Consider the following 72,089-nt stretch of genomic DNA (forward strand, 5'->3'; position numbering starts at 1 on the left):
GTGGGGGTGGTGGGAGACATGAGTGGGGGCCTGGTGGAGGGTGCCCCTGGTGGCTGGGGGGTGGGGGTGGTGGGTGACATGAGTGGGGGCCTGGTGGAGGGTGACCCTGCACTGCTGGGGTGTGGGGGTGGTGGGAGACATGAGTGGGGGCCTGGTGGAGGGTGCCCCTGGTGGCTGGGGGGTGGGGGTGGTGGGTGACATGAGTGGGGGCCTGGTGGAGGGTGACCCTGCACTGCTGGGGTGTGGGGGTGGTGGGAGACATGAGTGGGGGCCTGGTGGAGGGTGCCCCTGGTGGCTGGGGGGTGGGGGTGGTGGGTGACATGAGTGGGGGCCTTGTGGAGGGTGACCCTGCACTGCTGGGGTGTGGGGGTGGTGGGAGACATGAGTGGGGGCCTGGTGGAGGGTGCCCCTGGTGGCTGGGGGGTGGGGGTGGTGGGTGACATGAGTGGGGGCCTGGTGGAGGGTGACCCTGCACTGCTGGGGTGTGGGGGTGGTGGGAGACATGAGTGGGGGCCTGGTGGAGGGTGACCCTGCACTGCTGGGGTGTGGGGGTGGTGGGAGACATGAGTGGGGGCCTGGTGGAGGGTGACCCTGCACTGCTGGGGTGTGGGGGTGGTGGGAGACATGAGTGGGGGCCTGGTGGAGGGTGACCCTGCACTGCTGGGTTGTGGGGGTGGTGGGAGACATGAGTGGGGGCCTGGTGGAGGGTGCCCCTGGTGGCTGGGGGGTGGGGGTGGTGGGTGACATGAGTGGGGGCCTGGTGGAGGGTGACCCTGCACTGCTGGGGTGTGGGGGTGGTGGGAGACATGAGTGGGGGCCTGGTGGAGGGTGCCCCTGGTGGCTGGGGGGTGGGGGTGGTGGGTGACATGAGTGGGGGCCTGGTGGAGGGTGACCCTGCACTGCTGGGGTGTGGGGGTGGTGGGAGACATGAGTGGGGGCCTGGTGGAGGGTGCCCCTGGTGGCTGGGGGGTGGGGGTGGTGGGTGACATGAGTGGGGGCCTGGTGGGGGGTGACCCTGCACTGCTGGGGTGTGGGGGTTGTGGGAGACATGAGTGGGGGCCTGGTGGAGGGTGCCCCTGCACTGCTGGGGTGTGGGGGTGGTGGGTGACATGAGTGGGGGCCTGGTGGTGGGTGACCCTGCACTGCTGGGGTGTGGGGGTGGTGGGAGACATGAGTGGGGGCCTGGTGGAGGGTGACCCTGCACTGCTGGGGTGTGGGGGTGGTGGGAGACATGAGTGGGGGCCTGGTGGAGGGTGACCCTGGTGGCTGGGGGGTGGGGGTGGTGGGAGACATGAGTGGGGGCCTGGTGGAGGGTGCCCCTGGTGGCTGGGGGGTGGGGGTGGTGGGTGACATGAGTGGGGGCCTGGTGGAGGGTGACCCTGCACTGCTGGGGTGTGGGGGTGGTGGGAGACATGAGTGGGGGCCTGGTGGAGGGTGCCCCTGGTGGCTGGGGGGTGGGGGTGGTGGGTGACATGATTGGGGGCCTGGTGGAGGGTGACCCTGCACTGCTGGGGTGTGGGGGTGGTGGGTGACATGAGTGGGGGCCTGGTGGAGGGTGACCCTGCACTGCTGGGGTGTGGGGGTGGTGGGAGACATGAGTGGGGGCCTGGTGGAGGGTGCCCCTGGTGGCTGGGGGGTGGGGGTGGTGGGTGACATGAGTGGGGGCCTGGTGGAGGGTGACCCTGCACTGCTGGGGTGTGGGGGTGGTGGGAGACATGAGTGGGGGCCTGGTGGAGGGTGACCCTGCACTGCTGGGGGGTGGGGGTGGTGGGAGACATGAGTGGGGGCCTGGTGGAGGGTGACCCTGCACTGCTGGGGTGTGGGGGTGATGGGAGACATGAGTGGGGGCCTGGTGGAGGGTGCCCCTGGTGGCTGGGGGGTGGGGGTGGTGGTAGACATGAGTGGGGGCCTGGTGGAGTGTGACCCTGGTGGCTGGGGGGTGGGGGTGGTGGGAGACATGAGTTGGACATGGGTGGGGGCCTGCTGGCAGGTGCCCCACAGTGCTGGGGGGTGGGGGTGGTGGGGGACATGAGTTGGACATGGGTGGGGGCCTGCTGGCAGGTGCCCCACAGTGCTGGGGTGTGGGGGTGCAAGGGGACATGAGTTGGTGTTCATTAGATCAAGGAGACATGTGCCTTTGCTGGGGGGCATGCCCATGGTGGGTGGGCTGCCTGCGGGACATGACCAGGGATGCAGGGTAGTCCCCTGTGGTGTGGGCTGCCTGCAGGGTGTACAGGGTACACCTGGGAGGACCCACACTGTCAAATCACATGTGGAACTTCCCGCGCACCCCTGATATACACGCGCCCAGGCTATTCGCGTGTGGAACTTCCCGCGCACCCCTGAAATACACGCGCCCCCAGGCTATTAGCGTGTGGAACTTCCCGCGCACCCCTGAAATACACGCGCCCAGGCTATTCGCGTGTGGAACTTCCCGCGCACCCCTGAAATACACGCGCCCAGGCTATTCGCGTGTGGAACTTCCCGCGCACCCCTGAAATACACGCGCCCAGGCTATTCGCGTGTGGAACTTCCCGCGCACCCCTGAAATACACGCGCCCAGGCTATTCGCGTGTGGAACTTCCCGCGCACCCCTGAAATACACGCGCCCAGGCTATTCGCGTGTGGAACTTCCCGCGCACACCTGAAATACACGCGCCCAGGCTATTCGCGTGTGGAACTTCCCGCGCACCCCTGGAATACACGCGCCCCCAGGCTATTCGCGTGTGGAACTTCCCGCGCACCCCTGAAATACACGCGCCCAGGCTATTCGCGTGTGGAACTTCCCGCGCACCCCTGAAATACACGCGCCCAGGCTATTCGCATGTGGAACTTCCCGCGCACCCCTGAAATACACGCGCCCAGGCTATTCGCGTGTGGAAATTCCCGCGCACCCCTGAAATACACGTACCCTGCTGTAATTGCGTGTGGGACTTCCTGCGCACCCCTGAAATACACGCGCCCAGGCTATTCGCGTGTGGAAATTCCGGCGCACCCCTGAAATACACGTACCCTGCTGTAATCGCGTGTGGGACTTCCCACGCACCCCTGAAATACACGCGCCCAGGCTATTCGCGTGTGGAACTTCCCGCGCACCCCTGAAATACACGCGCCCAGGCTATTCGCGTGTGGAACTTCCCACGCACCCCTGAAATACACGCGCCCAGGCTATTCGCGTGTGGAAATTCCCGCGCACCCCTGAAATACACGCGCCCAGGCTATTCGCGTGTGGAACTTCACGCGCACCCCTGGAATGCACGCGCCCCCAGGCTATTCGCGTGTGGAACTTCCCGCGCACCCCTGGAATACACGTAGCCCGCTCCCCCAGGCCCGATCGCGTGAGGAACTTCACGCGAACCCCTGTAATACACGTAGCCCGCTACCCCAGGCCCGATCGCGTGAGGAACTTCACGCGAACCCCTGTAATACACGTAGCCCGCTCCCCCAGGCCCGATCGCGTGTGAAACTTCACGCGAACCCCTGATATACACGTAGCACGCTCCACCAGGCCCGATCGCGTGAGGAACTTCACGCGAACCCCTGTAATACACGTAGCCCGCTCCCCCAGACCCGATCGCGTGTGAAACTTCACGCGAACCCCTGAAATACACGTAGCCCGCTCCCCCAGGCCCGATCGCGTGAATAACTTCACGCGAACCCCTGTGATGCACGTACCCTGCTGAAATCGCGTGTTAGACTTCCCGCGCACCCCGGTATACACGCACACGTATTTTTTGTCAGCGGGTGTCCGTGTTTGTGGGTACCCCTTTGCACGTCATTTTTCCTGGAGGGCCACAGTATGGGACATTCATCATGGCAGTATATAGGTGCTATTTGTTGGCGCACCTTTTGGCGCACATTTCTTACAGCCGCAGAGACGCTACCGCCTGCTTTCTTGTGGCGGTCGTGTTTGTGCCTGTGCGCTGGTTTGAGCGTGCGCTTTTTTGCCCTATTCTATTCCATGAATACGTGTTGTAGGCGAGCGTGTGGGCGTTCCGCGCACTTGTGCCCTGTACTTCCCCCGTGAGACCCACGTTTTGGCAAGTTGTTCCCCATTCCGAGTGTTACGCCCGTGTTCCGCCTACTTTTGTTGCGTGCGCCGCGCTATGTGCGAATTTCGCTGTGGCCTGTGCGATTTTCGCTGTGACCTGGTGCACGCTGTTAGATGGCCTGTGCGCCAACGTGCGCCGCGCACTTTTTTATCGCACATCCGCTGGTTTTCTCGCGCACGGCCTTCCATGAATCGACCTGCGCTGCTTTTCGTGCGATTTTCGCAATTGCACTGCGATTTTCGCTATTCCACTGCGATTCGCACGTTTTTGCCCACTTGCGCCGCGCTAATTATTCCATGAATCGGCCTGTCAATCTGTGTACATGCTTGAGCACTTTTACATTTAGTGAGACTGCTAATCTGAGTCTTCTCTCTATGCTGGGTTAAGTGTGCCTTTTTCGTGCGACTAATTATCCGTGCCCTGCATCTGAAATACACCTTTTCCCTTTCTGCTATTGTTAAAATGTTGCTTGAGCCTATGCTTTAACACAAGTACTCTCGTCGTGGACATAACATGTTTCCATTCAAATGGCGCTTGTTTATTATTCTGATTCCAGCAAGTATGCAAATGGGAAGAGGACCAGGAGGGAATGCTCTTGTATATTACCATTGCTGCATGACCAAATATCAAGCTTTGGGTTTGATATCTAATAGGGAGGGAGGGCTGAGGTGCGACAACAGATTCTGAAATCTGTCATTTCTTTGGTTCAGAAGGGTTAGGTGGGCTATGCCCATTGCCACACATTCCTTAAAATGGCCCTGTGCATGGCTGCAACAGAAGTAGAGAAATGCATATGCAATACCAGAGGTAAGAAATATGGACTGAGAAGAGAGAACTTAAAATGCAAGTTCTAGCATAAAACTGCACTCCTTTTCTATAAGTCAGATCTAAACATGAACAAACATTAGTCGCAAATGAATGGCCATAAACGTTCTTAACAAATGCTTACTGAAATATTTTGAAGCTAGGTTTCAGTAAGTATTTAATTTAAACCGAAAACCCTTAGAGTGACACGTTATTGCCAATTAACATAACATACACGAACATTATCTAGGCATGTTTGAAACCTACTGCTGTAGGTACGTGGAGGCTTTGCTATCCCTTCTCTACATAAAAGAAGCTTCTTGTAGCCAAAGCCAGCGGTATCGCAGGGGCTCACAACACTCATGTATGTGTGTCTTAGGGGCACATTCAATCAGGGAGTTCGCCGTAATCAATTTCTTTCCTCCAGTGGGAGCTGTCGACCGTGCCCTCTGGAGATACACATTGTCGAGGGCATGGTTCTTTTGTTACTAAGAATAACCGCCTTGGACAAAAAGACACTGTGAATTGCAGAGGACGCCACCCTCTCATTGTGCTCCTTTCTATCACCGAACGGAGACTGGCCGAGGGGCAGATTGCATACCCCCGGGAGATCGACTCGCTCTCTCTATTATAAAACCTCATTAACTCGCGGAGAGGATGTCATTAGAAGGGGAATAATGTGAGGTAGCGAATCATGGCACTTCCAGAGAGATAAAAATGAGATTCCGTAGTCGTAGCCGATTGCTTAGGAGGATGCAGTCCCAGGCGGTCGCAGCAGCGCGGTGCAGGTCAGCCTTAGGAATGGTCGGGCAGAACCAACGTGCTTGCCCCTGGAGAGTGGGCGGCTGCTGGGACCAAGCTGAAGGAAGATAGAATGACGTATTGCATGCGTTAAGGGATTGTATCCTCTGGCAATATATATTCTCTGACTTTTGAATGAATGCATGCACTGCTGTTGCTCTCTTCATGTAAAAGTGTGGCCACCTCTGAAAGAATGTGTCATGTTTGACTTTGTCTCCTTTTCTGTCCCCTTCAATCACGATAATTAAGTAGCAGCACAGTACTAATTCCATTTCTAATTACTATTGTGCTGTATTTCTATTTCTATTTCCCTATGCTGCACGTGAATATGTCCGCCCTGTTTTTGTTTAATATTGAATATCTAGGAGGTGCACTCTTGCCATGTTTCCCAATCAATGCGAGCTTTTAGAGTAAAACGCGATTTTTTATATCATTAACTGGCAGTCATCTTATCAGCTAGTTGTCGTGGGGCAATAAGAAAGCAGTTTCGAAAGTCAGACAGAACTGTGTCCCTTGCCCAAACAGGAAGCACATGTGACGATGTATAATCACAGCTGGTTAGCTTACTTTTCTATCAGTCTCGGGAGGATAAGCTCAGGGGCAACGTGCTCGCCTTGGAAACAAAACGACACAGAGCACCACAGGTTCGATCCTTGGGTCCTCGTTTAGAAACCTCTAAACTTCTGTGTAATAAGCTGGTTATAAATAACCTATCATATCATACTACAGATCACTTTATTTGAGTCAGGTCGTTTTCATTTGAAAGGGGCCTCGAACATTAGGAGGGGGAGAGGCTCTCAGAAACTACCCTCATGTTGCTAGTCCACAGTCTCATAACATTGATATATATATATATATATATATATATATTTTTTTTTTTATTTTATTTTGTTTATGATCTCTACAGATTTTTTAACAAAACACTGGAGTAGCAGAAACACGTCGACAGTCCGGCGTGCTTGGAAGACGAAAGGTAACGAAGATTAGTTCGAAGATGCAAGTGGAACAATGGTTTGGATCTGCAAAGGGAGGATCACGTTGAAGATTTGTTCCATGATGTTTATTGTGGCTAAATGCCATGTCTGTTTGTTACCACCTAGCAGTTTGTTCCAGCAAGTTTCCTTGTCTTGAAGAGTAAAATTTTAGAAAATGTCTTTCAGGTAAGTAAAGCGAATGTCTTGCGTCGCAGGAAAGTTCAGGAGGAGATGACGAATAGTTTCCCTTACAGTGGGAGATTTACAAATTCGGCAGCAGTTCGATGAAGATAATTGTCTGATAGCTAAAACTTTGTTAGTTTCTAGAAGGTTCAGACGAGTTTTTAAGAAGTAATTCCGCGCCGACCTATATTTTCCTTTCTATATTACTTTACTTCTGGGACTTTAAATGTGTGCTTAGCAGCACACACGTATAAACTGCGTTTGCTGGAGTCTTTTAGGCCGTCACTTGCCTTGGGTCATACAGAGGTGTCATCACATCAGTGCCTTTGAACACAGGTTCCTCCACATCAGCCCCTTGCTGACAAAGAAGGATTTATAGCTTTTCGCTGGGCATGTTAGTGCTTCAGCTCTCTGCTGGCTGGCGGTCTCATGATAATGGGTGGCAATTAATCCCGAGCTGTATTTCTTTGTTTCCATTATACTGTATGCACTCCACTAGTACCTCAAACTGGCTTTCCTCTCTACGCAGGGGGGCACCCAACCATCATGTTGAAAGGATCCCTCACACATCTTCACATGGCCTTGAATTGAGCATATGAAAAGCGCTAAACAAACATGTGAGGCCACATAGTGCATGGTTCTGTTCAATAGGGAATGCCCTGCTTAACTGGATTCAGAGTACACTGTCGTCTGAATAAAGCATACATAAAATACATAATGATATAGCAATTACAATATGATATGAAGACACAGTCCAGATGCACTCCAGTAATGATATCAATAGGCTAAAGGCAGGATGAATGTGTGAAGTTATGGAGTGCAGCCGAAGGGTTGTAGTGTGCTTAGTACATTAAAATGTGTTTGCCAAACTTTTCTGATTTTGTAAAATGCTGTATTTATAGATATTTACAAAAAAGCAAAACTAGTCATCCCAATCACAATAGATTAGTGCCCAAATCAACCCCCCCCTCCCAAAAAAAAGAATATTACAATACACTCAAGAGGAACACACGGACCACGGGTCCAGGCGGACAAATCTATTCCAAATACGTTTATGAAGGTACTTTCAATAGCGCTCTAAGGACTCCGGCTTCGGTGCGCTCAATAAATGTCTAAATAAATAAATAAATAAGGTACAACTTTTTCTGATGAGGGAATAGTACTTTTTCAATCAGAGATAAGTTCTAATGCCCATTAACCCAATCCCTCTTTGAAGGAAGCCTGTCAGATTTCCAACCTCCAAGAATTGACTGCTTTGTTGCCATAGCAGCTCTGAACAACCATGTATTTTCCTGACAGCATATCTCATCTATGAGAGCACCAGCAGTGTTTGCAAAATTGAGGGTTCTTTATTTCTTCGCTTATAACATGACAAGGAAAATATACCCGTTTTAGCAGACGCCGGTCTGTGGTGTTTGTGGTCCAATATAGGTACAGGTTGTAGGGAAACCCTTGCTCTCATGGAGGGTGTGTTATGTTGGGCCGGAACATAGGGGACGCTCTGGTCTGTAGCAGAATAATGGTTGATATGAAGGTCAGAGGGGTGTTTAGAAAAAAGCATAACGGTCTTTCTCCTTTCATCCATACCCGTTCAATGTAGGACTGTACACAAAAAGAATAGTTATGAAGGTTCTCACACAGGCACATATTTAAAGACAACATTGTTAATGGTATGTTCATGTGATTTAAAAAGTGCTTAAACCCAAAGACATGAAAGGGCTAGAAACAAGTGACTTAGGTTGTTATTAAACAGACAGATAACTATTGAAGGTAACACTTTTCAAATGTCTTTTAGAAACACAGAAAGTTGTATTTTGTTTTCAACAGATATAGAAAAAAAATCCAGAAACAGGATCACTTCACATTAAGGCTTTTTCCATCTGCTGATTTCAGCTTAAATCTGGGAGGCACAAGACGATTCCCGGAGTAAGATACACAATGGTCTGTTTATGTGTAATGATTTCTTCTTTTATCCAGATATAAAGTGACCTTATTGTGTAGGCATTCGTGGACTAGATTGGACGTCTTAAATCCCAACCTGGCCTCTGTGGCAGCCAGTGAGGTTGGCAGAGAATGAGAGTGACATTGGCCCTGAAGTGTAGTGTTTGACAATTTTGGAAAACAAATATGTTTTACCAATTTGACGAGCTGTATTTATGTTCTATTATATAAAAAGACATCTGCAAAATCAACCTTTGGCACCATTGATTGCTATAGCAATATTACTCTCATGTTCTTCTCTGAAGAATAATCTGAAGAGTGTAGCATAGCTAGAGGAGATGACTATGATAATGAGGATTAATGGACACATGTTTTATGAAGAATACCTACAATTTCATTCTGAGGAGAATTAAAATTAGGTTGGCATATAGGTTAAATGTATGTTAACCATTCTCTTTTCACAGGTTTTAATCACTATCCATTTTTTGCGTTTTGCTTCCGTTTAGCTTCCCAAAGCTAACTGGCCATATGTGTTTTCAAGGATTGTCTTGTCCTGGTGAAATTCCCTTATAGCTTGAAGTATATTTGTGAATCATCATTTTAACAATGGAAGGCTACTTTTATTAATTGTAACAAATCTGGAGGGGTTCGGTGTCTACCTCTATGTTTACATACCTGCTAAAGAATGCTACATGTGTTGCACCTATTTATCATGTTTTACCATACTGCAGCCATGCACGCTCATTTTCTCTTGCACTAGTATATTTTCCTCAATCTAAATTGTTTGGGAACATCAGAGCTGTGTGTGTATCCCAACATTCTCCCTTTAGGTAATCCTCCATTAACTAACCCAGCTCCTTCCAATGCTCTATAATCATCATCCTTGTGCACCCACACCCTGCACATGTGATGCAAACTCCCCCCATCCTGGGCATACTTCTCTGGGTTGCATGTAAAATAGATGCAGCCCATCACTAGCTAGATCGACCCAGTGTTCTACATAATTTTCTGGATCTGGTGGAGATGAAGTCAACGTCCCAAGGGGATCTACAGGCTGTTCTATTCTCACCATCTGTGGCTTTTTTGGATCATCTGTTTGAGCATGCCCGCCTTTTGTACTAGGAGAGCTATACCTGCCCTACCAAAACCATCATCATGGCACTGTTTGGTAGCATCACAGGAGTATCATCTGCCACATGCAGAACATCACCAGCAGGATTACCACGATAGGGACCCATATCTTGAACACTGCTCAGAGCCATGTTGGTGTCCACAAAACATTGTATCAAACCAATCTTCAGCTTCTATGCCTGCTTCAGTTTCCATGCCTGTCTTTAATTTGTGAATGGCCCATATGATGTTTGCTATCACAGCCGGTCCGATAGCACAACCAGGTAGAGTGTTCACTTTGACATCTGTGCAGAGCCTGCTGATGCAGGTTCGAATCCCGGCAAGGCCAAGCTCAGCCTTTTTTCCTTCCGAGGTTGATAAATGAGCCCCACACACCATGGTTAATAATAAGCAGCGCTCAGACACCTGAGGGTTCGTAGCGCTATATAAATGCTACATTATTATTTGCACCCGTTTTATGCATCATGGGGGAAACGTATGTGCAACATGACATTCTGATCTCCTTGCACACCCCTCCTTCCATGGCCGTCAGCAGATCTAGGACAGACCGGTTTTGGAAGGCCATCAACCGGATCATGCGCATCTCACATTTAATCACACTCAGCCCTTGCTCCATATTGTTCACCAACTGGATCATTTTCCACCACACTCTCTGGATCCAATTAGTGTTGGCTGCAGCCTGGACTCCCAGCAGCAGTAGATAGGTGAAGAACAATTCCCTTTTTATTGTATAGCGATATTTGTCTGGAATGTATTAATTTAGTGATAGCTTCTTTCGTCTCACTCCTGGAGTTTGGGATGGGGGTGGATTAGACAATACTGTGATGGACCTCTGTGCTATATTCAAGTGGGCCTGAGGGACCATGAGGATGGCTGAATGTTAAGTTGTTAGCAAACATATCCCTATCCATGATGATGGGATATGCATGTATGCTTGCTGGCCACACACCCAGATGATGTCCATAAGGGATGCTGTGCCCTTACTGAGATCAGGGATGAATAGTGTCTTGTTACACTTGCTGTTAGTACCCACTTGAACAGGTCCATGTCCTCGAAAACAGAATTACTATATGTCTGCTGCTTGTACCTTCACTGGAACTTCTTTTGCTTCAATCCATGTGGTTTATATAATGAGACATTTCATGTTAATGTTCCATATGAATTCTTGACCAAACCCAGCCAAACCCTTGCTGCATAGTTCACTACAGCCTCCTCCCATCTGTTTTATACAAACAACACACAGTCCATTTTTAGCAGTGAGCGTGGCTTGCATCATGGGTCTTTTTCATCCGTTGCACACTTTTCTTCATCTTTGTCCATCTGCGCACTTCGTACTCCATGCCCCTGAAACATGTTTTGAGCCTGATACAGAGCCAGATGAACCAACCACTGCACCTCTAGAGGTGACATCTCCTGGAGAACTAACATTTTGGGTGCGAGAGCAAACATAGCAGCTCCCATTTGACTTCTGCTTTCCCATTGAGCGAAAATGACTGTACGATAGATTACAGTATTCTGAATGGTGCACATCAGTCATTACGTCAATTATGACCCCTTTATCTTGGTGGTACTCTTTCTCTTCCTCTGCCCGCTTTTTAAGTTGAAGCTTCCATTTAATGATTTATTTTTATTTACTTTTCACATGTAATGCACCTATACATAAGCGTTTTGAGGCACAGCAAGGCAGGAGGGGGCGAACAGGCAGGAGAGAACTAGCGATCCTAATAGGCCTTACAACATTCAGCTCATGCAAGTGCATTAACAAGAATTTGAGGGGGCAGGGAAGGTGGGGAAGTGCACAAACTGGGTGAAAGGGCCCATGAGAGGATCTTGCCAGGAAGGGCAGGGGGAAGCAGAGAGTGAAGGGGGGTCCACAACTAAGTGCAAGTTAATGGACTGTAAGGATCCAAGAAGTGGATGCCAACCATCCGGGTGTAGGCAGGGGGCCCTAGAGGGCAAGTGCAGGATGAGGGTTGGGAGTGGAGGGTCACAGAAGAACAAGTACCGAGGCAGACTGGGCAGCGGGGTGGCACTCTATGTGACTGAAGGATCCAGGCCACCAGTCTCAGGCAGAGGGGACATTAGTAGGGGAGGGAGAGGGAGAAGCAAGAAGAGGAAAGGAATGTCTTGAGGAGCTTCTAGAATTTAAGGAGCTCCGGCTCAAGTCTGAGAGGTGCAGGGAGGCCATTCCAGAGAGAGGCACCTGCAGAGGAGAAATATCTACCCCTCTCTCTCTGCTTGGAAACATGTCAGATTTACAGAGATGTAGTACTAGAGGTGAAACGGGCTCTAGTAGGGAGGTATTTAGGGCGAGACAGATGGATATAACATGGTCCCATGCCCCAGAAAGTCCTGTGAATGATACAGAGAGTTCCTGAATTTGATCCTTGCAGCAACTGGGAGCCAGTGGAGAGATGTAAGGGCTGGGAAGATGCGGTACCTGGGCTTGAGACCAAGGACAGGTCTTGCTGTGCTATCCTGGATTAGGTTAAGGGGGCGAAGGGAGGAGTTAGGCAGATTGTGGAAGAAGCTGTTGCAGTAGTCCAGCCTGAAGAGAACCAGAGGTCTGGAGACAATACGTTTCTGGGGAAGGTGAGGAAGGGGAGAATGCCTCTGAGTAGGTGAAGCTGAAAGTGGGCCTTCTTGGCCAGGTCTGTTATAGGAGGAGATAAGTAGATGGAGGAGTGGAAGATGGCACCAAGGATTTGACTTCACTTGAGGGTGAGGTGAGGGGTCCCAAATGGGCTGCCAAAGTATAGGAGGGATAGAAGGAGCAGGAGTCCCAATGAGAAGGATCTCTGTCTTACTGGCATTAAGGCAAAGATCGTTAGTAGTGCACCATGACTGAAAAGAAGACAGTCAGTCAGAAATGAGAGAGGAAGAAGAGGAGTTGGAAGAGGGTAGCTTGCCATATGACTGTATCAACTACCTACGTCCTTTTTATGTTTGCCAGATTGTTTGGGATAACCATGTTGCAAAAAGTGCTATGGTCCAAAAAGTAATTCTTTATACACCCCCTTATACCACACACATCCTTTATGTACCCCAACCATATAACCTGGCTGAGTAAGTATATACACAATACTGAAACAAACCCAACATAAATGTATATTATTGGCATGATGATACGATGTTTGTGATGAGAGATCTGCAGGGGTTGAGAATAATGTGTAAAAAATACAGTGCACATGGAATATTTATATTATTTAATGTAGCAACGATAACAATATATTTGTGAAGAACTATTGCAATAAAAGGAATATGCCTTCTTTCATACACTGTTATTTGCTCATAAGGTACTGAGGTATCAAAGGTCTGTTGAGGTAGTAAGGTTAATACAAATAACAAGAGACAATTAATTAGTGTAGTGGGAACAAGAATCGGGTGAAGGAGGTATTGTATGGGGAGACTGCTGGACTTCCAAGAGGTGTACTGAACACCACAATTCCTTAACGTTAACTACAAATGGGGTGGCATATTTGACGTGTAGGGGCCATTATAACGCTGCTCACTGAACCTGCAGATAACATTTCTCACAAAAACCGTATCTCCTGGCTGCAGCTGTAGGGGTGGTGAGCTTGCAGGTTCTGGTGCAGCACTGTTTTTATCTTCTGTTCTTCTTGCCTCTATCTGTCGAGGGATAATATTTATCAATTTTGTTAACTGACACAGATATGCTTTAAATTCATCCCCAAAGATTGATACAGCCCTGTGAGCATCAGAGGCACTCCACGTGGGTGAAAGTGACATGTGCATGCAATGTCCCAACACTATTTCCTGATGGGGAAGGTGATGGTCCTTGCAAGGCTATGTCTGCATTCTGAATAAGGCCAAGGGCAAACATTGGACCCAATTCTTTTTTAGGGTAACAAACAACTTGATTCATTTAGCCTTTAGGAGGCCATTGATTCGCACAACAATACAGTTGGCTTGAGGATAATAAATTGAGCACATATTATGTTTGATCCCTAAGAGAGCAGTGTTTCCTTAAATAGCTTATTGAAGAAGTGGGTGCAATTATCAGATGTAATTGCTTTGCACACTCCCGAATGGGGAAACACTTCTCACACTAAAAATCTGGCTGCTAATTTAGCATCTGGATATGCACATGGTTCAGCCTCAACCCAACAGGAGATGAGGCAAACAACAACAAGCAAATACTGATATGTCTTGCACCGTTCCCCCATGTCGGCAAAGTGGATAAGTAATTCTCGAAATGGCTCAATGGGGCTTGGTAATGTGCCTTGCAGCACTGTTTGCCCATTATTGTATGTCTGACAAATGGTAGAGTTAGAGGCAAACCAATTAAACAGTTCCTGCATGTTCGGCATAGACCAATCCTTCTGTATGTCTGCATACAGTGATATGTTGCTTCGATACATACAAGTGGTAGAACAACTGTTCAAACGCTACCATTACCAGTTGTTGGGGCATTACTGCCTTACCTGTGATGAGGACTGTCTCTATAGTCGGTCAGTAGGAGATTGCTTGCATCCCATTTTCTGCAATAGAAAGTTTTCAGCCTGCAGTGCTTGTCCCTGCAATTCAATCATCTGGGTGACCGGCAATGTAGTATATGGAACATCTAATTGTAACTGCATACTAGCTATTTTTGGGTATGCCGTGATATCTGGTACTCAAATATAGGCTGCTATGTTGGCTGTCTGATCTGCTGCCTCAGTACCAAGAGAAATTGTGTGTGTGTGGTGTTAGTTTGTGCAACGTACTTAATGACAGTGACAAGTGTAGGCCACAAGAGAGCATAGATGAGCCTATCCAGCAGTGAAACCTGCTGCACTGGTGACCAATCTGCCCTTTGGAGCCCCCTTCTCTCCAGAATATCAGTCCTGAATGAATGGTGGTGGTAACATAAGCTGAATCAGAGTAAATGATAACCTGACACCCTTTGGATGCCTCTAGCGCTGCAGCCTGGGCAGTGTAATGCATGGATAATTTCTTTTGCACCAACACTTCATACTCTCTATTTACTAACTAGACCACTGCCACTCCTGTGTGCCTTTCACCTGTCTCTTGGTCAATGATCACTGAGCCACCAACAAAAAATACTTCATCATCGAGAGAGTACAGTCTCTTGCTTTTGGTATGTCGTCGGGCCCTCATAGGTGGCACAGTTATGAACATCATCAGTGTCCGTTATTGGTTTAGGTAGAAATGTGGCTGAATTCACTTTCTCACACCAGACAATATGACTGGCCAATATGACCTCGTATGCTGAAGCCTTTTGTGTTGTTAGTGTGAATTTGGATCTTTCTAGTAATGCAAATACTGCATGCACTACATATAATGTTACTATCCCATCGTGATAGTGGCAGACTTCTCAATAGCAAAGACAGCTGCAGGCGAAGCCTGTTCACAAGGGAACTGTCCAGCGTGCCGCTGTAGTGTGCCATGGGTTTGTGTGGCCATGGTGATTTTTTGTGTCAAGACAGCATTCATCATTTGGCCATCTGAGTGTGAGCACAGATAGCACTCTTGTTTGTAGTCAGGTGTCACTACAACTGGCGCAGTAGCAATAATGTCCTTGAGCTCTTGAAAGGTAATAAGCATTTCTTCAGTCCATGTGATCTTTGTCTTTTGGATTTCTTTAAATGCTCGCAAGTAATGGTCAAGTGTATGTCATGTAGTCAAAAATCCATGCCCTGGAGCAATTGCACAATCTGAGAAATGTCTGCATGTCTTCAACCGTCTCCAGCTGGTGTGTGCTGTGCACTGATGCATGCTCAGGAGTTACCTCCATACCATTAGCGTAAATCAACTGGCCGAGATATAATACCTCCTATTAACAATACTGCAGCTTCCCGCTCACTACTTTATATCCTTTGTCAGCAAGTATTGGCACTGCACTCCATACTGAATGATGGCACTTGGCAAATGTATGCCTAAATCTGCATGCAGTACCCTGTTGAAAATACTGTGGGATTCACAGTACCCTTGTTGGAGCCTTGTGTGCTGGAATCATTTCTGCCATACGTGAACTATGGTATTGAGAGTCAGGGTGCATTGGAATGGAGAAGTATATTGCTGTAGTGGGTATGCTGCATAATATTGTTGCACAACTGGAAACTCACCTCGTACTTTAATGTTTAAGGTACCTATATCCTGAATCATCCTCCAACTAGAACTCTTTGATTCTTTTACTGGGTATAGAGCCGTGTTACGGGGAGAATTGGATGGCTCAATAATGCCTTGGTGTAGGAGAGCCATGATGATCATGTCATGTGTTCCCTTTTCAGCTTCTTCAGACAATGGGTGCTGTTTACCTCTGGGCAATACCGCACCTGGATTAAGCGTAACATATACTGGTGTGACTCTTCTTAATAGTTCTACATTGTGGGGGTTACTTGTCCACAAAATGACAGGCACTTGCAGTAGATCAGTTTGGGCAAACAGCGGGACACTTCCTGCTAGTAGCATGGGACACGGGACTTGACCATATTGCTCCAATATGCATGGCACACAAATTGCCAATATTATTTCACCATCATTGTCCCTGTCTTTGAATACATTGCTGCCTGTCATTTATTTGAAGGGGTGGGTTGGGTAAATGCACAGAACCATGCACCACTTCCCTCCCTCTGCATATATCCCTATCAGGAAAATCTTCTCTTTTGACTCCAGCACTCCTTCGATGTCGAGCATACGGATGGTCCCAGCAACATATTTCTTGGCTGTGCTGGTTTAAATAAGAACTAAAATGGCAGTCTCCAAGCGTGGTTGGCCACATTCGGCAGTGCATTGGCTGCTGCTTTATTCCCCAATGTGTGGATGATCAACATTGCCCTTACATAGCATATTCTTGGTGTGGAGCACACCACCCCTCTCACAGTGAATGAGATGGTCATGCTCAATTTACGAAGCATGCCTCTCCCTAACAGGTTGACAGGAGATGATGTTAAAAACAACACTGGAGCATATACCACCCTGTTACCTACCTCAAGTTCATATGTAAATAGAACCAATTTTTGTTGCCCCAGAGAACCCATGCATGTCCATCACATCTCCTGACAAAGGGAAATGAGACTTTCTAATACATGGTTTTCTTGCACCTGTCTCTCCCATGAAAATGAATGGTGTGTTTCCTATCGCTAAATCCGTCCCTTCAATTCAATCCCCACTATTTTATGAAGTGCTTTCTGCACTTCTTTGTGGAGCCCTTTCTTGGGTAATGCCAGCTGTCTGCATTTCAAAAACATAAATCAACTTTCCCACTCCAGCTGTGAGGGAAGGGAGTGCTTTTTACCAAATAATTTTTGTCCATGTGTGACCATGGTACATACTGTGCCCTTCCTGGTACTTAGTGCAACAGTGGAAACAGTACCCCCACCGTCTTACTCACTTTCTTTTAAACCACCTGCTTTCCCTACTGCAATGCGTTCATGGTGGTTTCTTAACCTAGTCCCCCACAAACTCTCCACTCATGGCGATATCACAGAAGGGCCTCTTCATTTGCCCAACTCATCTTCTGTCTTCCCTAGCTCCTGCTCCCATATCGTTGTCGGACTGCACTGACCCGTAACTCGAACTGCCTGCCCACTGTCTTCCACGTCACCTATTTTCCTTCTCAATATGCACATCTCTGATCGCTGTACTATCAATTCTGAACAGAATGTCTCCTGCTCCCCACCCGTCTGTCGCGATAGCTGCTTGCTGCCCATCCCTTCTATCCAACTTCAATCTTGTCAATCCTCTGTCCTCCTTAACTCTTCTTCCAACTCTTTCTGTGGCTTTTGCTCTACTTCCCTTCTGGTACTGGGTCTGTGACAAAGGAGGAGGAGGAGCAGTGGCATCATGGGCAAGGGGATATTGGTTGGGTTTGTATACTGTGATACTAAACGTGTGGCGTAGCACTCTACTAGGGGAGGCTGTGTTCCTTGTTCTGGCTGTGATGCTTGTGTTGTGACTGATGGGTTGGGGGTTCCTGAACCGCAAGGGCGTTTGGCATGGTTGGGGCCAGGACATATGTTGAGGGTGGCCTGCTGGCTGCCTTCGAAGGATCAATGGGCACATCGTCTTAATCCTCCACCATCTTCCATACCTCCAACACTTCCTTTCTATTCTTCAACTTTTCCCCCTATATTGTGCTGCTATGAACGTGTATATGACTTAAAACATCTTTATTGTTAGTTACCTGTTCTGGCTATGGGTTGTACATGCCCCCTCTAGTCACGGCCAGCCAATCTCTAAGATATGTCATGATCTACTCCCTATACAACAGGAGTGCTATGCACTTATATTCCAGTGGGGTCGCCGCCTCAATTTTAACCGCCCTCTACTCAGAGGTTATATAACAACCCACTTACTTGAGCTATGATCCCGTGGAGCACTGCTGTCCCACTACCCCACCCCTTTCCCTGTTCTACATACTCCAAACTCCTCACCCTTATTTCCATGCCACACACCCACACTCAAACCCACACAGAGCTCTCTTTTTACCACACACCACTAAAACTCCACACACCCTCACACCACCCGCTCACATAAATATTTTCAATGAAAAAACTTTGTTAAAGAGATGTTATGATTAGGTTTCACTAATAAAAACCTATGAAATTCAATGAAAAAACTTTGTTGAAGGGACATTATGGTTACAAATAAAATCAGAAAACCTCAAAAAGTCACCAGTTATGATGAGCTAAGCAACCATAACCCGTGCAACCACTGTGAACTGTTAAGACTGACACCCAGGACATCAAATATGACATCACAGGACTGTACCTGAACATCCGGACTATTCGCAGACTTTGTGGATGAAAAATTTTAACCCCATCGGTCATCCTTCAGGGACACGGCCAGTAGCCAGATTGTCTGGGTCAAACGTTATGCCATGACCCAGACAAACCCGCCACTGCCCATGGCCACAGGCTATACCTCAGTCACCAAAGGTATATCACTGTCTTTTGTACCAACAATGTGACACTTGTTAAAAAAACACCGGCACATTTGCAAAACCATGCTTTAAGGTCCTTGCCAATTCTCCTTACACGAGTTTGATGGAAATCCGCCCATGTTTTATTTTTTCAAAAGTGTCAAAATGAATGTACATACACTAGTCATCTAACGTAGCCCCCAAATTGAAAAAATAAATTCAGACTTTGTGCAAACATTCAGGGTTGGGTGTATAATCTTTCTGAAGCCTTTTGTCCACATTCGTCAAATGGCACCAAAGTTATAAGCCATCTAAAAATGTTGAGACCCCTCTCTAATTTAGCACCCCATTGACAGCATCCCACCAAACTTTGCAAAACATTTATATCTAAATTTAAAATCGTTTTGCAAACGTTTGTGCACATTCATCAAATTGCATCACATTTATAAGCATTTACAACATTTTGGGACCCCCCCCCTCTAATTTTGTTCCCGCTTTAGAAAACAGCAGCACACTTTCAAAAATGATTCGGAATCAGGTCTAGAATACAATTCCCAAATTTTATGCAGTTTCATTGATTGGCGCTAAAGTTATAAGCCATCCAAAAACTGCTTTTCACCATCCCTGTAATGCAAAAATAGGCATAGATGTTCCCGAACATCTGAAGTGTTTGAAAACATCTCAGGACTGCACCCGATCAATCTTGACTGTTTGCGGACTTCGGGGATGAAAAACACCTGTTTTTTGGCTTCTTACGGCCATATCCCACCCCAATCACGCCTCACCTCCCCAGAGATTGTTTGATATGTTTGAAAAGTGCAATGTTGTGTTTTTGAATATGTTTTTACTGCGATGTTCACGGTCACCGGCGGATGTCCACAAATCCAATATTGATGGGTGTTTCCAAAAAGCAGCCATTCACGTTTTTCACCATCCACTCAGTGGGTGCATCTGATGTCTGCGGACATCACGTCACCCTCTAGTCCAATCAGACGCCCGTCCGCGGACCGCACAGCGAAGTGAGTCCGCGGACCGAACCCAGTTTGGTTTGCAATGTTTGGTGAGGTTTGGTCCAGGGGGGGCAAAGTTATAGGGGGGGTCCCAAAATTTATTTTTTTTCCCATAGAGTGAATGGGGAAAAAACTTTGCGCACGCCTACAGCCCAAACCGCTGGACAGATTTTCACCAGATCTGCGGCAGGAGCAGCGGCTTGATCCTGAAAGCGTGCTTTTGTAAATTTGGTGAAAATCCGTCCAGTATTGTTTTTTTAAAACAATCAAAAAGTAGGTCTAAAATAATTAGTGATATCTATGTCCGCTCCACGGACACACTTCCCTGTTCACTCCGCGGGCAGTACACCGATTGGCTAATCGGCTCGCGTCATGTCTGCGGACACACAATGTGTCCGCCGATTGGCTGGAGTGAGGCGTGATGTGCGTCAGATTGTTCCGATGCAGCCGCCATCTTGGATCCGGCGACAGCACGGCGGTGAACAGAGGCAAAATGCAGTTGTGGGGATGTTTTGGTGTGCAAGAGTGCTTCGGGAGGTTTGGGGAGTAAGAGATGGGTCAAATACTGTATTTGTTTAGGTGGCAGGTGCTACTGATATATTCACCATGCCCGCACTGTCCGGGATGTTCGTAATTAGTGAAAATGAGGGGTGTCCTAAGGATAGTATTCCCATCTGTGCTGTCCTCAGCCAAGTTGAAACTGTTCTAAGGACACGAGCGGTGTCAGCTGACATAAAAATTGACCATATGCTGCAGTTAAAATGTTTGATTCTATGGGTGTGATATGCTGCGGTGGTTGCGGCCAGGGCCTAGAGTCTGTGTGTATGGCCGAATGCCATGCACCCAAGACCGAAGTTATAAGCATCAAGGTTCTAAGTCACCATGGGTGTGGTATGCTGTGGTGGTTGTGGGCAGGGCCTAGAGTCCTGGGTGCATGGCCAAATGCCATGCACCCAAGACCGAAGTTATAAGTACTGAAGTTATAAGCCACCATTGTTGTGATATGCTGCAGTGGTTGTGGCCAATACCTAGAGTCTTGGGAGCATGACCGAATGACATGCACCCAAGACTGAAGTTACATGGGTGGCTTATAACTTCGCTCGCCCTGGATGAATTCTCACAAAACTTTGCAGAAAGTGTGATATGGGTGGGCCCATATAGAAAGTTAAAATGTTTGATTCTATGGGTGTGATATGCTGCGGTGGTCGGCCATGCACCCAAGGCCGAAGTTAATAAGCACCGAAGTTATAAGCCACCATGGGTGTGATATGCTGCAGTGGTTGTGGCCAATACCTAGAATCTTGGGTGCATGGCCGAATGCCATGCACCCAAGACTGAAGTTATATGCACTGAAGTTATAAGCCAAAATGGGTGGCTTATAATTTTGCTTGCCCTGGATGAATTCTCACAAAACTTTGCAGCAGAAAGTGTGATATGGGTGGGCCCATACAGACAGTTAAAATGTTTGATTCTATGGGTGTGATATGCTGCGGTGGTCGGCCATGCACCCAAGACCGAAGTTGTAAGCACCAAAGTTATAAGTCACCATGGGTGTGATATGCTGCGGTGGTTGTAGGCTGGGCCTAGAGTCTTGGGTGCAAGGCTGAAGGTCATGCACCTAAATCCAGAGTTTTAATCACTGACGTTATAAGCCACCCCGGGTGTGATATGGTGCAGTGGTTGTGGGTGTGATATGCTGCAGTGGTGGTGGCCAGGGCCTAGAGTCTTGGGTGCATGGCCGATGCCCATGCACCCAAGGCTGAAGTTATATGCACTGAAGTTATAAGCCAACATGGGTGGCTTATAACTTCACTCTCCCTGGATGAATTCTCACGAGACTTTGCAGAAAGTATGATATGGGTGGGCCCATATAGACAGTTAAAATGTTTGATTCTATGGGTGTGATCTATGGGTGTCATATGCTGTGGTGGTTGTGGCTAGGGCCTAAAATCGTAGGCCATACACCCAAGACTCTAGGCCCTGGCCACTACCATTAAGTCATCAAGATTGTAGAGTTTGGTAACAAGCACTTTAGTATAACATATCAATGGAAGTGAAAATGTTGTATTGTGGTCTAATGTTGGATGTTTGCCTCAATGGTTCTGTTATGCAGCAGTATTTATGTGTTCTATTAGAATATACTTAATGTTTGATTTTTTGAGATTGGATATATTTTTTTCATGAGCTGGGTAACTGGAGCACATATTCTTTTTCAATCTATGTGATAAAAGAAAAGAGCATGTTAGTGTATGTATTTTATAAAGATGTATTACATTGCATAATAGACATTTCAGGTTGTTTTTTTGACCCTCACATTTAGTAGTTTACAAAACAGTGTACTGTGAAATTTGCTCAGTTTCTGTGTTTGTTTTTCAAATCTTTTTTTGAAAAAAAATCCATGACGGATTAAAGAAAAACTTTTTTTTATGCTACAGTCTGTTTGTTTGTGTTCAGTGTTCACTTGTTGTTTCTGGCTAATGTTCTATCTGTTGGCTTGTTGCAGATTTTTGGAGCAGTTAGATACCTGTTGGCTTATTCTAACTGTCTATTTTTTGTTATAATTTAGTGGTATTGATTTATCAGTTTGGTTGTTGCAAAATCTTGGGGCAGTTAGATACCTGTTGGCGTATTCTAACTATCTATTTCTTGTTATAATTTAGTGGTATTGATTTATCTGTTTGGTTGTTATAGAATCTTGGGGCAGTTGGATACCTGTTGGCGTATTCTAACAGGTTATAGTTTTTTAATTGAAGTTCTGTTAATGTTTAAGTACAGATTAGTTATCACATTTTGGTTTTTAGAAGATTAAATAAGTGTTTGTAAGATTTGCTTGTAATCTCTGATTTAGAGTAATGGTCAATTCAAACCATCCACATTTCTTTTTTATATATGCAGTGTAGTGACCTGCATTGTTTGTGGCTCCTGCGTAGTAGATTATACCTATTGTTGTGAAGGTTTTCTTACCAAGTGATACTTGACTATGTGTGAATCCAGTCAACTTGCAGCTGTTTTTGGTACCATCTGCATTGTAACGTAGAAGTATTAGTGTTAAGTATTTACTATGTGTTTGTATTAGTAAGGTGGAACGATTATCTGAATTGCAGGTAGTACATAATCTACCATTGTTTGCATGTTGTACAAGTTGCTGAAATGGAACAGATTCACAATTAGGTATGCATACATACATGAAGTGCTCACTAGGGATTTGATCCTGTGTCACATTGTTGCAGAGAGTGCATGTATGTTTACCCATGTATGAAATCTGAAAGATTTCATGTATAGGTATGTTTTTGTTTTCCAGTACTTGCAGTAAGTACATTATACATTCTTGTGGGTCTTCTTGTGAGTTTATAGTGAATGTCACCATTCCAGCACAGTAGTCCAATTCTTGTCTTATTTCATGAACACTCTCTGTGTTTTCAGGATTGTTTGTTGCGTTTCTATAAAGTACTAACATTTGCAAACACAATTGGTCTGTACTGTGTAAGTAAATATTGTCAACAATTGGTGGCAATTGAAATATAATATTCATTGCTACATTTGCGTAGCAACTTACACCAGTTATATTTGAAAATTTGAATGGACCAGATAGTTCTGTGTCCAAGTCATTTTTTCGGAGTGTGTGTTGCTTCTTTGAAGAAGTACCTGAGTTACTTTGAGTAATGGGTTCTTCTTTGGTTGTGGTAATTGATGAAGTATTAGCTTATTTTACTCTCTTTGGAGGATTTGCAGTCAGATCCTGTTGCATTTCTGTTTGAATTAGTTTTCTTTTACAACGTTTTTCTTTTTTTGGAACAGGATATGTTTTTAGATGGGGGTATTTAGTGAACATAATCTATTGTATTCTAAAATGCAAGGAATATCAGTGTTTACTTTACTTGCATCAAAGTTGATTAGAAATAGACTGTCAAGTGTACGTGAGTGTGATAGTGCTGCGTAGATCATGCCTTCTTTAAAGACTGTGTTACCAATATCTATCAATGCTTTATCTAGGGTAAGGCCTTGTGATTTATGAATAGTGACTGCATATGCTAGAGTTAGAGAAAATTGTTCTTTTGTTGTTTGTTGAAGAGAAGGAATCGAGCTGTTGAGCGCCCTATCCTTTTTACTTCTGAAAGTTTATCAAAGAGAATATTGACAAACTGAATGTTGTTGTCACGTGTGTAAGTTTGAAAGCCAACAACTGTACCCAGTTCTCCATTAACTAGTCCTTGGTCCACGTCAAGGTTACGTTAGCATTACTCTACAGTTTAAGGATAATTTTAATATTTTCTCCAAATAAGCTGTGTTGGAGATAGAATTTTCTAAGGTGTTTAGTCTTGTTGTGGCTTGTTGACACATAGTTAGTGTCATACCATGTACATCCAGTTTGTCTGTGGAGCAAATTTCAATTATAGGTTGCATTTCTTTTTTCAACATTTTTTCATTGAATTTGGAACAGCTTGCAAGCGTTGGCATTAAGGATATACAATTGACATTTTTGTGCGCTAATTGTTGCATAACATCAGTAGCACAAGAGTTATGGCCATAAAGTGCATGGATGTGCTGGGTTTTTAATATTGATTGTGCTTCTTGAGATAGTACACCAACTCTAATACTTTTTAAAATGTTGGCGTAGGAGAGGTCTGCAGATTGGCACGTGTTTTCTGTTAATTCTCTGTATTGGAAATGTTGCCAAAAGTTGACATTTCCTATGCTGCCAACAGTTTTATGGCAAAGTTTGTGTCCTAAGATTTTAAAAATAGGTTCACCTTTCACTGGTGTCAATTGAAGAAGATCTCCGAAAACAATAATGTGTTTTCCTCCAAAGAGCTCTTCGTAGTTTGTTTTAAGTACTTCTTGCAATCTGAGGTGAATCAAAGCCAACATTATGTTGGAGCCCATGCTCACTTCATCTATTAGTAGCATTTTCATTGGTTTTAACACTCTGCGTATTTCCATTGCAGCTTCAGTAGAAAGTTTGCAATATTCGAATGTGTTTTGGTGTTCTACTGGAAGGAGTAGTAATCGGTGTAAAGTGACACTGCCTATGTTGTAGGCAGCTTAACCTGTGGGGGTAGTTACAACAGCTGACAGTTTGTTGTTTGTCAATTGTGAAGGAACTTGCTGATGATTTTGATTAAGAATGCTTTGCCTGAACCAGCTTCACCACTGACATATAGTAGTGTAGGTTTGTAATTTTGGTAGGTACATTCTTTATTTTCATGTTGTACACCATGTACAATTTCTTTTGTTACTTCTTGAAAAATGGTGTGCTGCTCTTTGTTAAGTTTTGATTGTAGTACAGTTAAGTCTTCTGTATCTTCTTCATAGTGACACATGGTGTTCTCTACTTCTGTCATAGCTTATTCTGCCTCATTTGCTATTAGTGGCTGTCCCAGTGGTACTTGACTTCCTGTTACAGAAGGTTGACTGCTGTCGGGAGTGTGCTTATCTAGTTTGGCCTGGAGTTCTTCTTCGTGTTGCTGTTCATTGTGCAAACATTGTTTTGTACTGCGTAAAGTTTATATCGGTGATAGTGCTTTCATTTGCTTTGAAAGCGTCTTCATAGGAGTCATAGTTTTCTAGTATCTCTTCTTCTTTTTTCCATGGTTTAAAAGGTTGTAGCAGAGACATGTAATATAGTTCTTTCTGTTGAGGAGTTTTTAATGACAATTTGATATGATTAATTAAGCTTTATTTGGTAAGTTTCAGTAAGCTGCCTTCACAATCTGTCACTCTATATGTACCTTTATTTTCATCGGGTTTTATATTATTTTTGTATGTGAAGTTTTGGGCTATTTGGTATAGACACATGGTTTCCAAAGTGGTACTCCTGTTCGGGTAGTATGTGTCCAGTAAATTGTTTTTCTAAATGTCTAGGCTGTTGGGATCATTTTTGGCTATTGTTTCTATGTCCTCATATGATTTGAGAAATATTTTTCTAGATTTAGGAGGACCAAGACTTAGCCATACTATATTTTCAGATTTTCTATACAAAGCAGTACTGGTTAAATGATCTGCAGCTTCATAGGAACCACATTCTCTATGAGAGCACATTTTTATGCCTAAACTGTACAATTTCTGAGATATTGTTTTGGCTGATGATTGGTCATTCCAGAGGTCTTGAAGGTCTGTTTTTTCTGCTTTTGTTAAGTAGGCTGTAACATATTGTACAACTGCAGTGGAATTGTCTGAAATGTACTGCAAACCTATGTTTGCATTCCATAAGAGGGCAATGATTGCATTGTAATCATTGATATATTTGGATTCTTCTGTTCTTTTTATGTAATACATGTTAACACTATGTTTAACTGAAGACATGGAGTTGTTTACTTCACCTGTTTCTGTAACTGGTCTAGGGAAACCAAAGCAGCATTTGGTGTAGTATTTCCCTTTGTTTTTGTATTTGCAACGATAATTTTTGCCACATTTGTGTCTTTGAAATTGTACAATTTGTGCATGAAGATCACTATATGTTGCTTTCTGGTGCCCAAGCCATTAATGGCATTCAGGCTCATGACAGACCATAAAAAAATGGAATCACTGTTTGTTGTCTCAAGGAATCAAAATTGAATTCCACCAGCACAATATTCCTCTGATACAGGAGAAAGACTTCAAGGGATTCTTCGATCTTCAAAATGCCTATTTCCATGTTGCAATTTGGAAGACGCATAAAAGCTTCCTGAGTTTCACGGTGGGGAAAGATCATTACCTTTCACAGCCCTCCCGTTACGACTCAAATCAGCATTTAGGCTATTTATCAAAGTCATGGGCCTGGTAATTGCCTACATCCATCACAAGGGATTTGAGGTATCCCCATACCTACCAGGATGATTGTCTCATAAAGGCGCCATCCGAGGATCTCCTCGCCCATCATGAACAACCTGCAGAGTGTTGGGGGAACTGGAGTTCCTTATCAACAACGATAGGTTTCAGCTTCAACCATCACAGGAACTGCAATTTACAAGGACATGGTTTTTGACTGCAGAGAATAAGGCTATGTACCCACTTGACAGAGCACTCAGGCTAAAGGAAAATCTAAAACGCTGCTTTCTCCCCAGCATGGCTCAGTACTGAAGTGTCTTCAATGCCAGGGGAACATGGCTTCTTGTGTTTATATGGTTCTCTGGGCTTGCTTCCACGTAAGACCACACTGGTGTGTCTACATACTTTCCAGGCAGAGGAAACACAGGACTTCAACACCATAGAACTGGAAGCATCATCTTTGGTTCATGATCTTCAGTGATGGTTACACTTGCCCAACCTTCTGAGGGGGATTCCTGAGACTCAATCATAGACAACTATTGATACCACTGATGCAATCAGTCTGGCCTGGTGGGCAGTGGTACTACATCAGTCTCATCCGAAATTGTAGAGAAGGCAAGAAGCAGTCTGTCCAATCAATTGGAGATTATTAGCAGAAGCTTACAGAGCATTGAAGAGCTTCTCTGCATTGCTAAAGGGAAAGTCAGTTCTCCTATGGATGGACAACTCTAACACTGTTTTGTATATCAACACGTGGGGTGTACATTCACAATCCCTGGGGGCTCTAGCAAAGGAACTATGGAACTGGGCAGAATTGACCCTCCTGTCATTGTTAGCTGTAATCGTCAGAGGCATACAAAGGCAGAAAGACTGAGCCTAGTCTTTCCCTCTACAAGATGGGAATTTTGGGAGGAAGTATTTGACAGTATTTGCTGGGAGTTGGGGTACCTGTACATAGATCTGTTTGCATTGTCTTCGAACATGAATCTCCCTATTTCCGCTCCAGTTTTCTGACCTCAGGGACCTGGAAGAAGGATGTAATGTTGATTGTTTTGCCTCAGGGCATGCTTTACACATTACATCCCCTGCACTCATTAATGGAATTCATCATGGTGACTCCTTGCTGGCTATGCAGAAGCTGGTTCCCTCTCCTCAAAGAGCTAGTTGTAGCGCCAATGATTCCCTATCACAGGAATCCTTTAACCTTATGCCCAATTCAGGGGATGGGTAGCCCAAAGGGGTTGTTCTGGCGGGCCTGGAGTTTGAAAGGTAAAGCCTGCATGTTAGAGAGCTGTTCTCAGAAATAGCCTTTTCCATTAAAAATATCAAAAGGCCCACAAATCTGAAGCATATGGATATGCAAGACAATCAGGAATTCGGAGATATGGTGTAGGGAAAGAAGTGTCTTCCCATCCTCCGGACTATGGTCATATATTCTACAATTCCTCCAGGAAGGGTTTTGATAAGGGAGTCCCTGGTTTAGTCATAATTCAATATAAGCCCCAGGGAGATGAACATTGTGCAAACTGCAAAGGTTTATTCACAGCTGGCTGGGATTGGTTACACAAGTCAACGTTGGTCGGTTAGCCAGGCAAGAACTCAAAGCATGCCCATTATAAACACAGGTTTATATAAAATACAGAATTGCACAATATTTTGTATGCTAATATGTACCTTACATGTTAACACATTCTAATTGATCCCTTTACTGAAGGTCAAAACACCACTCATTTCCCGTTGGTTATAAACACTTCCTGAATTCCTATGAAAATTAGGAAGACTAGTTAGTTTCCCAAATTTCAATGACCATGCAATATATGTTGCAACCTAAACCAGAAAAAGCAGCTTTGAGGGTTTTAGGACATTCTGTCCAATGCCATCTTGCTCTGCTTATCTGCTTCAACCTACTGTCCAACGTTATTTATATAGAACATTTTGACACCACCATTAGAAACTGTATATTCCTAACATTTTAACTGCATAATCACCTGATATTGGCTTCTGTCCAAATGCACCCCATTTCTGCACAGAACACTTCAATTCTGTTTTCTCAGCACTTTTTACACACTTATAAGATTCAAAGACCTACAGCCATGTGTAATACACTGGGTTTGGCTAAATTATATTTTACATCAGAAATCTACAATGTGTGATTGCTATTTGTAGGCAATGTAAACATATATGTTATGTCCTATGCTACTCTAAATAAGTGTGTCCAGTGTCACCTATTTCCACTGTACATTTCCTTGAATAAGGGCAGCTTAACTACCTAAATAGACAATTCTCCTGATGTTTACAATGTTGGACAAAAGAGATGGATATTGACCCTAACATATTTACCTGTCTGCCACAGGGGGAGGGGGCTGGCACCTCTTCTACAGTTTAATTTAGGATTGGCAGTTTCTACCTTAAGAGGTGACTGGATGTCATTCAAACATCCATAAATATGAGTGCGCAGGACACAGATCTCTTGGCCCATATTTGTTTTAGGCTTGCTCAATGGGATCCTCGAATACTTAAAAACGTTCTACAGAGAAACCCTTTGAACTTTAGCATAGAGGTTTTCCTGAAGTTCTTAACACTCACATCTGTCGTTGGGTGGCCATTACCTGATCAAGGTAGCTGGGGAGAGATGTGCTCTGTCTTGTGTTAATCCAGATGCCATTTTTCCAAATTGTCATTCCACTTTCTTGCCCAAAGTGATTTAAAAATTTCACAGAATGCAGAACATTGTCCTCCCTTCCCATTTCCTAATCCCTCCTCCCCAGAAGAAAGTCAATGGTGTAAATTGGTTGTCTGGAGGGAAATAGTAATCTATCTTCAGAAGGGTTGTGTCTTCCAATCCCTTGATAGCTTGTTGTCACCTCTGCTGAAGAGTACGCAGGTACAAAGGCGATGGCCCCTACTATCAGCTAGTGGTTGCATGTACTGAAGGTCAAATCCCCCTTCTGAAGTTCAGGGATTGTAAACAAGGGCAATAGCTGCACCACGGTAGAGCGGCTACACAATCGGATCCTAACACCTTCATTAGGCACTTCACAATCATTCTACACTGCCAAGAGGAGGGTGGCCTCAGTACTGGGGTGTTCAGTGCTGTACTACCATGTACCTGACTTGAAGACTGGGGCTTGGTGTTGGTATACAATGGTGATGAATGATGAACAGACCATCTGGCATCCTGGTGATTTTGGTCCTACTCCCATTCACTATTGAAATTGGTACACTTCACATGTAAGAGGATTCAATTCAACACTACAGCTAAGTCAATGCCTAGTCTGGGATACTGAATGGAAACCCTTATTGATATATATTTATGTCCAGTTCATGAGTTCTGGGTGACTACCCCTTTATAACATCCCTCTCTTAGAATCCCCCTAACCCCACTGAGCCAAGAAGTAGTTCTGTTTTGAAAGTTTAAAAGGTTTATTTCAGAAATAAAAGAAAATATATATACCACGCTTTTATAATAATTAATAATCGATATCGCCCTTATAAATATAATGTTAATGAACAATGGGTAATCTGACACTAGCACACTTCTTTATAATCAATGAGGAGTAGGTGTACGATGGATAATGCAGCGAAAATACTTTTATGATTTCAAGGGAAAAGCAATAAGGAATAAAATGCAGTACAGAAATACTTGATATGATTTTAGCAAAAGATAAGATAATCACTTTTTCTCTGGCAATTAACCCTCCTCCCCTATGCAATGTAAGAAATGGAAGGAGATGGAAAGAGGAGCACACAGTTCTCAGGAATGCAATCAAATACAATACGAAATGCAATTCCCACCCCAGCAAGCTTAGAGAAAACAGGTATGAGTTTTAAAACACAGGCCCGAGTGCTTTGAATGTGGTGGCAATGAAGTGAGAAATATGCTGAAGATGCTTTTAATTCCCTTTAGGAGGTTCAGGGTGAGTGAGAGATACTTGGGATGAGCTCAGGCTCACTTTAGCAATGATTCAGGGATGGTTATTAAGAGGCAAACAAATTTTTAGCAAAGGAAAACAAAAAGCTGCTATCTTTTTACAAGTAAAGAAATCAGGCCAAATCGCAAATCGCGGCAAAATTTGCGAGTGCGTGAATCGCGATTACGGCAAAAGTATAAGGAGTAGCTAGCCCAAACGGTTCCAGAGATACAGACGATTAAATAAAGGTAGTTTTTCAGATTTAAAGTAAACTCAAAATGACAGGTGACAGCTTGCAGCTGCAGAATTGACAGGTGACAGTTGTGTAGCTTTAAAAATGACAGATGACACGATTTCTAGGCGGCAGCTCTACTTAGGTTAAAATAGTTTGGATTAGATTATTTTACCTAAGAGATTGGTTCTGAACAGTTCTGCTAGGTACTCACAATATATTTTGTGTAGGAATGGGCCTCGCCACGGATCTGGTCAAGTTTGGACTGGACTCCGGTTCTGGTCTCGGCACTTCACAGTGATCTGGGTCAGCTCTCTGGTTCTGCTCACAGTGGTCCGGGTCACTCTGGATCTCTGGTCTGGTCTCTGGCAATTGTTCTTGGCAAAATAATTCAAACAGCTCGCCCGGCTGTGGAATAGTTTGCAAATGATTTTAATGTTGCTGAGGCCTGCTGAGAAGAGTTCTCAGTTTGTGGGTTTAGGCCTTTGCTTTAAGTTCTGAAGTAAAGTTCTGGTCTTTGGAGATTGATGGATTTGAAGTCTGGATCTCTGGATGTGAAGTCGTCGGTCAGCATGCTCCGCAGCAAATGGAATGGAATGTCTCTACCTGTCCCAGCAGTCTCTTTTTATGTGTTTTGAAAATGGGTGTGTGTGCATCATCACTAAGCCAGCCCCTCTCTCAATTTATCATTGGTCAATCTTTCCTCTCTTCCTTGATTGGGGGAAGGATATGTGAGTCATAGTGAGGCTGTTTTACAGCCTGCAGAAAGGACACTCCCCTGTCAAATTACACACAAATCTATTTTTGACCCAAATACATATTGCAAAGATACACAGTTGTTTAAAATTACATGCACCAATCACATATCACATGAGGTATATTCCGTTCAAACCCTGATGTTCCTAAGAGCTTGCATCCAGAAATGGCAACATTTTGCGCTTTTTAGTAGCTTTCCCCATATCGGATTTTTCTCCAAATTTATACAATTGTGTGCAAGGCATGTTGGCATTTAGATAAGGAAGTGTCAGATTTTTAACATGCATACATTCAGAGTAACAACCTCTTTTCCGCTCGTAACCCCCCAGATCATACCACCGGGTCCTAAAACCTCTTAAAATGTGGGCAGAAAAATCACAAGAATTATGGTATCATTTAGATAATTATGACAAGTCCACAACATGAGTTATACATCTTTTTTTTAAATCATATTCTTGCCAACAGGGGTGTGTCTTCCCAGGTCACATGGTAGAGAAACCAGTTTGCCTACTTTCTTTAAGCTCAGCCTGTCCTCAGAGGCCCTGCCCCTCCCAGTTTCTGCCAAGAGGAAGCCACTTTACGACCCCCCCAATAAACCATCTGCCTGGGTCCAGGACTGAGCTTTGTTCAAGAGGAAGCCATTTACAACCCCCACAATAAACCATCTGCCTGGGCCCTTTGTTTAGTTTCCTGCAGTCCCCAGGTAATTCAATCAGAGAGTGTGTGACCTCCTTTTGGCAGGGGCAACAGGATGCAGCCAGGCCTGGGAACCTGCTGATCAAGTTTCAACTCCTGTGGGGTAGATGTCAGGCAGAATTGGAATCTCTTTAAGCCAGTTTTTAGCTACATGTCACTTGTTACCCAGTTTAAATCAAACTTACAATTTTTACACATGCAGCTAGAATGCTGATTCTAAGTTCAAAACTATGAAATTTCAACAGTTACAAACTATGTGACACTCAAAAGTAGTCACTCATTTAATTTAAACATTTCGATTTTAGTGGCTTTAAGTCCAATTTCACTCCAGCTGTTGACATCCACAGTTCAGCCAGTCTTGTTATAAACATTGTTTTGGGCTCTTCATCTTCCCAGATTTTGTATGCACATCAGACTTCATTCTGCCAACTGTCTGCTGGTGTTCAGTAAGATTTTTGGATATGTGGCAATGTTTGAAATAGGCATTTTGAGCTTGCAATCAGAGAAACAAAAGGGTGATTTTAAAGTGATTTTGAGCTGACAGGCACTACTGTTTTTCCTTTGGCACCCATTCCACTCATGACACCCCTCGCCCATCATGCTCGCACTGGTGGGTGGCAAGTTAGGCAACCATTTTGGTGTGCGCACAAACTGCACAGTTCTCCTAGATTCTGGCGTGAAGGTGGGCGGCGACAGCTCAACCCCACATCCAGCCTGTCTATTGATTTAGCATGGGTCAAAACCCTTAACACACAACTAAGTACGGCAACAACCAAGAGGAACGGGGAGATAATGCTTGATTACTTAGCAACCTAGTCCACGTTACAGTACTTTCTCTCTGACTGTTGGATTGAAAGGGCGCCATACGGACAGTGTCACATAAGCGTTGTCATGCGATTGTCGGGCCTGATATGTCCCTAACAGGGGAGGTGGGACCAGAAATAGCAAAAGGGTTCCTCTGATAACAGATAATACTGTGAAGATGAATATAGGGGTAGGAGTAATGAAGATAACTGGTAAGCAATCGCAGCAATAACCCCAGTGCACTTGTTTATTTTTAATTTCCTTGATTGTGTTTGGCCTTTGCTTGTAGCAAACTATCTACTGTGTCTCATCAGAGTATTCCTGAAGCAAGAACACAAACCACACCCCACATGAACTGAAGGGTTATATTAAATATGTTTGTCGTATCTAAATGCCTAATACTATGGCAAGGTGGTGTGTAACCCATGCAAGTGTCCCCCTTCTATAGTAATTACAATCATTTTTGGAAAGAATGATGCTTGTGTTTATCCTTTTCTCTCTATAGCAGTCAGTGGGCCTCATTACACGGATGGCGATAAGGGTTTACCGGTACCGGTAAGGGTACCAGTAGCGGTAAACCCTTACCGCCTTACTACGAGGTCCCTTTGTGGGTCCCTACCTTAATGGCTGGTATCACCAGCCGTTAAGGAGGGGACCCGCAAAGGGACCTTGGAGGTAATTATGGTACCACAACTTGCGGTACCATAATTACCACCTTACCCATTCCCATTGAGCCCTATGGGGCAAAAATGGGAATGGGGAAGTGACATGGTGAATGGGGAATTACCGCCCCCACACGCCTTGGAATAGGGCGGTAATTCCGCCATTCACCATGGCGGACTCAGTAAAATACCGGCGGCAACCATGGTGCTAATAGCACCATGGTTACCGCCTTCCGTGTAATGAGGACCAGTATGGTTGATTTCCTAATATGCTTCAGCAGTAAAATCCTCAGCCTCTTTTGCAGAGAATAACCCTGAAGGGGGAGCCATCCAATCAGTTGGCTAGGAACGTGGACTTGAATTTGCAATGAAAGCCTGCGTTCCATGTCACCTGACAGCGGGCTCCCCCACCACCATCTTCCCCCCACCCTCCGTACCTTATTTTCGCAGCAGCACTTGCCGCTCCAGTCATTCCTTTGCCTTTGCTCCCGCAGGCTGCCATGGAAAGGGAGGATGGGCTCTGAACGGAGTCCCACTTCTCTTTCCCTGGTGGCCATCTTAAGAACGTGTTTACAGTCATTGAACAGGATATGGAAGACGTCCCGTTCAATGTCTGAACATACTTTTTTGTTAGCACCTTGGGATACCGCTTCGGACGCACAGGGTGCTAATGGCCTTAAGCCCATGTTCCAAGAGCTGGAATGGGGGTAACAGCCCGAAGCCCTCGTTAGAGTCCCTCGCTTCACTCGGGCCATTATCTTGGTCTGCCGGGCAGTTACTCCCCGTTCCAGCCCTTGGAACAGAGGCTTGATGTCACATTCCCCAATGCCAACATACCTCTGTCCTCCAGTGAGTGATTTTAAGTATGCAAGGTGAAATATTGTCCAGGCTGCCGAGTGCCAGACAAAACACAGAGACTGGTCTGACAGGGCAAACAATCAGCAGAAGGAGCCTGAGAGCAAGGTAAGACAGGTCTCGTTGATTGTCAGCAATTGCCAGCAATGAGCCTCATTGTGCAGCAGACTTAATATGTACAACAGACTTACTTTGGGACAAAGCAACCCATGGAACAGGTTCACCCAATCAACCAATTCACCCATATATGCTACCTATCTAGAAGATTGTCACTAAGAGAACTCACCAAAAAGTAGATATGTCTATGCAGTTGACTCATCCTTGTAGTTAGTTGTTTCCCATGGGCAGTATTCATTTATGCAGAAACCTAATACATGAAGCAGACCCATACATGCAGATTTTCCAGTGAAGCAGACTAATCTGTGTCACACTTGCAGCTCGTCCATCAGCAGCTTTGACTAAACAGTAGCTGATTGAACTACCCAATAAGGCATCACTAATATTACCACCAGGATGGTGTCCCCAATTAGGCTGTCTGCCAATCAGAGAGCTCAGAATGTGAGCCTTATCTCATGGTATTTACCTGATTTCCATAAATGCTGAGCGATGGGAAGATCCCATCTTGTCTGCAAAATTCCATCACCAGTCACCAGTGGCCCCTAGAAGCACTGCAATTCCCTTCATAGCCTCCCTGCTTCCCATTGAAACCCCTATACACTTAACTCCTTCACCTCTCATGGCTCTACTCTTTAGTTGCCCTATTGCCTACCTCTCTCCTCCACCTGCAATGGCAGCAATGGAAAGAGAGAACAGACTAGGAATAGTTCCCAACCCTATTTACAATCATGACCATTTTTTTTTAAATAACTTGTCTTTGTTTTATCCAGTGATATGACTGCTGGACTGTTTCAGAATGTAAAATGAATTCCTTTGACACCACAGACAGCATACCCCGCTTTGAAAATCTATAACACCTTGTTGATGGCATAACCGCTTTGTAATGGCTTGTATGCTCTATAACCTGAGACCCACCTCAGGGTTTAAGTAGAACACCCACAGTGAGCAAAAAGCAGATGGCTGTGAACTATCAAAGTAGTTAATAACCACTGAACAGGTTATCATGATGTTTACTTTCGAGAAAGGGGCCCCTGCTACCATTTTTGTAGTTTTGGAAGGATCTTGGGGTTGGTCACCCTAAGTTACCTGGGGGCAACCAGATGTGGACTCCCTGCTCACTGCGCTCCGAGAGGCACAGCTCCACCTCACTGATGAAGCCCAACATCAGTGAGGTGAGGTGCTCAACACTTCATTTTGAGCTTAACTTGTCCAGAATGTTATCAGGTGTTGTGTAGTATATTAAGAGTGTGTTTTTTCTGCTGCCTTACTTAGTGAATTGTTTTACAACTGATGTGTAAATAAATGTATATTCTTTTATTCAGAAAGCTTGAGTCATTGTTTGTTTGAACCATAGTAATTGCTGTCCAATGTGTAACTGTTGATATTGCTCACTTTACTCTTGAGATAAGTCTGGCTGCTCAGCCATCGCTACCACTTTACTGTGTAGTACAGGCTTGTACCAAAGGTGAATTTGTAATTGCAATTGTAGTCTTGCGTGTGGTGTTCCCAAAGGGTACTGCATACAATTCTGCCTAACACACTTTATGTCCAAATATTGGCAGAATTACTTCAGCATAATTACTGCTCCCAATTATTCTGCTGAAATCCCCATGGAGTCCTATGAACTCCAAAAATGGGAATTACCACTGCCCTTACACCACTTGTAATCCCATAGTAAAGCCATGGGACTAAATGGCAGTATTGGTAGTAGAAGTTTACAGTTATTCGGTAGGTTTCCCACAAAATTACTATCAAACTCGTAATGAGTCTTGTTGTAAATTGTCCTCAAGGGCTTCACAAAAAAGCATTGGCCTCTTAATCAAATTTAAATGGTGTGCATCAGCAGGCCATTCCTTACTGTGAAGGTGTCTATGACCTGCCACCTTGCATTCAAAGGTCATGGCAGTGGCTTGTTCGCATCAAAAGCTAAATCAGGCATGAATTCCACATGCTTCTTTACTGTCTGCAGAATCGGCATAGGGAAGTGTGCCCTCTTCAACTGCTTTGATCACTGATTTTAGAATGCTAATCAGAGTTTTCACCATATAGGAGTAGTTGGTTGCTGCACTAAGGAACAAGGGTGCTCCCACATGGGCTTTCTTTAGTACTGTGTCCATTTATTTTGTTTGTATTTAGGGTCTTTCTAGGCATCCTCTGTGGCCATGGATGATCGCTCCACAAGGCTAGGGAGTATTGTGCCCACTTGGACTTTGGGGCATAGATATTATCCACTTGTAATTGATATAAGTTTGCCAAAAATCTTCGGACCAAGGATTTATCCGAATTATTCAATTTTTTGAGCATTTCTACCTTGATGCCCGAAAGCAGAGGGAGACCATGTAAGTGATTTAAATCCGACACACACCCAAGTCAACGCCATCGTTTAATGCACAACTGAAATCCTTATTTCTTTTTGTCTAAAAGTTCTTTATTCTGAACGATGTACCACTCATATCACGCCCCTCTCCTGGACCCCCCCACCCCAGTCACACTGAACTAGGAATCAGGCTGGTTTGCAAAGTTAAAATATTTATTTATGTATTTACAATTTAATCACACTATGTTTTAATGGGTGCACAATAATCACCAATGGGGTGATGTAACAGTGAATAATCTCTTTAATACACGAGGAGTAATAGTGAGTAAAACAATTCAGCAAAGAAATAATACTTTTGTGTGTGTGTGCAGATCAAATAGCACTATGGTTAAAGGTTCCCCCTGCACACCCCTCAACCCCCCAATAGGCAATGTAAAGAGATAGGAGAAGAGAACCGATTTTCAGGAATGGCAGAATTCAAACAGAATATCAATCCCACTTTCCCCCAGCAAACACAAGAGAAAAACGGAATTGACTGGCAAGCTGTCAGAATGGCTTTTAAAGTTATCTTAGAATGGACTGGCAGAAACACTTAATATAGGCTACATTTCTGAAATTGTTATACTTCTTATGGGAGCCACTTTGGATAGTTGCACACAAACACTAGCAATGATTTAATACCAAGAAGCGATTTGAAATCTGAAAATTGAAATTGGAAGCACTCAAAAACTGTTTTACACATGTCAGAATTTCCCTAAACGAAAATTTGCGGCAAACTTTTCACTGCATGGTAATCATGATAACGGGAGAACCGTATGGATTTGGGATGTGGTTTTAGATGCAATTTAAATCTGTGGATGTTAGCTACAAGCAGAAGTTGACATTTTGTTTCTAGCTTCTAGGAAGTTATGGACGTTTTAGTGGAGGTCGTTTTTTTCGAGATAGGCGCAAGAATGGAAAACAAGAATGCACTTTTAAAATGACAAATGGGATTTCTTACACTAGAGGATGACTATGAATAAACAAACACCACACAGGAACACAGCCACTTGATCTGGGTGACTGCCTTCAGAGGAGTTCGCCTTCTTCAGATGGAAAATTATCAGCACCAAGATAGTTTTAACAATACTAGTACAGAGAAAGATAGGATGGTTTGGATGCAGAGTTCAGATAAATTCAAAAATACTCCTAACAACACAGATTCGGAATACAAGATAGGATGGGTGTAAGATAGGGATTGACTATGGACAGTACATATGCTAGTGACACAGTTCTTTCTATAGATACTCACTAGATATGTTTTTAAACAGAACCGTCAGGATTCTGGTCCCTCAACTGGATCTGGTTTTAGGACAGACTGCTGGGCACATCGGATTGGGTGGCGTCAAGGCGCTCTGGTCACCGCACGGCACCGGACTGGATTGGATCTGCAAAGCACTCTGGTCACAGCATGGCACAGGATTGGATTGGATCTGCCCTTCTTGGTTATGATGGAAATTATTTTCAGCAGGCAAGCAGTACAGCGCAGCCCGGCTGTCTTTTGGTTCCCCTTAGAATTGTGGGATTCTGGTTCTGGAATTTGAGGCTTCACTGAAAATTGTTCAGCTGTGCAATGGGTCTTTCTGTTTTGCCACGTTTCTGGTGTCTGGAGCAAGGAAGATGGGAAGTTCAACAGCAGGGTGCTCCGCCAGCATCGGGATAGTGAGTGAATTTGTCTGTCCTTATCTGCCCTCTGCTGTCTCTATTCATGCTATGATAAATGGGGTGTGTGTGCTGGCTTAGCCTAAGCTTGCCCCTTTCATAGGCGATTGGCCAGAGTCTCCTCTCTGCCTTGATAGGAGGAGATAAACAGTGTGTCACCTTTATGATGTGGGTTTATGAGGCTTAGAGTCCACCCCTAGCCTCTTGAACACAAAATCTTTTTTTGACACAAGACATATCTAAACGTGAGTAACCTCTATAACAATCACACATACAGATTACATATTTTGTGTAGCAGCTACTCCTCAAAACCTCATCGCTGTGGGATCTTGTGTCTGCTTTTCACCGAATTTTGTCCTTTTCATCAGGAACACAATGTCCAATTTATCAGAAAATGTCTACAAGTGTGCGTGTATAACATGGGCATAAGTGTATAAAGTTTCATACTTCTAGCAGAAATACATTTGGTGTAAAATCACATTTTCTGCCATTTCTTTCCAGAACATGTCACACGATCTTGCCACCTCTTGAAATGTGCAACCAAAATTTAGATTTACAATTCTGTTACTTTTGTATTTTTGACAATTTTAAGTGGCAAGTTATACATCTTTAAATAAAATGTTCTTTGTGAAGGTTCAGCCACAGATGGTTGTTTGTCTCTGCCTCCTTCTGTCTCCATGCAGTTCAGAAGCAGTCTCCTCCCTGTTTGCTCTTGGCAGAGGCCATTTTATGACTGTCCTGAAACCTAGCATTTCCTGCTTTGCAGTTTGCCATTGTTTCCTTCCCCACTGCAGACCAGGTTCTTCACAAACCCTATAATTACCGCTTTGGTGTGATTTTCTGGTGGAAGAAGAGGCCTTGCCTCTGTGAGGAAAGCTGTTATTCCAGTGTGGTGGCTTTAGCCAGCTTACTTTAATTGTTACTTCTGTTGAATTTTCTCTTAGCATAAAACAAACTTGTGGGATCAAATCACAGCTAAATACTTATTCAAGATTTTCAACCATGGAATCAAAACAATTACAAGATTGGTTACTCTCAGCAACAGGTCTCTTAGATTGCAAACATTTTATTTCAGTTTATACAAATTTAAAGTTTAATCAGGCAGGCTATTTACAGCTGTCATTCAGGCGACCCAGGGTACTGCACCCAGATTTTGACAGATTCACAGACAGGCCACTTTTGCTGTGGAAATCCCTTGATGCTTTCATCTTTTCGGGACATTGTAAGTTCACAATGATTTCTTACACTAAGTTAACTGTAGCACCCAGTAAGAATTTTAGATGTTTGAGGGTGTTTTGTACCGGCATTCTGCAGTTTCAGCAACACAGAAACAGTGATTTAAAGCAGGATTTTGGGGTATCCTTTAGCAAAGCACTGCTTTTTCCTTCTGTACTCCATTTTCACATGTTGCGGAGCCCAGTGACATGTTTGTGGAGTGCGATCTCTGTTCCGCCACTGACAACATGCATGACAGATTGGGCAGCCATCTTTTTGTGCTTTGCAAAGCGCAATTTTCAAAGGTTTTGGCGCGCACAAGGGTTTTGCAGCCATTTTACTATTTTTGGCACCATCAGAACACAGTGATGCCGCATGGCAGAGAAAAAGTGGGTCAAAACATTCCAAAACCAACCCTTAAGGAGTGCTCAAACCGTGGGGTGGCACTCTCCAAGTCCTATATGTAGCCTGGGGAGTTCAATAGGAAACTTCATGTAGTGGTTTATCTGACCGAAAATGAAGCTACTGCCTCCTTGCCCAAGTATTTGCCTATCTGATCTTCCCCTAATGATGAAAAAGAGTTATCAGAGGAATTATATACTGTGGAGGAGGAAGGGGAGGACAAGGCGGGTGATACATTCCTTTCTTTTATACCTACTACTGATGAATTCTTCAACGATTATTTTTTTGGAAAGCTCTACCGCCCTTTCTGCAATTTTGTCATGTCCCTTCTTCTTCCAAGTCCTCTCAACCGATCAGGTGGAAAAGAATTGCACCAGCGCTAGGTAGAGCATTTTTTCAGTGTGGTTGCACTTCTCACAACTCTATATCAGGAAACAGCATGGAGGAACAATCTCAAACCTTTCCTCTGTCTACCCTAAATAAATACAGTAAGTGAGAGGACCTGAAACTCCATGTATGAGATTTGTTAGCAAGCTACTATATGGCACGCACACCCCCCCCCCCCACATCCTTACCTTCAACAGGGCATATCAGCCTGTGTTGGGCTGCAGAATACCACCCTACAGCCTTGTGTGCAACGTAAGGTGCACCAGCTGCTTAGCAGCAGTGCATGTGAAAATCTATACAACCAGCAACACTCGCTCAGAGCGGATGCCAGGCGTCGAGCTGGCGTCCATCTCAGATGAACAGAAGGATAGGAATTTGCCAGATCTGAACGCTAGATCCTAGCCCTGTTACTGGAACGTTGTCACTCTGCTCCCCACCAGGAAAGGATTAATGCGGTATCTTCCCTCCAGTTTCCTGCCAATGGTAGGACATGTGTTTATTGATGTCAAAAGATTGTAGGGGCATGATAGGCCCCTAAGGGAGGAAGCAGGAATAGGCTTGAAATAATGGAATTAGAGAAAGGGTTCTAATGGAGAGCTAAGGTTAACTCACAAATAGGTAGTACTGGTAACAGGAAGAAGGGCATGCAGATAATATAGTGATTTGGCACCATTGACGACTGAGCACCAGTATTGTACAGTGAGAAAAAAATTATAATTTTCTGACCTTTTGCTTGTACACTGATACATGGCGTTTGCAGCCAGTTAGATTAATACTGCAATGTTCCACATAACGTGTACTGTCTGAACACTAGCTAGCATGAAGCAAAGTATTGAACTATGTGATGCATCTGCAAAGTTGATGCCAAGTCAGTGGTTGAATTATCAGTGGAAAACCGGGCGGCATGCCTGCAGGATCATTCAGACATGGGGTTATCTGGCTGCAGAGGAAACAATGTTTCAGTCACTGATGTTGATAAATGACTTTGCTTAAGGTAATATATATATATATATATATATATATATATATATATATATATATATATATATATATATATATATATATATATATATATATATATAACATTTACATTTTAAACAGATTGTAATATCTTATTTCCCCACCACTCACTAAGCTTGTCTAGTCCTGCCTGACTACCCATCATATTGCAGTTACTGCTCCATGGTACATTCCTGCTTGCACAGCCAAAACCAAAACAAATGCACACTCATAAAAAGAGAGAGAGCTCAAATAAGTGAATGCATTGCTTCCAATGTGCACTACTCTTGTGACAACACGTTCCTCTGATATGTGTGCTTAGGAAATAAGGCTAACATAAAGTCATATTGTTTTCCGTGCTATATCTGTGTAAGTTCAAGCACTGGGGATATTCCATTGATAACTGCAGAAACATTTTAGTTTGTTGCATATGATCTAGCAAAAACAAACTGTAACATGACGTGAACGCGAAGGGACAGCTCGACCTTTGAAATCTTGACTCTTAGCCGTGGCTGATTAGATGAGCCAAAATTGGCTGAAACGTAATAGAGATAATACAAAAGTCCTGGTGTTGGGCCCACTATATTCCTCATCTCTTTGGACTACTGACTTTTGACCACCAACCTAAGATTCTTTACCAACCCCAGTTTCTAAAAGGAAAGAATCATTGAAATGTCAGCCTCCTTGTCTATGGAGGCTAAGGTCAGCTCTACTGGTAGGGCTGGCTTCTTCGAATTTAAACTGCTGAAGAAAATAATGCCATACATTCCAAATAGTTTTCATGCTCTTGTCACAGCTGCTTCTATTAATGGCAGCCTTGACTATTATAATGCAGTGCTGATAGCGCAAACCCTTAACCTACTCAATCACCTACAGGTGCTACAAAACACTGCTGTTTGCTTGGCCCGGGATATCCCATATGGCCAGTTGGCCACAGCAGCTTGACAATACCTCCAATGGCTTACCATCATAACTCACATCCTGTTCAAATCTTTGTCTATTATGCATCATGCCTACCATCGGAGACTGCCTACCTTTACAGAAGAAAATCCAGTCTTTTTTCCTAGGTGATTGTTACATTCCACATCATCATTTCCTCTTTCTGTTCTGTTGTAGTATTGGAAATGCTGTGGAGGTTGTATCTTCTTGGTGTCCGGCCTGAAACTCTGGAATTTGATTCTCGTGGTTCTTCGAAGTATCTCTGACTTTGACTAGTATTTTTAAATGTGCCATGTTGCCTCATGTGAAAGTTTGCACTATACAAATACGAGGTAGATAGATGGATGGATGGATAGGTAGGTATATAAATAGATAGTGCCATGGCAAACTGATTAGAAGGTGCTATTTAGTTTTTCAGGAGCAACAGTCATGTTGTTCTAGTTGAGGTGCAGCGTCAACATGGGTTTGAACAGGGACTTGCTGCCTTACAAACATGATGTTTGAGTAGCGAGCATCGGAAGGGCCCCCATGGTTGGTTTAAAGTTGGTTCGACTGTGAAGACGCTGGCGACTGGATAGGCAGTTGAGTTTGAGCTTTTCGATTAAGTGCTCAATGATCAGGGCTCGGTGGACCACCATGGTCGGTACAATTTGAGACAGCAATTGACAGCAAAGATGTTGGTGCTTCGAGTGGTGGTTTGAAGGCAGCAGATGCAATGATGAGCATGTAATTCAAGCTGAGGCAATGACATGCTCAGCTGTATGGTGTGGCAGCGACAGGTTGATAACATGGGACGGCAGTTCAAGGGTAGACCGCCAACAGCAGCAGCAGATGTTCCTGTGAGATTTAAGGCATCAAATGGGATTGAATCATGGCTTAAATTGGTTCACTGATATGAAGGGAGGTTTCCTGGCTGTATTGGATGAATTTTGATCCTTGTTCTCATTCTCCCCATGGCTACAGCTCATTTGTTCCTAATGCATAAACTGTACTGTAATGACCAACTGTACCAACCAAAATGTCAGCTCTATGCTTTGACGAATGCATAATGTACCACTGAATGACTCTATGCCTGTAACTAATCTCTTGCAAGTAACAGCGCCTCAATGCCCATGGGTTACTTGCGCGCTATATAAATTTAAATAAATAAATAAATAAATACAGAGGCTGGTCCGCAACTGCAGAAGTCCTACAATGCTGTGAGTTATTGAGTACTTTTGTGGCTGGCAGATGGGTAGGTCTTGTCCGAGCAGCAGGTCATCCCCAATGGTCCCTGGGGATGGCTGAGGGACAGAACAGACATCTGCCTTGGACACTCAGTCTGCACCTCACTGACAGAGATGAACTCTCTCAACAGATGCAAATGAAAATTCTTGAAAGGTTGAAAGAAGTGGTGGGCGACTCCTGTTTTTTAAAGGTAAACGTCCACAGGTGATTGGACTAAAGCAAGCCTGCTTTAGGGGTCCAATCCTTGCTTTTAAAACAAGTAGACTTTGCCCTTCTGATATCACACCCAAAGTGCTTTGTGCTAAAGGAAGTTGAGGGGACAGGAAGGAGAGAGTGAGAGATAGGGAGAAACATGAGGGTCTAATATTCCTTCATTTCTACAGAGCTTACTTTGTCTACCATAACTCCACCCTTCTCCCTTCTCAATAGGTTCAAAAGCCCTTTGAAATACAGCAAACTGGTATGAGACCGATCGTTTTGTGAATGAGTGTGCCCTTTAGTTCTTGTTGGAAGGCTAGCTTCATGTGGAATCACTGTCTTCTGAGAATGGTTTTACCAACCCTTACAACGGAACAGAGAGAGGTAATCTCCCAAGACTACAGTCCTGTCAAGAGTGGAAAGTGCCAGCCTGTCTGCGGAGAATACACATAGGGCCTCATTCCGAATTGGGTGGTTTTCCGGTGGAAAATCTGCTGGATTACCACCCAACGGAATTACTGTTACTACCACAGTGTGGTGGCAGTGTTAGTCCCCATTAATTTTGGGATTTCGGTAGAATTACCACTTCAGTAATTCCACCGATTTTGATGATTTTTCAAAAGAAAGTTTGTCCCCTACTCCAGGGACAAATTTGTAGCACGGCAGAGCTGGAAAAGGGGCATTCATTCTGTAACCACCACTTTTTTCCCACACCGCCATATTCGTAATGAGACTCTATATATAGTCCTTCCAGAGCTGAGCCATGGGCTCACAGGCCTGATACATGTATGATATCAAATTGTGGTGGCTGTAATTATTATGAGAATACCATATCATAACTCGGGAACGGATTATATTCAAAGATTACTCTGCCACCAGGAGGAAGACCCATAATTATAGGATTTTGGAACAGAAGTTCATATCTTAAATGCAGGCACTGTGCTGTAACGACGTGGTTGTTGCTGCAGCTGTCAAATGGCTCCCTGTCACCTTGGAACCCACTGTGTGCCACTGGTAAAGCAGGTGCTGAATATCAGGCTGCTGATGCGACAGGGCACAAGTACACATTATGCTTTTTGCATGGATCTTATGAAAGGGGAATCTGATCAGCAGATTACCCTTCCAGAGATGGAATTACCTAAATAATTTTATTAAAGTAATATACATTCAAAAAAAGCCAGGGTTCCTACACCCTTGCCAAGTGGCAATCCATTAAGGTCATGTATGGAGGGGGCGTTCATACGTCGGTATGCTCAGTTGTGCCATTTTAAGTTTTTAGACATGCCCCGCAGGTTTAAAAGTTCACCAGCCACCACTGACAGCGATGCTGGCATGGTTGCTTGCAGCAAGGGATAAATAAGCACATTTCATTCAGGGAGATGGCGCTGGTTTATTACTGAGTGAAATTAACATGTTATTAGAACACAGCCTGCAACGCCTCTCCTGATATCCTTGATGCATTGTTCAATCTGCCGGGAGAGATAGAGAGCCGTTTACAGGCCTCAAGAGTCCTGATGTCTGTTGTAAATAATGTTGATTGTGCTATTCATCAAAAAACCTGATTTTATGACCTCTCAGAAATGTTGCTGCTTGCTTTGAAAGTAAGAAGAAAGGTTCTAAATCACAGACTATGGCAGACACTATAAAACACAGTTTCCAGCCATTGGAACTTATCACTTCAAATTCCTTTAATTTTTGGAAGCTCTTTTCTTTTGGCATATTATAGTTTCAGTACTTTTTTTTCTAGAAACCGGTAGATTCTTGCGTGAAGGAGGCAAGAGAGTCCTTTTGGCATTTTCCCATTAGTTTAATTTAATTATCTCCGTATAGGAAAGGCCATACAGAAACCAATGTTATAGTGTGCGGTGTGGTGGCGGTGGAATGTGCGAGTTAAATAGTATTTAATGCCAGAGTTTACAGTGCATGTACAATGTCATACTAAACACTGAATTCTGGCAATAGAGGTTATTTCATATCTGACAGTGCAAAGTCTAACAGGAGTATCGGCTACCCACCTGATAGAGTGATTCCTGTGGATACTTTGTGTGTGACGTGCAGTAGTTTAATTCTAAAGTTTTAAGAAACCTCTCAGTGAATAGACTATGGTATGTGTACAGGTGCAAGCGTGGTTGCTTCTGCTGGGAGATCTCAAGGCGTATTGACCTTGTCATTTATAATTCTGTGACCTCTTAGCACTGATCTTACTTACACCAAGTTGAAATCTTGCTTGTTGCCATCCTGACAAGAAGAGTACAGACACAAGTGTGTTTGCGCATCTCCCTGCCCTAAGAACATTGACCTATAAACCGAAAACATTGTCTATAATAACAAAGCAATAGTTGTATGTCCAGGCCCCCTTTCCCTTGCCTGCTACGTTCCCCATTAACCGACGCTCTGTGGTTCTTCCCTATTACTCGCTTGCGCACTGGGGTGGCGTGCATGGGGACATGACTTTATGCTGAGAAAAGGATCAGAACGCTGGCTGCTGCAATGTGTGTGTGATCTGCAGGTTGCAGGTTCGACTCCCGGCAAAGTCAACTCGGCCTTTGATCCTGCCGAGGTTGATAAATGAGTACCAACACAGGTTGGGTGATATTGTAGGAATATTTGTTCTATATGAAGCGCTTAAGCGTAAGTGCTATATAATAACACATCATATTGTTTGACCTTGGACGTCTGCTTGCATTCACAGTAATTTGGTAATATGGGCCTACAAGCACTACTATTAACGATACATATAGCGATCCATTCTTGTGTGAAATTTATATAATTAACAGTGATATTGTAATCACATTTTTCAAAGAGTACTTGGAGACAATGCCATGTGGTGCCGCTTCCTGTTTTGTTAAGGGGTGAAAGTTTGTGTTCCATTGATACCCATGATGTTACTTTGGGGTGTGGTCAAATTACATCACTTGTTGTGATTTCATAAGAGGTCAAGGGCCGTGTGATGTCACTTCGGCTACCACTGGCATTTTGGTGAAATGACGTCCTTGTTGGAGCACACAAGTGTTTATTTTGGAGAAGGATGCAACACTGGCGAAAAGGTTGGGATCAATAATTATTTGTGCTCTGCTGCCCTCTCGACCAAAAGGACACACCTGACACGTCAGTTGAAACCATTTCAACTACTAAACTTTATGCTCGAAACGTTTTCACTAACCTAATAGACCATGCTGGGTATGACAGCTCAGCTACCCTTCCTGCAGCTTCCAAGGAAACCACCTACAACGTGCCAACAGCGGGAAAAGATGTTCAAAATGCACATCCATACCATGTAGAGTTTGGAATATTCAGCGGCCCATAAAACAAGCATTGGCATAGCCAATCGTTTTGGCGGGTACTGCTGTCCTTTGTATGTTGCATGTGTAGACACCAGTGTGCAATGAAGCGAGTGCAAAGTTTCAAGAACGGATGCAAGAAGGGACGCAGGTCTGCAAGAGACTGAGAAGTGGAATAAAGTGAGGAAGCCATTGAGAGAGTGTCATCGATTATGAGCAAGAGTAAATATTAGCAAGAAAGGGTGGGTAATCAAAATAGCAAGGATGTGAAGGGAAAGATGGAAAAAAGCAAGGCCTCCAAGAAAAGGTGAGAGTGGAAGATGATGGAAGACTTGTGCAAGAGGGAATATCTTCAAGGGTGTGAGGAGGAAGGATGAGTGATGATGCACAAATAGAGTGACAGTGCATAAACAGAGAGTGAGAGAGACAGCACATACACAGAAAGAGAGAGATAGAGACAGACCTTAAACAGAGAGAGAGAGAGAGAGAGAGAGAGTGGTGCTCTAGCCCCTTGAAGCGGCTTCTACGTGCTAGATGTAATTACCAATAATTATCTCAGACCAAATAACCAAACAGACCAAAGGAAGATGGAAAAATATTGCTTTAATCTCAGTGAAAGAAAGCAGGGTGATATGACAGCTGTCAACGTAGATGCTCAATGTTCACACCTTATTTTGCTTGCACAGAGTTGATATACTTTCACAAAAGTCAGTTATGACATCATCCTATGCAGAATTTCATAAACCCTATCTCTGGGAGGGATTGGATTAGGGGAACATATCTACTTACAGAATTGTATAATGGTTAATATCTAATTGGCTGCCACTTGTCTTTAGGACAGACCCGGAGTTACTTCTATGCATCCCACATGCTAATTATAGCAGAGAATATGGCAGCGGACTAATAACTGCAACATTTTGTATGAAAGTGAATGGCAGGCCTTTTGATTGGTTGGCAACCCTATCCAACCTTTGACTTTTGGCTCTTTAGCAGCACATGAACAGCACGAAACCTAGGTGTTCGAGCTGTGTCAACTTTGTCCTCTTGTTTTCCCAATTAGACCATCACATTTCATCAACCGGATCCTTAACCAAGGTCTATCATTTGTAGTTGACCTCAAAGTCTTCTGACTGTTTTGGGACATTTGAGGGAGTGTGAGCAGACCACTATCTTAACTTAAGCTCTAATGAATAGTCTTTGTTTTTACATATTCATTACGTGTTAGGAGAGGAAATTTTGTCCATTTCAGCCTTTCCATTACTGCTATTTGATTGAATAAAAAATGGTATCATTACCCCTTCTGGCCTTGCTCACTCAACCTCAATAGGCTTTTGCATTTGCAGTTGTCCAACACTTGGAATCTGAACATTTCCTTGTCTCCTAATCTATGCAGACATATGTATCACACACATGGTCTGGTCATTTGGCTCCCTTTGTGCCTTGCACCCATCTCTTAAAATAAAAATAGCATTCTTCACTTCAGGCCAATATACTTCCTTATTCTACACACGAAAACAGCTTCTTCATCAATTCTTCAATGTGCAACCCTAGGCTCGTATTTTGAGGTAGCTGGGTTTATTCTTTAACACAGACCATTATCCATTTACTTCCAATGGCTGTCCTAAACGCTGTGCATATGCCTCTTTTTAGCAAGCTTCTATGTGCTTTTTCTACCTTGCATTACAGTGTATTTACAGTTGTTGGTCTCGGAGTTCCTTCATCTTGTTATTTTCCCAGTTACTTCATTTTTAGGTACATGTTTCTCTTTGTGCTTCAGTTACATTGTCAGTCTTAATTATTTTCATATTGTTTCAACATAGGCTTATATATTTACTTCATGACATCATACGGTTGTCGTCCGACTTTTACTTAGTATTCATCCATGATTCCCATAGCTGCATTTTGGCCCTTTGGCAGTGAGCATCATTCTTGATGACTTATATGGGCGTGGATCTTTAGCTCCGTCCCTTTACCCAAATTAGGCTCACCTCTAGAATTAGTAAATGCACCCTTTGTCCATAAAACAGGTTTATTGCACAGACAGCCGGGAGCGTGCTTAGAGGACAGCTAATAGTCACACTAACTTTGGTCTCCCTGAACCACACAAGGAACACACATTATATACAGTTTGCAACAGTTAATACACTCCCGCAGATACCGTTACGAAGGCATCCCCCCAAACATGATTGGCTGACCTGTACAGAGAAATCTAAAACTCACACAGTTCATTGGACACAGACATTATAACATAATCCCCTTCCCAAAAATCTCTCCATATTTGGTGGCAGTCTTGCCTCTTAGTTACACAACAAAATAATTCCTATTAATGACACACACGGACCTGCCCCAAAAATACCTAAGCATGTGAAGATGAGAGAAAGACACGTAGATTCCTTTTTGACCTATTTGTGTTTGCTAACCTCATTCCCCCAATCTGTCTGGTGTCCGATTTGTGTGACTTCTGTGTGACTGACCTTTCCTATTCACATGAGTTATGCCCACTCTCTGACAACACAATTGCTCTCCTGAAATGTATTACTGATCTCTGTAAGTGCCCTTGGAGAGGCCACCTGTGGCAAACAACCCAGCAAGTTCACAAATACCTATCCCTTACAACTATGAGCTCTCCTGTTCACCAGAGATCATATTTTCCCTTCACGCTGCAGCACTTGAGCCCTCTGCAAACTGACCGCAGACACTCATTGACCAACTTACAAAACCTGTTCCCTGACTGCTGACTGGGCCTTTGAAAGCCTTTGCCACCATTGCAAAAACACCCTTCTAATATTCCACAAGACGAAGACCCATGATACATAGAGCAACCCCACCTCATACTTTCCATATATTTTACAAAATTTGAAAAATACTTCCCATACATGTATACCATTCATTTTGTGTGCATTGTATACCTATTATGATCCCCTCTCATGACTGCCATTCATGCAGCTAAACTCCACATGCACATATTGCTTGATTGCTTCACCTGAGTGGGGGAGGGCCTTCCTGTGACAATGTTTCATTGTTATGGTTCTGTGTGCATGCAAATCTACAAATGTATTGCCGCTACACAAAGTAACCTAAATGTAACACTTATCCCATTTACGATAAATATTGTAACATTTGTAACAATTTGCGAAAGTGACAGAAATTAAGACAATTTCATGTCCACCCCCGGGTCAGTGGTATGGTGTGTGAAGTTCGAACAACTTCCCAACACCTACTTCCACTGTCTCAACATGAGGGTATCTTCTAAATGGCTGTCTAAATGGTTGTCACTGTGCACCTGGCCACCCTTTCTTCTTCGGGTCCAGGTACCTGTACACCCTACCTCTTTCCTGCACTAGCCCACGGGCCACCCCTTCCACTGGGGTCTGTATCTATACCCATACAGTCCCCCACCCACTTTTCTTCTTCTGCACTTATCAGATCCACCCTATCTGACTAATCTAGCACTTTTCCCCTTAGTGGCTGTACTACCACTGCTTATTGCCATTATTTATTTATTTATTTTTACTTATTACTATTTATTCCCTCCTCTGCTCTGCACTTTTCCACTTTTCTCCCCTTCCATGCACTTTCCCCCTTTTCCCTTTCCCATGCACTTGCACACTCTTAATGTCACTGGGCCTAGTAAGATCGTTGTTTTTGTTCTCTCCCCTGTTCCCCTCCCTTCACCCGGTCGCGCTCTGTAACACTTGTGTATGAGCGCGATATAAATAAAATATCATTTCATATCATCTTTCATACAATCAACGCGGTATGAACATGTTGCATAAACTTGTGCATGGGTTCCCAACTGTAGCTTTTCATCTGCTACTCCAATAATATGGTGGTGAGGGGGGTCACTACAGAAGAGGCATCCACCTGACCCTCTGGTCTAATATTTGACCATACCCTTCGTTTCCTCTTCTTCTGCAATTCCTGCTTCATCTTCTTCAATCATCTCATTTTATTTATTTATTTATTTAAATTTATATAGCGCGCAAGTAACCCATGGGCATTGAGGCGCTGTTACTTGCAAGAGCTTAGCTACAGGCAAAGAGGCATTCATCAGTACATTATGTATTCAACAGGCATAGAGCTGCTGTTTTGGTTGGTACAGTTGGTTATTAAAAACAGTTTATGCACTGGAACATAGGAGATGTATTCAACTGGTGCGAGGAATCTTATGTGAATAAGATGGTTTTTATGGATTTGCGGAAGGTGCAAAGGGAAGCCTCACCTCGGATTATAGGAGGTAGGGCGTTCCAGTAAGTGGGTGCGAGATATGGGAAGCTGGAACCGCCAGCTCTGGCTTTTTTTACTAATGGCACAGAAAGCATGTTAGTATATGGTGATCTGGTTGGCCTCGTAGAAGAGACGGGGTGGATCCTTTGGGAGAGGTAGTCGGGGGCAGTAAGGTGAAAGCACTTGTGAGTCAGTGTCAGCGTTTTGAAGATGATCCTTTCTTTTATTGGGAGCCAGTGTGCTCGTTTTCTGGCTTCAGAGATGTGTTCTCTTTTGGCAATGCCTTGGGCTGCCCTGAGAGCGCTATTCTGCACGATTTGTAACCTCTCTAGGTTTTTGTTGGATGTACCTAGGAAGAGTACATTACAATAGTCAAGCCTAGATCCAGTGATGACTCTGGCTATGTTAGTGCAGTTCTCTTTGGAGAGAAAGGGCCTGACTGAGTTGATTAGTTTGGCATGATATGCAGCTGCAGAGGCTATGGCGTTGACTTGTTTATCCATGGATAGGTTGGAATCGAAGTAGACGCCAAGTGTTTTGACTGATTCTGAGACAGGTATTTTGATGGAGTCTATGGTGAAATGACTGAACTGGGAGTCTAGATTTTTCAGCGTGTCGGGTAAGCATACCAGGAGGAGTTCAGTCTTGTCTGAGTTGAGGCATAGTCCATTGTCTGCCATCCAGGCTTGGATGGTGTTGTAGAGGTTGTTGAGGGTCATGGAGTCAGTGTCGTAGTTGCCAGTGAGGGTGAGGAGGATCTGTGTGTCATCAGCGTAGTTGGTGTATGAAATGCCCATGGCGTCAAGGATGAGAAAAAGGGGTCTTGTGAAGATGTTGTAGAGGGTGGGTGAGAGGCAGGAGCCTTGGGGCACACCACAGGGTATGATAGTAGGTGAGGCGGATGCTAGGTCCGAGAATACTTGCATGGTTCTGTCTTGTAAGAAGGAAGTGATCCATGCTGTGGCTTCAGGGGAACATTTGGCCGTAGAGGAGAGGTGGTGGCATAGGACGTCATGATCCATGAGGTCGAAAGCCGCGGATAGGTCAAGAAGTAGGAGAAGTGCTGGTTTGCCCATGTCTCTGGCATCGTCCATTTGGTTTTTCATGTCAAGTAGGGCGGTTTCGGTCCCGTGTCTGGGGCGGAAGCCTGATTGTCGGAGTCCTAGGAGTTTGTTCTCTTCAATGAAATGTTGAACCTGCAGGTATGCTGCTTTGTCCAGTATTTTGAGGAGGAAGGGGACAGTGGTGATGGGTCTATAGTTGTTGGGGGAGGTGGGGTCGAGGGTAGGTTTTATTAGGAGAGGGCGGACCCAGGCTTCCTTGAGGGAGGCAGGGACTTTCCCTGTAGCAAAGGAGGCGTTTACAAAGGCTGTAAGGAAGGGAGCTAGTGTTTCGGCGCAGTCTTTGATAATGGTGGCTGGGCATACATCACCTTTGCAATTGGAGGGTTTGATGTTCCTCATTATGTTGGTGATGTCTTTTTCTAGAATGGGTTTGAATGAAAAGGGTTGGGGGGGGTCCGGGGCTGGTGGTGGGACAGGGGTGTGTGTGTTGGGTAGGGCTTGCTTGGTGGCTAGTATTTTGTTTTGGAGCAGACTCAGTTTATTTTTCATGGCTGCTTGTATATCATCACACCAGGCCTTGTCTTTGGTGAAGTTCTGGGGGGCAGGCGCGGGTGTCTCTAGCTCCCTGAAAATGGCAAAGATTTCTTTAGTGCTAGATTGGGCTTCAGAGATTATGGATTCAAAGGATTTGGCCTTAGCTAGGGTGATTGCTTTTTTATATCTAGTGGAGCATGATTTAAAAGTCATCTTGTCTTTGTCAGAATGAGATATTTGCCACTGAGTGAGGGCATCCTTTTTTTCAGTGCGGAGTGAGAGGAGGTCTGGGGTGAACCAGGAGTTGGAATGGGTGGTGGGTTTGGCTTTACGGGGTTTAAGGGGGGCAATGGAGTTAATGGCTGCTTTGATGGCAGCTTCGTAGGCTGTTGCGAGTGTTTCTGGGTCTGTGGAGAAAGGGGGTCTGAAGGCTGGGCCTTGGAGGAAAGGCAGTAGCCTTTCCTTAGTGAGTTGGCGGGAGCTTTTGGCGAGGCAGGGTGGCAGTGGTTGGGGTGGGGGGGTGGTGGAGCAGGTGGTGAGGATGCTGAAAGTGATGATGTGGTGGTCTGACCATGGGGTGGGAAGGTTTCCAGTGATGATGAGTGGGCAGTTATGTTGCGCAATCCAGTCAAGGGTTCTGCCCTGGGCGTGGGTTGGGCTAAAGATGGTGTTGTTGTAGCCCAGAGCCTTGAGGGCTGCGTCAAGAGATTTGGCTGCTGGGTCCTTCCTGTCCAGGAGACCTAGGTTAACATCCCCCAGGAGAATGGCTTGAGATTGTTTCTTGAGGTTGTCAGAGAGGAGGTGGATGAGAGAGGCTTGGAAGTCACCTGTTGGGCCTGGGGGGCGGTAGACAATGTGGACAGCAATGGTACATTGGGGAGATAGGTTAATTTTGACTTGGAGGTAGTCACTGTTGTGCAGGGATTTCTCTACCTTCCTGATAGAAAAGTAATCTTTGGCAATAATTGCTACACCTCCCCCTTTGGATAGCTGATCTTGTCTGGTGATGGAATATCCAGGCGGTAGTGCGAGGGTGAGTGCCGGGCCAGATGCATCGTGTAGCCATGTTCCAGAAATCATGAGTAGATCGAGGACATGGGTGGTTAGGAGGTCGTGGATGTCTAAAGCGTGGGCATTGATGGATCTAGCGTTAATCATGGCGCATTTAAGATGGGGTTCGGTAGTGGCTGGGGAGTGGGTGGACATAGGTGGTAAAACATTTGGCACAGTAGCATTCAAAATGGTGGTAGAAGAATTGCAAACCACAGATTTTACACTGGGGGGCCTAGTTTCAGTAGTGGTGGACACAGGTTGTAAAACATTTGGCACAGTAGCATTCAAAATGGTGGTAGAAGAATTGCAAACCACAGATTTTACACTGGGGGGCCTAGTTTCAGAAGTGGTGGACACAGGTTGTAAAACATTTGGCACAGTAGCATTCAAAATGGTGGTAGAAGAATTGCAAACCACACATTTTACACTGGGGGGCCTAGTTTCAGAAGTGGTGGACACAGGTTGTAAAACATTTGGCACAGTAGCATTCAAAATGGTGGTAGAAGAATTGCAAACCACAGATTTTACACTGGGGGGCCTAGTTTCAGAAGTGGTGGACACAGGTTGTAAAACATTTGGCACAGTAGCATTCAAAATGGTGGTAGAAGAATTGCAAACCACAGATTTTACACTGGGGGGCCTAGTTTCAGAAGTGGTGGACACAGGTTGTAAAACATTTGGCACAGTAGCATTCAAAATGGTGGTAGAAGAATTGCTAACCACAGATTTTACACTGGGGGGCTCACTTTCAGTAGAAGTGGGCAGAAGTGGTGACAAGTTTTGTACGGTTGTGGCACACCTGTGGATGTGGTACAGTACTTTATTATCTGCTTTATTGTCTGTATTCATCGACGCTGTAGGCTTTGGGTGGATGAGTCTTGCAGTGATCAAATATGGCGAGGGCGGTGAGGTGCGCGAGCTTAGCCGGGCATTGCGGGTGTTCGTGGGTAGGGGATGGGAGTAGAGAGTGGCCTGCAGCGTGCGGGTGCGTAATCTGATGAATCTACTATGCAGGCATGGGTATGAGCGAGGTGAATGGTGGTTCTGGCTCTTACCTCCGGAGTGCGGCATAGATTTCTTGCAGACGGCAGACGAGCAGCAAAGAGCTGATAAGAGCATGGGAGGCCTTTCCTCACGGCCTTCCCTGCTCGGCTTCGCCTCTCGGCCCTCTCCCCCTCCGTTTAAAGCAGGAGGGGAGGGGCAGGCAGAGAGAGGCAGCAAATGGGCGCTCGGGCCCGCGGCGGTGATGTCGGCTGGCTTCTTTGTTGGGATGGCGTCCATGGCAACCATGGACGCCATTTCGAGTGATTCCGGAGCCTTGAGACACGCGGCGAATGGCGCTGTGTGTTTGGAACACATGGTTGTTCCGACTTCGATTCGTTCGGCTCCCAGCTGATGCGATCGCGTTGGTCCTCGCAGCAGAGCTGATAAGAGCATGGGAGGCCTTTCCTCACGGCATCATATTTTCTTTTCTTTAGGACCCATATCTTCATCACCCCCCTCAGGTCACCAGCATTCTTTATGTGTTCATCCACAACCCAGGTCATATACTGACAATCACCTGCTGGTGAACAGAATATCCATTGTCCCACATATCTCTTTTGTTCTTGGGGATATTAAAACCTCATTCCTAGGGTACAAGAGAACTCTTATTGATGTTTTCCTGAGTACTTTCTTCAGTCTGCATTTTCTCTCCACTGCCACTGTTAATTGCAAACATTATCTTCAGTACAACAGCTTTTTTGGCCGTCTTCTGGCATTGTCCCAAGATGATCCTAGCAACAATAACACTAGTATTGCTCCAAGCAATTTAAAAGCATTTGCCAACCAAGATGGAATCTATGAAAACAGGGATGAGAACCAATCATCTCCTGCCATCCCATTACCTTTGTCTTCCATTTTTGCATGCAGTGTTGTTAACATCGTTATTGCTTCTGTCAGGGTTCCATTTTTTCCATAAAGAGATGCTATAAAATGTACAGCAAGATGGCCTGACCTTGGCACAGATGACTCCTTCCATTGCTGTTATCAAATCCAGAACAGAAATGTTCTGGAGGATCAACATGCCTGATGGCTCTCAATTCTTCATTAATTGCATTGCATGATTTTATCATTCCATTGTTCATCTGCAGCGGTTCCCACCTACTGATCTGTAACCACTTGGCATTTACTGCAGCTTGAAGTCCTGCGTTAAATAAAGATGTCATTATCATGGCAGTCTTAGTCAATAGTTTGTGTTCATCAGGAATGTCTTCATTAATCTTTATTGATTTTGATGAGAAAGAATTCTCTCTTTTTTTAGTCGAATAAGATGAAATGATCTTTTCCTTCTGTTGTATTCATTCATTTTTGGGAACTCCTCAATATGGGGGTAACTTTGGGGAATCCCCAATGCTGGGATGTGTACATATACAATGGGGCACACTCCTCCCCAATCTTTAGGCACTGCATGCAAGCTCTGGATTCGCAAGCCCTATATCGATCATTTAGAACAACAGTTCTTCCATTCATTCCTGCACTTCAATTATTTCTTCACAACCTTTGTGCTTTCCAACATAGACCTTGCCAACATTCTTGAAGCAAGTTGTTGCGTTCTTCAATTGTAATATATGCACTGGTGCTGCTTCGTTATTGTGATGTTGGAAATGCAGGGCCTCCATGTCCTTGTCCTGTACTCCCTTATCTTGTGTGTTCTGTGTTGTTCTCTGCACAGGAGTCCAGTTGGGACTCCTGGCAGTGCAGCTCTTCCTCTTTTTGGTTGTGGTGAACAGAGACCTATGGGATCCCCTTATGGCACCCATGAGTGGGGGTACAACCCTGTACCCCTAGTGTATGTTTGTGGGCACCTTGTGTGGCCCACAGATCAGATTATGGGCTGGTGGCAGTTCCATTCTGAATTTGACAGGTGTTCTGAGTATCCTCCATTTTGGGATACCCAAGCCCTGCCATTGGAATCTGGGGCCTCTTGCTTTCTGTTGCCTGTTACCTTTTTCCCAAGTCCTGGGAAGCCCTGACTCTGTCCCTTCTCCTAACTGGCTGTTGGTTGGAAGAACCATATATAGTATTGTGGCAAAGTCCAGGCCCGCCTGGCTGGAGCCTTCCCAGTGACTGTATGTTGGGGGTACACCATTGGGGTGGGACCTGCGTGAATAGAGTGTGTGCCCAATATGCATTATATGTTATGGGTGTCTGGTCTCTGTGTGAGTGACACAAAGAATGGGACAACACAAAGAATGGGACAGCCCTGCCTGAAACTGACATGAATGCTGTTGGCTGTGCTGAATGATCGGGTGCTTGCCCAAATCCACATTCCTTGCTATGGGTGTCTGGGTAGACGTTCATGGCCTGAATGCCTGTGAGCCTGATTGGCTGACTGAGCAGAGTGAATGAGGGACAATGTGTATATCTCGGGACCTCTCACTTTCCAATTTGTTCCAAAGCTAAAGTTGAAACTGGGTTAATCAGCCAGTAGTAGAAAGTTTCCCCTTGCCATTTGGACTTCCTCCTCTGGAGCAAAGGCTAAGGAGACAAGCTGGACCCCTGAAGGTTTACCCTTGCATCTGGGATCTCCTTTCACATGGTCAGTCGAGCCACAAACAAAGCATTTACCGAATGCTTTCTGGAATGGTGGCTTGTTCTGGCCTCCCTCCGGTTTGGCACCAGAAGGTACACTATTCTGCTGCGGTTTTCCTTGTGGCTTACCCTTATGGTTTTGTTTGGGGCCCTCTTTGGAATTTGAGTTATTAGAATTCTCTTTTGAGTCTTTTTTAGGCTGTTTTCCCTCATCCTTTTTCTGAGTTGCCCCAGAATCCGTATGAGTAGCCCTGTTGGCAACCCACAAGTCAGCAGACTTAGCTAGCTTCCTGGAATCCAATTCCTTCGAATCAGCCAAGTGCTGTCTGAGCTCAGGAGAACAGGCATCATAAATAGACTCCAACATGAAAAGATTCTTCATACCCTCATACGTGTTCACCTTGTAACCCTTAATCCATCCCTCTAAGTTTTTCAACCCTTCACTCACCCTGGTAGCCCAAGGGGTACCATCATGCTTTTTGAGGGTTCTAAACCTCTTAAGATACTGGGAAGTGGTCTTCCCGAACCTAGCTATCAAAGCTAGTTTCACACTTTCGTACTCTTTCCTATCCTCCTCCCCCAACTCCATTACCACATCAGTTGCAACAGGGGGGAGCCTAGAGAACAACCAGGTAGGTAGCTCATTACCTGTGATGTTCTGGAGCCCATGATTGTACTCAAACAAACTCAGCCATTCCAACACATCCAACTTTGGTTCATACATACCAATTAATTCCTTAGGCATCCGGGGTCTTTTGGGATTGGGACTTCTAGAGGAGCCAGAGACAGAAGCAGTTTTGACAGACAACTTTTTCATTTCTAACTCATGCTTGAGCTCCATTTCTCTGAGCCTAAGAATTTGTTGCATTTCTTGGTGTTTCTGTTCAGTTTGAGCAGTAATCCTTCTGAATTACAAGTCTATTTTCATTTTTTCTAGTTCAAGGACTTGAGGACTTAGTGTGGGACCTGTTATAGGCCCAGTAGGTACAGCTGGTAAGGCAGACAGGAGAGCAGGGGAGACAGTTCCGTTAGCCTCTCCTTCCTCTTCACCCTCTTCATCACTATCATCAGAACTTTGATTTAGATCAACACCATTACTATTATCTACATCTGCTGGAGAAGTCGGTTCCTCTGAACCTGTACCCAGACTTTGGTTTTCCAGCAATCTCGCTATCAGTTCTAGTTTCTTGCCTCTTACAGAAAGATTCTCTTGTCTACAGAGAGCTCTCAAACTCTCAGTATTTTCACCTGACAAGGACTCTTGACTGTAAACTTCCATAGTAGACATGTTTTTGAAAGTTGCTTTTTAGTGCTAAGCTTTGTGGTTAGTTATCCTAAAATGTTGAAAAGCACTCTAAACTGTATACTCGATACAAATCCCACCGCCTTACACCAGTGTTAAGCAGAAACCTGTGCAGCTCCTTCTGGGACCACTGCAAAAGATTTAGGCCTACAGGTGTTTGGCAGTAAACCCACTTGGTAGCAGTCTGTACCACACAGGTTCACCTGGTAGCTGTGGCTGAGCAGTCAGACTTCCCTCAAGAAGAGTAAGGCAGTATGTGGAGTATACAAGATAGGGCAATTTACACAGTAGAACAAGCAGACACGGAACAGAGTACAATAAAGATGTATATTATTTATTTTAAGGACACATCTATGAAAACACTCTGGCACTAATACGGCAAACAACTTCAATTACAATTACTATATAAGTAAATCAATCCTCTAACAATATTTCGACAAGTCTATGTTCAACGGCACCACTTATTTGCAGACAGAGGTGAATGCTTTAACCTAGATGGCACTCAAATATTCGTTAGGACGGGAGAGAAAAGGCAGAGTATGAAACCAACTCGGTACCAACACTTTTACGGAGCAAATGCAAGGCAAGTCAGGCAGGGTCTACTGTAGATCACAAAGTTCAGAGGCCAGGCCCACTCGTAGAGAGGCAAGGCGATATGTCCCAAAAAGTATCACAGTGGAAATGCACTTCGAGTCTTTGTAGCAAATTGTCACAGAAAGGTTGGACCAGTTTAGAACAAAAAGTTAAGAAGGTCTGGAGGCGACCCAAGGGAAAGGTAGGGATTTAAGACACCCCACGCTAACCGTCACAAGAGAAGCCAGGCGGACACAGTACCTTGTAAGTGAAGAGCCAGCTCCGGCGGGGGCAGTTGTTCCTGGTGGTGGATGCAAGTCGGGGCTTTGCCAAGAGATGAGATGATCTCGTCGTCGAAGGAAAGTTGAAGATCGTTGCACCACCATGGAAGAGACCAGCCGCGGAGTGCTCCGTCACAAGGCACCACCTTTTGGTTGCGGTATGGGCTAGTGGCTATCCGGTTGCCGGGGTGCTCAGCACGGGCAATTCGATCACTACGCCCTGGAAGCGAAGAAAAAGCAAAGGGACTGGTTGTTCCCACCAGTCAGGGGGAGAAGACGCTCCAGCGGCGAGATCCCTCTGTCGTCGGGAAGTGGTGAGTCGGTTCAGCAGGGCTCCACCGGAGGTGTCGTCGTTGCAGGTCGGCTCAGCTTTAACCTCGTCGGATTCTTGGATGCTGTGGCGACTTCTGAAGATCCAGCCCCTAAAGCCCTGCTTTTATGCAGCAAACCCCCATTCATTCAGCCTAGCTGTCAATCAAAACACGCTAAGTGGTGAGCGGGGTGGCTCACCACTTGGGCCAATCACACCAAAGTGCGACTTGAGTTGGCAAGGCAACTCAGTCCAGGCTGCCTAAATCCCCTCCCACGCCCCCTGTGGTACCCAGATAGAATGGCACCACTCTGGAGGGCTTCTGTGTAGAAGCCCGCCAAAAGTGGAACAAAGGGCTCAACCTTTGGTTCGGAGTTACAGAGGTGAACACAGACGCCATTTTAAAAACCGAGTTCTGGCAGAAAATACTGACCGGTAGATTTATTTAAGACAAATAAACCGGCGGTATGTTAGAGACTAACGGAAAAAGTATTAGCCTCCAACAATGGGAAGAATCCCATAGAATTATATTCGGGGTCGAATAGAACAAGTGGTTTCCACTGCCACCAGCCAAAACTCGACGAAGGGGGACGGGACAGTGCCCCCTCGAATAACAGACCCAGGGGTAATCGAATTACCCCTTCTAGTACGTCCACAATAGGATGGTTTGTACTAGTTCTGTTAGTAAATTTAGGTCTAGTAAAGCCAATGGTGACTTTACATGCCCTGGGCGACAGTAGTCAGCCCTAGGGTATGGAGTCTATGGTGGGGATCCTCTAGGACGCCCCAGTGTTACAGCACGGAGGGTGCAGTGTAACACACATAGTAAAACACATGAGACCCTATGGAATATAAGACCCCATAGCCCATAGAACACATTGACATTCACAGGAATTAACCACATTCATGTCCAAGAGTGGGAGAAAAGAGTCTCACTCTTGGCAGGATGGAAAAAAACAAACTCCAGAAATCCAGCAAAGCTGCTGGGGGACTCACTAGGTTAGGAAATTCAGCCTAAACAGAGAATTCACCCTAACACTCACCCACAAGCTCTGACTCCCTAGCACTTGCCCCTCTCCCCTCTTCATTTCTGCACTAGCATGTTCTGAATACTCATAGAGCATAATAGGTTTGTCCATCTCCCTCCTCCCCCTCTGCTCTTAATATTCTTTTGTAATTTATTTCCCACCCTACCTCTCTGCCTGCCCTGTGGGCACTTTGAAACAGTATATTCTTATTGTGTAAGTGCCTAACAAGCAAACAATACATAAATACATAAATAAAATGTTCACCTATAGAAATTGGTAATTTGTCTGAAAATTTAACTAAATTCCAGGGGCACAGGAGGGGTTATTCGATCTCCCTGTTCTGATGGGTGCAGTGGAGGATGGTATTGCAATCTGTTGGTACAAGTGTTGGGCGCCCCCTCTTTGAGGGCCATTAACTGGGGGTCAGCAGGAATACCAATGGGCCGTGGGGGTATGTGACTGGTGCCCTCTGTGAGGCAGTGGGATTTAGGACCAGGTAGTTCATAATTAATGGAGTCAGGCTGTGGTGGCCTCTGACATGGGGGAGGTGAATGCTTGGCGCGGACCCAGCGAGATTGGGAGGGGAGGCGAGGCTGTGCTGTTCGAACACCAGCTATCCCTGGCGAGCCTGGGCGGGAGGAGGGGGAGATGACCTTGCAGCTCTGGGCCTGCCTCCATGCAAAGAGCAGCGCATCGTACCTTTGGCAAAGGGCGGGCAACAACACTTAGGACTCCTGGGATTATGCACATATATTTACATTAATGAGGATATAAGTTGGGGGACTTTATCCTTTAGCACAATATTTCATAAGAGCAGGTGACAAACGAACATGAGGTAGCATTAGATTGGTTTGTGTGCAAAGAGGGCAATACATATTATACCACAATACAATCTGGCTCCAGTGCCTTGGTGGGTACAGGAGCTGTCAGAAGCTGTCATATATTGTATTACCACTCTTCTTTGTAATAGCAGCAAAACGTTTAGTCAACGTGACATATATCACAAAATGATTATCATACAATGCAAGGTGCCTCGGGGTGGGCGGGGGTGAGGGGCGCCACACAGTCCGGCTTTGGGGCTTGGTACATGGTCAGGGTATGCAGGGTTGGGCTGGTTTAAGTTACTTCCGAATTAGCTTGGTCACGGATGTGGCAATGATGTACTGCAGAAGGTTAAACGATACAATGTTTATTTTGTTGTTTGTTCGTATCTGGTTGCTCGTGAGAACAAGCTCTCAGCGGATCTACCATGAGGTGGAGGCCGGGCGGGAGGTACAGGCCTCTGCGAGCGCGGTCAAGCAGGGGTCAGGCTGCAGCTTTCTGTGTATGTGAGTTGTTCTGCATGTGTTAGGGTTTTGGCGTCTTTAACAAAATGGAGTTGTCTACTATAAAATGGTGTCTATGCTATGCCATATATGTGGTTGTGCAGCATCATGTGTCGATCCGCAGCCACCCCGCCTCCTGGACCCTGGGGTGTGGAGGCTGCCGACGAGTCATGAGTCTTCACATAGGTAGGAGATGTAGGTGAGGTGGGTCCTACCGACCTGCCCTCCCCTACACCACTTACGTGGCTCTCGAATCCATGTGCCATTGTGATACAACTGCCGGTAGCATTGGAATATATTCTACTTGTTGCGTCAGTGCCTGTTGCGTCTGCATAGGTATTTGCTGTTGTTGCCCTTGTGGCAACTGAAGCTGCATTGGGGCATGTTGTATTTGCTGTGCTTGCAGCGCATATGTCTGAGTTTGCAGGTGATCTTGGGCATAATATCCTTGTGAATCTGTATTATACTTTGGAGCATATCCCATCCTCCCTCTTTGAGATTGCCAATTCTGTTGATGCAGGCCTTCCCTGTGTCTGCATACTCTAGCTAAATGTCTTAATTTACTGCAACTCCAACATTGCAGTGACTGTCCACCATTAAATCCTCCCCTTCCTTGAGGGTTTTGAAATCCATCCTCATCCTCCTCTTCGAGGCCCATTCCCTCTGCCTCTTTGCATAAAATTATACCCCTTCTGATCCATAGCATATGCAGCATTATTTTGCTGCGGTAACTGCACTGTTTGTGCCGTTGCTCCCTCATTGTTTGTCAGTATCACTCTTTCTATGGCACATTTTGAGTATTTTTTCTGTGCCAACATGACTTCTTCCTGTTTTCTACCCCAACTTTCTTTTTGTCTACAATAATACATAATTGCCATTGAATCTCTGGCCATTGCTTTGATTCCATTCCTACTTGTTTCTTTAACTGACGTTGCACCGGCTCTGGCAGCCCTTAACATAAAATATGGTAAAATAATACTACTGTCTTGTCCCTTGATTCATGTGTTTCCAAATTCCATCTGTCCTGATTCTCCTGAATAAAGGCAATGGGGTCTTCAGTTGCTCCCAGTTTCCTAGTCATTATTGCCCCAATATCCGATGTATCAGGATATTGTACTGTAAGTGATCGCCATACATCTGCTCTATAATTATTAAATGGTGATCCACTCTGCACCGGGTTTTGAGGAGTGACTTTAAGGTATCCTGCTCTTTTCCAAACATCGTCAGTTTTCTCCCTTAGGATGGCTGATAATAGGCATTTAATGTTGCCCATAGCTAATGTTTCTCCTGACATTCTTTTCTCTAGTTCAGAAATCCATTTTCATGCACCCAAAGTTAAACATGGTTGTGATCACTTTAAATGTTCCCTATCGATTTGGGGCCACGGTATACATTGTGGTCGACCACCCCCCCCCTTTTCTCTAATAGGCGGAATTGTGACATTCCTGATTATAATCCTACCCGCCCACGATCCTTGTTTTCCAAGCATTGTGTACTCACCCATTTGTTTTCGTCCTGATAATGCCCTTATTCTGCTTATATAAGGTGGGGATGTATCCCCTGTACTGCGCAATCGTGCTTGTGATCATTCAATATATGGTGTTGGTTCTGGTGTTTTTTCTATCGGTCTTCTAAATCTGATCATTTTACCCCTTTATCTTTGCTCAAATCCCTTGAAAATCTGCATGTGCCCTCTCTCTGTGCCCTCTTATTCTCCACTCTTTCTTCATCTGAAATCATTATGCTCCATCTCATGTGCCTGTTATCTTCTTCTACACCGTCAAGATCTACCCTGGTTAATAACATTGTTCTATAATCGTCTGCTATGACATCCCTTGATGTACCTTCAGTTCCTTTTGATCGGGAACTTTCAATATTCTTTTCAGTCTCATATCTTTCTATGTTCCTCATTTGCATATATAATTTCCCAAACATCTGCTCAATGTCTTTTGTATCCTACCTTCCAACCCATGCTGATTGCAGCATTCCTTGCAGCTGCCTTTAGGGCTGTTGTGACACTCTTTCTTCTTCCAATTGTTGCTGTGCTTCTATAGGCACTATGCTCCTGTGGTATAAATATTCTATTTTTATGATCTTTTAATTCCCTACTTCTGTTCATTTCTTCCTTTCTTCTATCTAATTCCCTTAATTTCCCTTCCTTTCACCTTCGTTGCAGCCTATCACCAGCATATGACCTCCCCAAAAAAAGTTTTAGGTCATAGAACGTTCGGGAGCTTACCACATGTCCCAGCAGCAGAAGACAATCACAACCTAGATGCTTCTACTGAAGCCACAAGAATGGAACATATTGGGAGCTATCAAGAATGTTGTGATGCATATACTCAAATTCTATAAAAAGAACACAACACATTTTGGAAACAATTGATTGCATGATTAGCCTAATAAAAGCACCATCACCGTGCGAGTTTGACTGACACCATGATACTTGACATGCTTGCGGTTGAATACAGTCACCTCAAGATGCAAGAGAAACTGATAGTCAAAAAACCTACATTGTAAGAAGCACTCAACATTGCACGCATGGCCAAAGAAGCATCTGCATGCAACAATGTGAGTCAAAATAAATCGAACGCGATGGAGATGGGCAGAGCGGTAAAATTCAGTGGTAATGCTATTATCGCTGCATCTACCGCTTCGCCCAATCTCGAGATGGGCAGAAAGTGGGAGTTTTACCTCAAGGTTTTTCGTGGAGGTAAAAATGTCCCCTTTCTGCCCATTGTTGACTATTAGCGCAGAGCTAATTTCTTATCAATAATAGTGCCAATAAACCCCATTTTGGTTCAATGAACCCAATGGGAATGGGTATTTACCTCCCCAACGCAACTCAGGATCTGGCGCAAATTGTGCCAGACCGAATTGCGGTACTGCTAATAGCATTGGCGGGATCCCGGTGCAAGTAGCACAGGGATCCAGCCCAACCCATGATGAGGCCCATAGACACAAAGAATCAACAAAGCAATGGCCATGATAACAGTAGATGATGTTAAGATAGGGAACCACATAGAGTCATCAGCAGATATTCCAAGTGTCCTTTATGCCGAGAAAGTGACCAAAAAGGGAGTGGCAAAAATTCTGTAGACCACACTTCCTCAGCCAGCAAAAAAGTAGGGCAACATCCTCCCAATTGAAGTACTGAACATTCCCAAAAATACAAATCGTTACAGCCCGACCTGCGATTGTATGAAGTTTGTGGGGGTGCAAGGCTAACCTTACTAGGGTGGGAGCAATAACCTGGGTAATTGTAGCCCCAAAACACAAAGAGGAAAGTGTACACCATGAGTGTCTGTATCCCTGTCCTTGAATGGCATGAACAAACTCAGAAAAGGGAAATTCCAGACAATATGAGTGAAGTAGAATACCTAAGATAGACACTCTCTAGAGAAGACGCCAGTCCCAATCGGTGTATCGTAGATGGGGTACTGAAGCCCCCAACCCATGAGATGGAGGCCATCTCTGTTTGTTCCTCGGACTAATTGAATAATATTCATACATTTTCATACAGGAGAACTTGAGAACTTAAATCATGAGATGGGAGTGTAAGAAAGGAAAAGAGTTCAGTCGGACCACTGAGGCAAAATAGAGTTTAAAGGCATCAATTGAACCTTGTCCATCAGACTGTTTCATCCAGTTCTTCCCAGCACCATAATCACAGATGCAATGCAAAATGGCTAGATGCAATGATGACACAAGGCGGAGAACATTCAGAAAGAGTTGTGGCATAGGCCTCAAGGAACTCACAGGTTTGGAAAAAAATATCTCTACCATTGGCAAAATAAATGGCGGCATACATGTACACAGCCAGACATTTCCCCCTATGCTCAGTAGTGGCTGGTGACATTGAAAGCTGGTGGGGCGTACATTTCTTGTTTTTAATTTTTGTGCGAGTGACCCAGCGAAGCAAGTGAGTCCAACTCACCCCAAATGTCCCCCCACAAGACTTTTTTTTTTTAAAATGGCTTGCATAATGTGCAATTTACTGTCCAAATCTACAAAAATATGACTTAAAAAGCCTAAGGTTTTACATACTAAGATTGGTACATTATTAGTGTGCAAGTGTGATGGTGTATTTTACTGCAGCTTGTATTTGAGAATAGCTGGTACTATGTTGCATGATACAATGTTGTATGATACAACATAGTACCAGCTTTTCTCAAATACAAGCTTGTATGCATTAAAAATTCATGATATAGATATTCAGTAATGATGGAAAAATATCATTTTGTCATGCTGACCCTTTTAAAAACATTTTCCAAATAGACAATAAGTTTGCTTCTGTTTGACCCATATGCAGTTTTTTTCGAATGATATGTCTTATGACTTTCCATTTTCACATGCCACTTTCTCAGCTAGCCATACATACCATTCTTTAGTCTGTACTGTTCCTCTGATATTCCCCACCACTTTGGTCCCCAAAAACATAGCGCTCTTTTCTAATTTTTCTTTAAAGCTGGGCACCCAACCCTACAAAAGACTCATGCTAGCTAACCTTGCTTGTCGTTCTGAAGAATGGTCACTTCAATTAACTATCCGGAAGGTACACTATTGAGGTTGAAGTCCAATGTGTTTAGTTTCACAATTCACCTGGACTGGTTGCATTTATTCATGCAGGGTGTTTTCAATGGTCTACAAAGAGAAATCGAGAGACTGATCTGAGAAAGGGCAACATAGCCTCAGAGCAATATAAAAATGGTTTCAGATGTAAAGGAGAGAGTTAACTGCTTGGAACATTGAAGCTGCACCAACGCAGTCTCATTACAATGAAGTTAGATGCCCCCCACAGAAGTGTTTGTGCTTCCCCAACGACTCTGAGTTTACCTCCTCTAACTACATTTGAAGTGTTGTTGTCTTATAACTTAAATGTTATCCTAAACACCCCCTTGTGCACTTTACAGCTTTTGCTGTAATATTTTTGTATGCACTAACTACCATTGAATATTGAATTATGAGTTCACACTTTGCCTTCATGCAGTGACCCCCAACGAGCAGGAAAGTGACTGCAAGCCCTAACCCGCAGAGGTTCTCTTAACAGAACTGTGGCTTTGTTTTTAGTATAATTGATGGGTCCGCTGACTAAAATACTAATGTGCACAAGTTGAAAATATTGTAGTACCACCAGTATTTATACAGCTAGGCACAAATGACATATGAGGAGGGACAGACAGCTTGTAGATGTTGCTTGGTTATTTACCTACCCATTGAGTGGCCAAGCTAATCAATCTCTATGGCCATTCCCACTTACGTCATGCCCTTCCCCGTGTAACACACATTCTCCTGGGATCTCTGATATGGGTGCCCATATAATGAGCGTGGCGCTGATGAATGAAGGCACCCCACTCCTATTAAGATATATCTACTGTTCTAGTTTATCGTATGTTATAAAGTGCGCTTCCTAAAGCCCCGTCTTCTCTTTTCATTCGGGTACACCACATTAGCAGCACCTGACAAAGCAGCAGGAAAATCTAACTTTTCTTAATTTGACTGTAGCTCTTAATCTGTATTGTGGAGAACATTTTCACATCTACTGGCAGCTTTTATATTACAGTTTGTTAATCCAATGGAAATCAGTATTCATTTATTTTCTTAGGGCAGGAAGAGCTCAGTTTATGGTTGTTAAAGCAAACGTTGCTTTTTTGAAGATGATGTAACTTCTTTCTTTGCATGATGCCTCCCAAATTCCCCATCAAGGTTATGTAGCAACCACATGCAGTATGTGGGTTTATCACAGAGATCTTGGGGTAAACTGGCATTTAAATATGAGTTTTCTTATGCAAAGCTCTCCACCCTCATGCATTCAGGGTGGGACCTGCTGCTACTTGTATCTGGAACTAAAATGGGAAATGCACGATGGAGCAGTTAATTTAGTATTGAATGATCTGTTTTTCTGCAGATTATAAGAAATGTACACAGTGGAAGCTAATTGAATTAAGTCAGCAGGGCCCAGAAACGTCATTTAGGAGTCGCCTGGGGTCGCACTTGCGACTCCTGAGGTCTCCATTGCTACCCCAGTGGTCTCCCTTGCTACCAGTAAAAAATATAAAAATAAAAGAAAATGTATTTCTTTTTTGTTTTTTTTACAATCGAAGCTCCTGGGCTGTGATCAATGCCTTGTGGCTATTTGAGCTATTCGTCTTTCTGGAATGTTTATTTCAGGAACACTTCAGGAGGTGAGTCACTGTTTTAGTCTGTTCTTAAACACCTCAAATTCCCAATTCAGATAAAAGCCTCCAAAAATAATGTAGAATAGCATAAGCATCCATTATGGACTATGTATTTTGCTTTTCGCAAGTTGCAGCTAAAGCATGTTTTTTTTCTGCTGATACATATGGTGATCCATTCTTGGATGAAATGTATATCACGTTACAGTAATAGTGTAACCATATTTTTCATAGTGTATTTAGAAACAATCCTATGTGATGCCATTTCCTGTTTTGTGAAGGGGTAAACGGTCGTGTTCCATCGCTTCCCCTGATGTCATTCGGGGTGGAGTCAAATGACATCACTTCCTGAGATGTGATCAGAGGTCAAGGGTAATGTGATGTCACTTCCGCTCCCCCTGGCATTTTGGTGAAATGACGTCCCTGGCAGGGCCACCTGTTTTAGACGAGCATTCGTCAGTGAGGCATTAGTCACTGCTGAATTATAAAACTACCTGCAGACAAGACCGACAAAGGGAAGGTGGATGCAATGTGACTGCCAGACAATTCATCTGGTGTGCATGCTGCAGCATACCTTCATTTAAGGAACAGGGAAGATGTATTGCCTTTCCAATATTAATCCACGCACGGTCAGAGTTATGGTTTATAACAGCAACCAGAATGACTGGTTCCTGTTATAAACCATAACTTTGACTCTTTGGAAAGGCAAGAATGCATTTGTGGCATAAATATCCAGGCCTGGCTCTGCTCGACATTTGCATAAATTTGGGCCTGGCAAAAACTGCAGACGAATCTCTGAAAGTTTCTCCTGGGTTGTCTTCCAGCTCCATGTGTACAAAGTCTGGAACGACGATGACCTTGACGCCTTTGGGAGGTTTGGGTCACTCAGCTCAGCCACTATCGAGAACACCAGCCGTCCCACCTTTTCTGGTAGGAATACCAGTCCACGATCTGGCGTGAATGAATCTATCAGTGGAAAGGATTTAAACCTGCCAGGCAATCAGCACAATTCGATAAAACCATGTTGTGGCTGCGTTAAACAGCTGTATTAAATGCTGTGTGGCACTATGCTGTGGTGTTGCCCCGTGAGGGAGACGCGCACGCGGCGACGTGACGTTGCACGTCACCGCGTGCGTCTTAAATAAACGGGGCGTTCCCGCCCGCGTCAGAGCGACCGGGGAGCCCGAAGCACACCGACGTGTCTGGTCTGAGTCTGTGGGTGGAGGGGCTCACGGGCACGCGTGGGGGCACCCAGAGACCCCCAAAAGTGGCGACGAGTGTTGGATGCCCGGGCCCGGCGGTGAGAGCGATCCCGGATAATTTTTCTCCGACGATGAAACATCCGCGGATGTTTCGTCTCACGCTGTGGCCGCGGACCATACACGCGGCTGGCGGCCATCTTGCGCACGTGGCTGAGGAACTTCCGAAAGCTCCGGTTTGGAGTCGGAAGGCCATCCAAGCCCAATTTTTGGATTTGCTGACTGCGGGCAGCCTAACCCGCAGGCCCATGCCTGAATTTTGATGTTTTGGCCAATTTTCAGTCTGTAACGTCGTGTGGTAGCTGGAAGATGGACTGAGGTGGCTGGGCCTTCTCAGCCCACTCCATTTTTGAAGCTCAATTTTTGGAACATTTGGTTCAAGGACCCTCTTCAACCCCTTCATCATCACGTGGGTGATGGCATGCCCGCTCCTGAGATCCACGTTGGAACGAGACGCCTCAAGGTAGCTTCTTTAACCTTTTCATCATCACGAGGGTGGTGGCAGTGTGGGGAGAGGTGCAAGTTGCGGCCCTCAGGACTAGAACAAGGGTGCCTGTGCGCTTGGGCCCATGAGTGATTTCGGCGCCCTGGAGGGTGCGACTGCCACGGCCTCGGAGGATTCGCAGGACGAAAGCCTGGCAGATTTGTTTCAACAGAATCCCCCACAGCCAACCCCACATCCTGCGACGTCTGGGCTGCCTACACCCACGGTTGGTGCCACTCTTCCCCCGAACCAACCACCACCCCTGGCCATGGCCCAAGCCAGGGCGCAAGCGGCCTTGCAGCCCATTCCGGAGTTTGACGCTACGGGTCCTCCGTCCAGCCTGGGCCCCCGATGGAGAAGATGGATTGGACGGCTGGACATGTACTTTCGGGCCGCCCAGGTCACGGACAATGACAGCAAGGTGGCTACGATGCTGTATTCGGCCGAAGCAGCTGTACAGGAGATATTTGAGTCGTAAACTCCGGTGGACAACTCCTATGACCAAGCCAAAGCCGCCCTCCTCGCGCATTTCATTCCCCTTGCCAACGTGGACTATGAGAGGTTCGTCATGCTCTCGGCCAGACAAAAGGAGGATGAAACGCTCGACACCTTCTATGGCCGCCTGCGCCGCCTATCCCAAGGGTGTGCGTGGGGGGATGCGGAGGATATGATGAGGACCATGCTAATCCAGGCATGTTCATCTGGCAAGCTGAGGCGACAGGTCCTGAGAGAGCCCGGACTCACCCTGCCCAGAATCCTGGAGCTCGGGCGGTGCCATGAGGTGGCGGAGGCCCGTGCCAACAAGATGGAGGCCGGATCCCGCGCAGCGAGGCCGGAAGAGGTGTGCGCTGTCTGGCGAGGCGGCAGAGGGGTGCGAAGGCCCGGTGGGGCTCCCTGAGACAGAGCTGGTAAGCCAGTGGAGTCATGCCAGAAGTGCGGCTATGACCTCCCCCACTCGTCTGAGTGCATGGCAATAGGAAAGATCTGCGGACGCTGTTGGGTGCCCGACCACTTCTCGAGGGTGTGCAGGGCGACCCTGCCTGTACTGATTCCGAGGGGACAACCCCGTCTGTGGACCCCTCGCCAAAACCGCCCGCCCAATGTAGCTCAGGTGGAACAGGCGGGAGAGGAGACGCCGGCGGAAGAATCGGAGGAAGAGGATGAGGAGAATATCTTCTTCGTCTCCAGCATGGAAGTCCTCAAGGGGAGGAGCAGGAGACAGCCGAGATGCGTCGTGGAGGTGAACTGCTCGCCGGTCCCGGTGCTGGTCGACACGGGGGCCTCAGTCAACGTAATGGCGAGAGGACATTATGCCGCGCTCAACCCACCCCCTAGGCTGGCGACGCCGAGAGCCCGCATTTTTGCATTTGGTGGGCGGGAGCCCCTGCCACTGGACGGTGCGTTTGTCGCCAAGGTGGAGCATGACGGGTCGAAGATCAAGGCCCGCTTCTACGTGACTCCAGTGAGCAGCAACACCCTGTTGAGTTGTGCGGCAGCGGAGGCTCTTGGCATAGTGAGCTTCGCGTACTCAGTCTACTTAGAGGACATCAACGATCTGCTGGACAAATATGCTGACATCTTTAAAGGGATTGGGAGAATGAAGGGTGACCCCGTGAGGCTCCACATTGATGAGTCGGTGCAGCCCGTGGCTCTGAAACACAGGCGGATCC

This window comes from Ambystoma mexicanum, chromosome 2p, assembly GCF_040938575.1.
Source record: "Ambystoma mexicanum isolate Mex_15411 chromosome 2p, UKY_AmexF1_1, whole genome shotgun sequence".
Taxonomy (NCBI): Eukaryota; Metazoa; Chordata; class Amphibia; order Caudata; family Ambystomatidae; genus Ambystoma; species Ambystoma mexicanum.